This window comes from Rissa tridactyla, chromosome 7 (assembly GCF_028500815.1).
Source record: "Rissa tridactyla isolate bRisTri1 chromosome 7, bRisTri1.patW.cur.20221130, whole genome shotgun sequence".
NCBI classification, from domain to species: Eukaryota; Metazoa; Chordata; class Aves; order Charadriiformes; family Laridae; genus Rissa; species Rissa tridactyla.
Window position 1 is genome coordinate 2,351,402 of NC_071472.1, and position 70,689 is coordinate 2,422,090.

Consider the following 70,689-nt stretch of genomic DNA (forward strand, 5'->3'; position numbering starts at 1 on the left):
TGCATGCCACCCCCTCCTGGGATGGCACACTGTTTTTTGACCACAGGATGAACTGGATTGGAGAAATGAGCCAGCTAAAACCAACTTTGTTCTGGGCTAGTTTTTAAGCTGGTTCGTTTCCCAGTCAAGATTGCCATGTGGCTGCACGAGCACTCAGGATATGGGAGAAATAGGGGAATGACAGGTCGATAGGACAGTTTCTTTAAAGACACCACCATCTGTGTGTTCTTGGTATCTCCTTGACGTCAAGGTCTGATGAACTACAGACTTCGGTATCTCAGCAGTGAGATCCAGAACTATCATCATGGTGATTTTTGATGCTGCTTAGAAGTCTGTGCGCTGCGTAAGATATCACCTCCAGTTACTGAGAATACAATAAATGTAAGATTCAGATCTGCTCCTCTCCAGGGCCTGGCACTGCACCAAGGATAGAAAGAAGAAATTTCTGTTTGTCCATGGTTTGTAGGTTGTTTTTTTTTTTTCCCAGTAACTGAGTAGAGATCACTAAGGATGGGAGGTGGTACAGCAATCATCATTCCCTTTGGGCAGGCTAGCTGCCGGACAAAGTGCAAAGGACTGGGACACTGAAGAGAGGTCAAACCCACTTCTCCCAGTTGCTGGAACAGTGCTCTGATCACACGATACTGATTGCTCTGGAACATGGAGTCTCTGTTCTCTCTCTCAGAATGTGTGAAAACTTCTCAAAGAACACTAGGAAAAAAAGCACTGATAAACAGGAATCATGATTGTATCCTGCTTATTAAGAAATGTATTTGTGTGATAATGTGCTGACAGAATACATGAGCAGGTCCTTAATGAAGAACCTGAAATTTTATTTCCTTTTTTCCAGGCACTAATATTCTACAAAAGCATACATGATTTTCCAGACTCTGCAAGTCTTGAAGACAAGCAGGGAAGGCATCACTAGCCTCTGCTGGCCAGGTTTGGATAGAAAGCACACAAAAAAATGGAATGCCATGGAACATGATTCTGTTGGAGTATGAAAGTACCATACATGCCATCAGAACACGTCAGTGGTTGAATGTGGCTTCTAAGCATTAACAGACTAAAGCATTCAGAACTGCCAACGTTCAGGTGATACTAGACCTGTCTGGAGAACAAGGCTCCTTTGCAGCTGGGGTACCTCAAGGATCAGACAGGCACTGAACAGGGTTTCATTATGACAGTACGATCTAAGCACCTAAATTCCATTTACTTCCTTCTTTGGACCTGGTCTAACTTTAAAAGAATACTCTGCCTCTGAAGGCAACGCCATGTGATTCTTAACAGTTACTGTCCAGAAGCTGAGTTATGGTCAAATTGTTTTGGTACCAATAAAAGGTAAGCTTATGGCTGTCAACTTTCTTCCAGCTTAATCAGAGTATTTCCTGATGTAGACGAGTCCTAATCCTATGGTGCCAGAAGGGTCATGGTTTTCTTTTGAAGTTTCCAGTCCAGCTTTCTAGGCTTATCAAGAGTTTTTCAGACTCCTGAAGAACAAGTTTGCTATCAATGGCAACTGCTCAGAGAACTCTTGAGAGTTTTAAGGCTTGTTGTACTCTTATGCTATATTTTACTCCTTGATTTTCCCTTTTAGCTAGACTCTTCTAGAGTTATGAAATCAATGCTTTTCCCTTTACTCTGATTCATATGTGGTTAACACTATAAATTCACAACAAACAGAAATCAATGAACATATCAACTCCAAGTCAATTCCATTTCACTTAAGGAACTTTGCCCAGTTCAGTATCTCCAATAAATTTCCTTCACCAAACAAGCACAAACACACTGTTCTGCTCAAATCCCAAAGCAGGCCATGTAAACAGACTGGTGTTGCTGCATTCCCCGGAGTTTAGAAAAATAAGGCACTTTCAGATCAGCAGTGACTTCCCAACATGACCATGGTTACTGGAGAGCAGCCTGCCACTCTGACATTTAAATCTGAAATCTGATGTACTTAGGTCATAACATAATCACCTCCTCCTCCCTGGCTACTCCAGCTAAACCTCTCCCTTTTACTCATCTCATTAGTAACCAACTTTGTGTTTATAAAGCAATAGTAAACAGAGTTATCCATTGTCAAGGCAGAAAATAATTTAAAAAATATCTCAAATACAGGGTCATAGTTTCATCCACTTATCTTAAAAAACAGATAAACGACATTTGAAACTGCCATAATAATTACCCCCTGGGTAAAACTCCCACTGAATTCAGTGGCACAAGGTGATTGCTATCCAAGCAGGGTGCAATCCAGGATACCCTTTGTACAGCCAATGAAAGCAAAAGTTCTGAAAACCTTGATCTGGCTGCTCTTGCGCAGGCCTCTTCAAGTGTGCACGCGGAGCCCAACCAATTTCACTGCGATGCTTCGCGGCTACACAGCTCCTCCTGCTTTCCTCTGAAAGTAGAAGTCCACATCTGCTATCTGCTAAGTGGCAAAGTCAGCTTCTACTCTTTCTCCAACTATCTGGCATATTTTGAATTTTTGAGGATTAATTTCTTTAACAGTCAGTGCTGATTGATTGCTAACCATACAAAATACTTCGGTCAATGAGTACGAGCCTGTTTCCAATTTTGAGGGTGATATTTAAAAGATCAGTGAGTTTTAAAGGAAACCTGAAGCAATTCTATGAATATGCTTTCTTTTGTGTTTGGTCTAGGACACAGAAATTGCACAAATTTTGTTCATGACTGTTCACGCATCTGTTATGAGTATCTAAATAGACAGTAAGTCTTGAATTCAATCAGCTGTGTCTGGCTGCTTGGCTACAGTCTTGGATGCATTGTCTGCTCCTGAATCCAAGTGGAAGATGTGTGTGGTACTTTTCTTTCACCCACCCATGCTTAAGCTCAGGCACACTTTATACCTGCCAACTGACAGCTCCTGTCAGAAGTCCAGTCTGTCTTAGCAACATAATTTGCACGACAAAGTGAGTCATACCAGCGTTCTCAGGATCCATAGGACATTCTTTCCTTTAGTTACCCACATGCAGAAGGATCATTCAGTCACCAAAGCCTTTTACCCTCCCCTTCAAGGAGCCAGTGCTTTCTCTTCCTCAAACTGATCATCATGGAAATCTAAGCCTGTCTTTCCCAGAAGCAGCTCTTCCCTGAAATCTCTTTAGAAAATGAGTGCCTGCTGGCTAATGCAGTGGATGCTTGCAACTATCCATCACTTCACACCAGTCCACATTCCATGACTTCTCTGAGATGACTTACATGCATGCTGAAGCTCTCCTCCCCTTCTTTCCCTGTGCTGGCATTAGCAGTTGTCATCACAGACCTAGGAACTGATGAGGCTTTTTTGTGAGGGGCAAAAAGGAGGTAGCTGTAGGATCGGTGCTCCAATCCAACCCACAAAGCACACACTATGGCCAGTCAAAGGACTTGTGCTTTAGGCAACCCTGCTCTAGCAGGGGAGTTGGACTAGATGATCTCTAGAGGTCCCTTCCAACTCTGAAGATTCCGTGACTTGAAAAAGAACTCAGATACCTTAAACACTCACCACAGAATTCGGTTGGCGTTGCCTATAGACTGCCCATCAATGACTTTGCTGCCCATCAATGACTTTGCTGCCCAATTCTAGGTGTGTCTGCCGTGGATCATGAGTCTATATACATATTTATAAATCAAACCCATTTATAAAATCAATGATGTGCCTCTAGGACAGAGGATGAAGCCCTCTGCTTGATGCGAGGTGGCTGCCACCCCCTTCCCCAAGGCACCACCTCATCCCCCTGACCCAAGATGGCGGGCTCCCTCCGAGATGGGGGGCTCCCTCCGAGATGGGGGGCTCCCTATGAGATGGGGGGCCCCCTCAGAGATGGGGGGTTCCCTCTGAGATGGGGGGCTTCTTCAGAGGTGGAGGGCTCCCTCCAAGATGGCAGGCTCCCTCCGAGATGGGGGGCTGCTGCTGTCCCTAGGAAAGGACCGCATGGCAACCGTCTGCCACTGCATTTTCCAGACTTTTTCCAGGAATTATTTTTTTGAACGGGGCACCTCCATCAGCAAAGGGTCTTTCTGTCACTGAATATCTTACGTCTTTTGCCACAGCCCGGCAAAGGAATACCTATGCCTTATAATACAAACAAATAATCCCAGAGAATGTGGTTGAAAACAAACAAGTAAATATATAAAACAAATTCACCAAAATTAGCTTGAGGACGCCAGGTCTTAGTCACTTTACTTCACAGAAAAATCCAAACCAGAAGCCAAACCAGAAGCTTCCAGCCAAGTTAAGAGACAGGCAAGAAAGAGTTCAAATGGCAGGGAGGCGATGGCCGCCTGGACGCCTTCATGCCCTCCCTGACCCATTCCCAGCCCGCCCGCTCCCCACCTTTTCTGGGATTTCCCCATTTTCCGCAGGGCTCTACCTGCGGGTGCTGCCCAGGGGCCGTTCCCCGGAGGTGCTGCCCGGGCCCCGTTACCGGAGCGGGGCGGCGGGACGCCCCTCAGGCCGCCTCGAGGGCGAGGGGCGGGTGGGAGGCCGCGCTGCCGCCGCGGGGAGGGGTCCGGGCGGGCTGCCCTGCGCTGAGGCGGCGGCCGGCGACACTTTCCTCCACGTCACTTCGAGGAAAAGGAGCCGGTGTCGCCCGCGGGGACCCGGGGAAGGGCACCGGGGAAGGGAGGGGTGCCCGGGAGCCGCTCCTCAGCCAGCGGGAAAGCGAAAGCGAAATCGCCGGTGGCGGAGGGAGGTGTCTCGGCGGCGGCCGGAGGGGCTGCGGGGAGGCCGGCGCCCGGCGCTGCGCAGGACCTTGCAGGGGAGCGTTCGTCGCAGCGCGGCTGGCCGCCGCCGCAGGGACCCGCGGCCGCTGTAAGTTGTGTGAGGCTCCGCTCGCCCCCCTCAGGCCGGGGCGCTGGGCCTGGTGCGGCCTTCCCGGCGGGACCGGCCTCCCCGCACCGCGGAGGGGGGCTGGGACGGGCTCGTCCGGGGAGGCGAGGGGCTGGAGCAGGCCGTTGGGCTGCTGGAGAGACGTGTTTTGGGTCCACAAGAGAAGGGAACCACAAGAGAAGGGTGGCGGTGCAGAGGTGGGCCTCGGCTGGCAGCTGGGCTGTCCTGTGGAGAAGCCAAACGAAGGTGTTTTCCAGTTATGCACTTTCCCAAGTCAGGAATGGGTACACAAGTGAGTAAATTTTGGGTTACTTAATGTAAAGCAGAAAGGGATTCCTGCATCGTTGGCCAAAGACGGCCTCAATGCTGAACCGCGTTGTCGAATGCAGCGGGGATGGTGGTGTCGGGTAAGAACCAAGCTTGGGATTTCCAGGTGGGAACGTGTGAGATGTCCGCAAGGGTCAGGACACTGCTGCCTGGGTCCTGGCAGTTGTCAGAGGCACTTAGAGACTCTCTCACTTGCCGTGCCAAGCTCTCGCACTTGCCGCAGCACCCATAGGCTCGGGAACCTGCACCCCTTAGCATCTGTTTGCGGATCAGTGGCCCATCAGCTTCTCTAAATTCCTTTTTATCTACCTCCACTAAATGTTGTGGCAACAGATTCCAGATTTTACAGTATCTGTGTAAAGGAAGTGATTTTCCATTGTATTAAGCAGGTTTAAGGGTTGTATCCGTTAAGCACAGAGCACACAGGATGTTAAACATGTATCACAGTACAAAAGCAGTGTAAAGGCAAGTACATAAAGTTTCAGGACTGAAAAATTACATTGTGCCATGCAGAATTCCTCACATGTCTCTGGCATTTATGCTTAGTGAGGAAGAAAGCTTCAGATATCCAATATATATCACTTTTGCCTATAAAATGGTGCAGCATTTACATTTAAAAATTCTTTTAGCTCAACACAGCTGCTGCTATTCTGTTCTGCTGCTGCAAAAAAAAAAGCCAATACACACAATGTTCTGATTTCTTTTCTTGTTCCCTCAGGTTTCAATGGATTTCACAAGTCCCCCGCTATCTTTACAAGATAATGGTTTTGTAAGTATTTCCTGATGTGCTGCCTGGAAAAAAAAAATCTATATTTGACAATAGTATCGCTGAGTGAAGGTTTGTGCTAGGGCTGCTAGGACAGTGCTTCTGAAACTTCTTGTCTCACCTTCTTCCATCCTTTTATACTTTGGACATTCCCCATTCCCGCCTCCTCTTTCCATCGGGAGAGTCCCATTCCAAAGTGTCTGCATTACAGATTCTGGGAGAATATTCCTGTCCTGCCTCGCTTGCTCATCCGTCTCTCTGGAGGTTTCTTAGGGGAATTTCCTTTTTCCTGGTGCCTCCCTGGATTCAGTTCCTGCAGTGTGGCAAGTAATTTGGATGGGACTTCCCCCAGAATTTCTTGTGGTTTCCTTCTTATTTTTTCTATTATTTCAGGTTGAAAACTGTTGTCTTAGACAATGTTTCACTAAAAAACAGGCATTCTTTCTTACCAGCTTCCATCTGTGGCACGTCCATCCTTCTGCTTTCCTGCACTCAGTCCCTTGAGCAAAGGGATTTTTTTCCGGTTTTCAGTTATACACAGATGGGGATTTCCCTGTTGCTTAATAGGCACTTGAAACTGGACAAAGTAGTGGAAAAAATTATTTTATATTTTATTGTTTTTAGGAAATACCCAGCATTACAAAGAGAATTGACAGGATTATCTAATTTAGACCTTTGCCATGCGTAAATTTCATGGTTCACATTCAAGTTTTATGTAATATTAAGTAAAAGGGAGGGATTGTTTCAGCAGGTCTCTTTGGATTTTTTTTTCTTTTCTGCAGAATATTGCAGCCATAGAAACAAAACAGAACAGAAGATTTTCTCTCTTCTTGGGCTTTATCCAGTTGTAGTTTTCCTGTGCTTGTAAACTTCTGCCCTGAAGTACTTCAATTATGAAATGCTTCTTTTATTACCTTCCTCCTGCTTGATGTTACCTTTTATTGTCCAATCTCCCTGAGCTTGGAAGCATCCCATTTTGAATTTTTTTTTCTCATTAGGCCTGTATATATATACATTCTCTTAGAGGAACTGCTGAGAAAGTAGATAAAAATTTGTGGGTTTGAGGGGCTTAGTTCCCTGTGGAAGAACATAGAGACAACTTGCTTTTATTATTTATCAAAATATTAGCCTGTGAATATTTTCAATCAGATAGTTAGCAAATAATGATTACTGACCAGGACGCATTTTCTTAGATTTTTGTCCTGTCCAGCCATTAAATAGTTCAATGATTTGGCCCAAGTGCCTGAATGCATTTTTCAAAAATTATGTGGTATATGCTATCCTCTGGCATGCAGATTCTAGGAAGATTTAATTATGAAATACAATCGGTCTCTTGACTCACCACATATTTTGCCTGCATAATTGGAGAAAAACAGCAAATGGGCACACAGGCAAAATACACTGGACTTTCATTAATGGCCATACATTGAAATCTGCCATGGCGAAATGATTCATCCAACTGCAGAGGGTATATTTTTTTTTTTATTCTGAAGCCTCATTTGAATTGTTTGGTGTGTCTCAGTTTTTGCCTAATGGAGGGGAAAACCTGTGTGTGCCTCCTTTTTTCTCTCCAGAGTATGGTAAGCCCCAACCCTGTTGGCACATCACAAGATGAGATGGAAAAACTTAAAGAAGAACTGAAGAAATGGAAGGCAAGTTCTATAAAGCACACAGATTTGTGCAAATTAGCTGAATGATACTTGGAAGACCTTTAGTCCATCCTTCTAAAACCAAATCAACTCTCTCCCAATTATAACGTTTGTCTAACTTGTTCTCTGTTCTTCAATGGTACATGCTTGTGTTGATCTCAGTGGTAACTACATTTCTAAGTCTAAGAAAAATATTTATCCAAAGTGTTAAAAATAAATAAATATAAAGGGCTTACTTAAGGTTTTGTTTGTTCCTGTGGAAGAAAAAAAAAATCAAAAACCTTTTTTTCTTTTTACTGTCCAGGAAAGACTTGAAAAAGCTGAAAAAGTAAAAGCTGACCTTCTTCTCTGTAAATTAAGTGCCAATGAAGAGTGCATTAAAGCAGAGGAGGAGCTGAAAAAGCTCAAGGACTTTCAAGAGAAACAGCATAAGGACATTATTATGTCTAGGGACACCCAGGAGGTATGGAGCAGGCTTTTTTATAGCTCTTAGTGTCTGGGGAGTTGTGAAGGAGGCGTTGATTAGAGAAAATAAGAATAATATCTCCTTTTCAGTTTAAATGGCTTTGCCGGTTTGCAGACTGTACGAGTAGAATGTTCTACGCATAGCTTTCCAGCGGCAGATAAACCAGTGCAATAAAATAAGTCTTAGGGCAGTGTTGCAAGAGTGAAGGCAAAACTGAGACTTATTTTGTATAGAAGACGAAGACTGACAAAACCAGTCTTCCTCTTCCAAGATTCTCCACCAACAGATGAGTTTCAATTTTGTGTGATGGAGGTAAAATTGAACGGGTTGATTCCACTGCTTTGTCAACTCCCAGCCCATCTTACAAGACGTTACAGCACCCAAGGGATTTCTTAAGTGACACTGAGCTGAGCAAGAGCCTGAAGAGGGCTCTTCTTGCTAGGACTACTTGGTCCTAGAACTAATTGGTTCATTACCTCAGTGTGCCACGTGCAATCATCGGTACAGTAATAGAGGTTTCCATAGGCTGTCAAGGAGGTGGTTTCAGTGAAGTTTGGTTTGGCCCGTAAATCACCGATGAGAAATTATGGCTTCAATATTACAAGCTATTGAAATATAATTAATAGGTTAAGTACATTCAGGTTGGCGTGAGATTTTCTGAAAGTTGGTTTTGGTTCTCCAATCATAAATGTTTGGATTTTATGGACAGAAGAGGTCCTTATCATCATCTGGCTTTTGTTTTACGTTATCTTCAGGTGATGGGAACTAGTCTAAATGTCTCGAGTGGTTAATAACTTTAAAGGAGTCATCTTGTAATTGTGGGTGGCTGGAGCTGACTACATCTGCAGTGTTTCCTTGTCATTCCAGGAAATACTGGATTTAGTTACATGGGCTTTATGCCCATTTAGGATTCATTGGTGTGGAGGAAGTACATAGCAGTTGGGAGGTAGAAGTGTTCCCTCTTCCTGCTGAAGAAGTACAGAGAGGGAAGAGCAGCAGTGTGTCAGGAACTGTCCTCACCTGCTAAACTTTTCAGAAAAGGGGATAACAGTTACTAAGATCACACGTGGTACAAAAACCAGAATGTTTGTGTGTTGACATAGGTTCTGACCTTGCATGTATAAGGAACTGACATAACTATGGAAAGCCCTGTGCAATTTATGGTACGCTGTATGTGCTTGGAAACACTCATTTCAAAAACCCTCTTTCTGTAATTTACTTTGACTGAAACTGCTCCTCAGTGAGTGAATTTACCTTGCAGATAGTTAAAGCAATGCAAAAAATGTATTGTGCTTGGCTGTCGTGTAGAATAATTAAAAGTTGAAACCATTTCTAATGTCTACAGATTTTGCCGAAATATATTTTTGTCTTCTCTATTTTGAATTTTACATTTAATACTTTTTGGGCTGTAGAGAGAACTCAATGTACTAAAACAAGAAAACGCTGAGCTGAAGAGAGAGATTGAAAAGCTCAAAGAAGACCTTGCAGAATGTAGTTCTGTGCCTTCGCAGGATAGTCAGGTAAAGTTTGAAATACTTTGCACTTTGTCTTTCGGAAGTGCACATTTTCATTTTGTCAGTTCTAGACAGCCGGGGCCAGTTGTTAGCATGTGAACCTCTACTGGTTTCAATATAAAATACAGCTTGAAGTTTTATTTTCTTATTTTACCTGGAAAGATAATGTGAAGCAGGCTAAGGATATGGAAACAAGTATGTGAGATATTGAAAACATCAGAGGAATGAAGAAAAGCAGAAAATTATTACATGGAAGACACTGGAATGAAAAATACACATAGCATTAGTAATTTTCAAGTACTCTCATACTAATTGGGCAAGAGGGTGGAAGAAAGGGAATATGTCAATTATACGGCAAGTGTAGCATTTATTTTAGCCTGTATTGAGCTTGATTTGATTATAGTTTTTCTCATGTTACTCCAAATCAGAAGTAACTCAGTTTGCAGCCAGATGAATATTAGTGATACTAAATAGATTTAAATGTAGGATCCAAAGTGTCTTTTTGGTGAAACTGCTACTGATTCGTAGGTGTTCAGAAATTGGAACTTCCCTTGTGGAAATTTCAGCTTTTAAAAACCCATTTTCATTCTGAATTGGAACAAACCCAAATATTTTGGGGAATTTACAGTAAAATGAAAACTGTCATCATTCTTTGTTTATACAGAGACTGAAACTCTATCCAAGTGTTACCTTGTTTAATGTTAGCAATATTGTAATATTAGCTTTAGCTTTCTAAATTCCATTTCTAAATTTAGAAGATGTCAGTTAAGTCCAGCCTATGCAGTCAGTGGACAGGCCAAGGCTCCTCTAGAAGGAGATTCAGTGTGAATTCAGACACCCAGTCTCTGAATTATCGTTCGGAAGAATGTCTCTCTTTCCCTTGGCAGTAGAAGGAATGGAAAGAAAGTGGGCTCATAGATAAAATCCTAGTTTTGAAGGTAGGTAGCAGGAATGCTTTCATTACTCTGGTTATATTATCTTAATGCAAACAGTATTTTTCTTCTACACAGGGTTTTATTTTGAAATAGTTACGTAAAGGGGAAAAAAGAGTTATCTGAAACTCCCTCAAGTTTATCAAAGCAGCCTTTCCTAACCAACATTTTCATGAAGAGTTTTAATCTATCCTAGTTATAAAATAACTATATATATATTCCTAGTTATAAAGTAACTATATATATAGGGATAAGATATTCCTAACTATTTTACTAAGATGGCAACATCGAAGGCTGTTTATTAGCAGACTTCCCATTGCTGTAGAGCAGTGATGCAATTAGGCAAAAATAAATAGCAACACAAAGGACACTGATACTTGCAAATTTTACATACTTTGCAAACTTTGCAAATTTTACATACCAAAAGTAGTATATTTCTGCAGGTGGAAGTGTGGACTTCACTTGAATTTTTACTGTATCAAGTTTAAGTTTGAGGATAATCAAAGAGAAAACAAAAAACCCATCCCACTGACAAAAATCCCCGGAATAGACAAGTAGAACTAGTCAGTTTAGTTAGAAGAGTTATACCTGTTTTACCAGCCATGACTTCAATCTGCTTGACTGTTAAACTTTCAAAATACAAAATATATGTAGCACTTCAAGGAAAGACTACTGTTTGTTTTTCTGTTCTGCAATAAATTACAGAATTATTTTTTTCCCCTTATCTTGATTCTAAAATACTAGATTAAAAAAAAGGTAGCGGGAATGAAACTGAAGTTCACTCACATGGAAGACATGAGGGATGATTATTCAGATATGGATACTCACTGTGTTTTTGGTGCAACTACAAAAATTCCATTCAGACTGAATCAAAACCAGGCACTGCTTACTTTTGAAGATGAAGAAGGTATGATGCATATTTTAAGCATAAAATTAATGTCTCTGATGTATTTCATTGCCAAAAGAAGAAGATTTACATAAATGTTTTGGAAAAAAAAATCAACAACAGCCAAAGAAAGAATACACAGAGAACCTTTCACTATTGTGATACCAATCAGTAGAACAAATTTCTTGCAAGCCCTCTGCCTGTCTTCGTTGGATTACCAGATTTCTGCTCTCAGCTAATACAAACAATACTTGATGTTTGAAACTGGGAATATGTTTCTACCTTACAGAGTATTGTCAAGAATGAGTCAAAATGTTTTGACAGCAGAATTTGATTTTTTTTCTGTACTCTGGGCAGTACCTTATTGTGACAGCAGTTATGTTGGTTAAATGTACACGTCAGATGATGGGTAGATCTGAGACACAGGGATGGTGTGGTCTGTACCTTGCTGGCTTCCCACTGGGATAGTTGCTGTTTGGCCAGTCTGGTGCCTGCCCACAAGGAGCCTGCAGGCTCTGCTCGGTGGGTAACTCGCCCACCGAGTATATTCCAGGTACATATACGCGAGCATATCTCAGATACAAAGCTAGTGATGTGGTTTTCATCCAAGGATATTTTAAATGAAATATGAGAAGTCTAGTATTTGATACAGTGAGAGCATCTTCTGACAGCGTAAAGATTCTATATTATTCTATTCTATACTATTCTATTGTACTATTCTAAAGACAGTACAATATTTTACCTGTTGCCTATAACCAATGAGACTTTATGGAAACAGACATGCCTGAAGACATGGATAGTGGGATCCGCTTGCCTAACTGTTATTTATTTCTCCTTTATTGATGCAAAAGGACATTTTACTTATAAGGCTGGGGAATAATTTTGGTTTTACCTTTGATTAAACAAACCTTTTCATATGCAAAAACTTATGATTTTCCTTAGTTGCCCAGAGACTGATAAAAATGGGTAAGCATACTGTGAACCTGGACAACAAAATAGCAGATGTGAGTGTGAAGCCTTTTACACTTGACATGGGAATCAAATTTGAGGTAATCAACTGAAATATGAAACTGTAAAGATACAAACTTGCAGTTCTTAAAGTGCTTTAAGTTCGGGGTTTTTGGGTGTTCTCAGTCACAAAGCGCACAAAATTATTTTTTTAGCTCCATGTCACCATGTCGGGAAAGAAGATCAATGTTTCAGAAGTACCTGACCTATCCATTCCTGAAGACTGGGTGAGAGACAAATTAGAGCTGAACTTCTACAAATCTGAACAGGGCGGAGGAGGAGAAGTAGAAAATGTGAGCTATGACAAGCAGTCTAGAACAGCCGTTATTACATTCCTCAGACCTGGAGGTATAGTATATGATATTGTCTTAGCTAGATGTACAGGCCATATTGTCCATTCTGCATTCCATTCCATTCCATATTATATTCTGTGTTAACTTAACCACTGAATGTAGCAAATTCTTCCCACGGAGAGTTAAGTAGATCAGGAAAAGATGTGGGTTCACCCATACATCTGTAAATAAAGCAGTATTTCATCATACTCCTTTTTGATCAAAAATGACCTGATAGGCAGCTTGTGAGCTTTATTTCTTTCTTAACTTTGTCAAAAAACTATTTTTTCTTTGCATTGCTAGACACTTATATTGCAAAAAGAAAATTAGGAAAATGTGTTTGATTTTAGCTCTTGTTTCATGACAATGAAGTTAGACAGGCATTCAGATTGCCCAACTGTATGAAATTCTATGAAGATCAGTGGAGCCACATCCATTTAGAGCAGCTGCTTTAGATTTATTTCAGAAGCTTTTGTGGGTATTTAATGATTTTTCTTTTTTGGAAATGCCAGATAAACTTTTTTCAAAATGCATATGAAGAATCTGCAAGTGTGTTATCGTATTTTAGGTTCTAAATACATATAAGAAAGATTAGTCCGTTCTTTGATATGCTTACAAAATGCATTTTAGATTATATTACTCTTACTCCTCTTTCTCTCATTCTCCATTACAGCAGCTAACGGCTTTGTGAGCTGTACTAAATACCCTTTCTTTGTAAATGGAAGGTGCTATAGGCTTTCTGTGTCCCCAGACATCAACGTACACTTGGAAAAGTTTCAGGTAAAAGAATCTAGCCCAGGCTAACCCCTAAATAGAAGAGATACATGGGAAATAGGAGATATGAGCAGAATTTTCAGTTCTGTGGACTGCAGAAGCTTTTGCGTCATGCACTTTGTGAAACTTAATAGCAAGCGTGAGTCTGCAATATGCTGCTCTGCTGATAATCTTATGTTTTGCAGTGTGAAAGCTATAATTTATTTTTAAATAGTGTGCACGTCTTTCCTTGATCAAATTATATCATTACTTACCACAATGTCTGTGCTAGACAGGAGGCAGATACTGAACTGTTTGTGAATTAGGTTAATAGTAGACAACGTTTTTCCAAGTCACAAAGCACTGTCATATTCATCCCTAATGAGAGGCCTTGTTGATAGTCTCAGCAGAGACCCTTGTTGTTCTGTGAAACGTCTGCTCGTTCATTTTTTTCATTCATTCATTCAACCCAAATAATGACTTATTTTCCTGTAACGCTAGTCTGCTTGCTCATCGTATTCTCACTGAAATTGTCTTTTACTTTGTATGAATAGATTGTAATCAAGTCAGTATTGTGTATATAATCAGGCCTTTATAATTAAAGCATTGACTAGAGTGTGTGTGTTTATGAGATACAACAGCATTCTTTGCAGGTGTATATCATGTATTGGCATGGGTTTTTATGAAGTGACGCTGTCTGGAGTCATCAGAGATCCCCAAATCCAGTGTCTGTGTGCATTCAGGAGTGGAGGACACACCAGTTGAGGAGGCTGGGTGCTTTGCCTATTGAACTAGGTGTATTATGATAGAGTTCAGAACTGCTGCTATACTCAGTGATAGAAATATACCACACCATCCAAAGTCTTAAAATGTCATCAAAAATCCTAGCCGTATCTGATCAAGGATATGTTTATTTCCTTTAGATGTACATGCAACAGCTGATGTTTAATGCAAGTTTGTTTTTCTTTCCTCACTAGCTCTATTGCGGGATTTCTAAGAAGACCATTCTGTTGAAAGGAATTCAAGAGGTGGAAGATGATGAGGAAAGTGTACAGGACATGATTGAAATTCATTTTCAAAAGCCTAGTAATGGCGGCGGGGAAATAGAGAATATCAAATATGTATCAAAAGGAGTAACATGGGTTTGTTTTGAGGAGGATGCTTAGCATGCCGTAGAGGAAATTGTAGGTTGAACTCATGAAGTTCCAAGTATTCGCATCATCAGAGGCGTCGAAAGTTATGTACCTTGTACTTTAATGTTCTGAAATTTATACTTGAAAAAGAGGAATGACCTGTCTTTCTGATTTGTGTAACAGCACAGACTGCATAGAAATTCAGTAAAACTCACTGCTTGGTGTCCCAGAGGTTCTTGATTATAGTCACAGTAAAAGCCTTTACCAGCACTTGAAACTTAAACGTAAGATTGCTTTCTGCACATTTGCAGATTTTGTATCTTGCACATTTCAGACGGGTCACTCCCAAGTGGGATAAACCTATTCCTTCTTGTATTTTGGTTACAAAAGCCATATGTAATCCCATAAGATTATAGCCTGGTTTATTGTTTACTTTTAACATTTGTTTCTACAATGACATTTTTTTATTATTTTTGTTCATGATTTTGCTTACTTTAAAATATTAAGAGTTGAGATCATTCTTTACCTAAACTAGATTATTTTGGGGAAACAGTCTGATGGGGTTTGCTGCATGTGACTGGCCAGACTGCTGGCTCTGGGAGGGTATGGAGGGATGGGTCGGTTAGAAAAAGGCATATAGAGTTAAGGACAACGTTAATTTTTCAGCGTGTAAAGTCCCCCATTTGTTTCCAGTTCATCCTTCCAGTTGTCATTCTAAAAGATCTTCTAAATAAAAAGGAAGTGCAAAGTTGGGGGTGGATTATTTTCCAAGGAGGGGTGTTTTTCCTGTTCTGCTGTCAGCCTTTTTATTTGCTACCTTTGGGGGCTGAAATGTTTTGGCAACTTAACTTCAAAGTAGCACGGCTTTAACATTAAAAATAATTTATTTTTATAGTCTTTGACATCTTGTTACGCAGGAAAACGACAATGCACCAAACTCAGATATACCTCAGATACATCCTCAGGTATATCTATTATATACACCTCAGGTATATCTATTGTTATTCTATTATTATTCTAATTATTATTATTATTCTAGAGAAGCTGTTAGTAGACAATAGATAGCGTTGAATATGGGAAACAAAAAGGCTGCCAGCACCGCAGTTGATTTTTACTGTGAATTTACTGTTGGGTGAGATACGTGTGACTGCAGCACCTCTTGCTGTCTAGTGCGTGCAAAGGCACGGATGGATTACCTGAAAATTATGAAGTAATAATAAAAAAAAAAAAGTAGTACTACTGGAGTATTTATGGAGATTGTGTACTTTTGCATGTAACGGTCTTAAAATCTTGGTAAGATCAGATGCCTTAAAAAGAAAGCGGGGAAACCTGGTGAAGGTGAAAAATGTCATTAACGGTACCAGTTTTAATGATGAAAAACGAGAATACAGAATTTAGGTGATGTTTCTATAAATGGCAACATCCCTTTTTCTACCTACTGGAGTGAAGTTACCTCTGACTGAAGTTTGAAGAAGAGCTGTATGAACTTTTTCCATGCCCGTACTGCCTACAGGTACTTCACCGCCTCACCGGTGCCGCTCCCACCCTGAGCCGAGCCTCCACGCCGACCCAGTCCCACAGCCCCTGTGGATTTTCACTAATTGTGAAAATCGGGTTATTGCTCCTTCTCGAGCTTCCTCAGCGCGGGGTCGGCGGGAGGCGGCCCGGGGAAGGCCCCCCACCCCGGCCGCGGGGCTCCCGCAGCGCCGGGGCCGCCATTTCCTTTCGCTTTCTCCGCCGGGCGGGGCCCCCCGAGCCCTCCCGCTCCTCCCCGCGAAGGGAGGCGGCCGCCCGTCGCCCCGGACGCCGGTGGAAGCCTCACCTCAGCGGAGCGGCGGCCATGGCAAGTGCCGGCGGCGGGCGGGCAGGCGGGCAGAGCCGTGAGGGGAGCGGCGGGGCCGTGAGGGGAGCGCCGCGGCAGCGGGAGGCGGCGGCGGCCGTCAGAGGGGACGGGCCGGTTCCCGCCGGGAGGTTTCGGGGGTGCTGAGGGCGGGGGAGAGCCCAGGGCTTCCTGCCGGCCCTCTCGGCCCTCCGGAGCCCCCTCACAGCGGGGTGGAAGGAGGGGCCGTCTCCTGCACCGCTGGTGAAAACCCTCGGGGGGTTAAAAGTAACGGCGCCATGAGGGAAAGCAGCGAGTCGCGTCCGCCCCTCGCTCGGTTCCCGCACTGAAGAAACACTGCGTTCCCAGGCAGCCGCGGCCTGCTGTCCTGGCCCTCCTGTGGGGGTAGCAGCGGCTCTGATTTCCCTCTCACTAACATTAATACTTCAGTTTTTTAATAATAGTGATAACCGATGAGGCCTATGGGTAAGTCTTCACATCCGATCACTTGCCAGCCTTGACCCGTGTAGCAGACTTGCCAGGAAAGGGCAAATAGTCGCCAGGGCCCGGCATTGCAGTGCTCCTCTCCCCTCTGCCTGCCTGTGTCCGCATGGCACCTCTGCCCCGTCTGGCGACTAACACAGACGTGTCTCAGAAGTGATTCAGCACAAACAAACTGTGTCTTTTTGGGGTTTTTTTGTTGGTTTTTTGTTGTTTTTTTTTCTAACCCCAATAGTAGGCATGAGTGTTCTTCCAAAATACCAGCTGGCAAGGTGCGAGATGCTGTCTGGCAGCAGAGTGCTCCCACTCATGCAGGGGCTGCATCGGCTGCGCGAAGCCTGAGAAAATCCTGCATAAAGCTCCGGCAATCTCGGGAGCACCCTGTTTATATTCTCTTCATGTTGTCTCATTAGTGCAGAAGCTTGCTTTCGCACAAGCGTCACCACCAACATAATTGCCTAATACAGTTAAACCTCCTGGCTTTTTAAATTTGATGGGTGATGAATGCTTTTATGAATTAAAAGCTTGCATGGTGGCACAGTTGAATTGAACGTCCCCTCGGTCCCTTCAGAAACACTGCGGTGGTGGTCTATAAGGCTTTGGCGGCAGGTTGATGAAGCATTTGCCCCTGGCGGCACGTTCTGCAGGCTTTATAACTGCTCTGCTGGCCCTAACGTTTTATGCAGCCCAGGTCCAGAAGAAACTTTGTAAGAGAAGTCTAAAGAAAGTAGATGGAATGACTGGCCTTGAGTACAGTCGCTGTGAAGTTACTGATAGTTCGTTCCCGTGAACGCTGCCAGGCAGACAGACCAAATTATTTTTTTCTTCCAAAAAGTCAATGAACTGTTACAAAATGTACTCAGTGTTCCACCATTTACAGTAATTTTGCTGTGATAGTCCCAGTGAAATGTTACTGTTTATGTCTGTGTAATAAGAATGGAGAGAAAATATGCTTTTCTTAACAAGACATGGATGCAAAGCCTATTTAGGATGGATTTCATGTTTGCAGCATTGGGAGGTTTGTCTCTGATGAGAATCATGTGTGTAGTTAGTTGTTATACGCACTGCGAGTCTCAAATGACTGGGATTATGTTCTTCCAATTTAACAAGGTTATCCATTCAGTAAGTGGAGAGAGATGAGTCAGAGCACAACCCCAGATCCCAGCTCTCATCAATTTAACAAGTAAGGACAGTCTGAATCTGACCCTTCTATTCTGAACAGACAATCCTTACTGAACAGTATATGCAATTACAATTTTTCATTCTCTTCAAATTTTGGATATTAGAATCAGAGAAAACAACCTTATCAGTGTGACACTGGACCTTTCATTTGAGAAGCTGTTAAATTTAGTTGTAATTTTTACTGCGTTAAGAAGATACTGAGAGGGTGTAAATTACACCTAAGAGCCAGGCCATTTTTTACTGCAGCCTAATGGAAAGGTGCCTGAGGGAGCCTGGCATTCGCTGACATCTGATTCAGCAGTCTTCTTCATTACCTACTAAATGTGCGCGTTCACTGTGCAAAGGGAAGAGGAGTCACTTCAGCGATCTGGGTGAATCAGGGTAACCTCTACGGGAGCTCACCGGTACTCCCCGCGTTTACATTGTGCCATGTCTCTGTGCGCAGGCAACAGGACAAGCTGCTAAATCAGCAAGGACAGTTGTCATCACTGGTGTTCCAGATGGCCTTCTGCACGATGATGTCATGACTGACATACTGGTGATTCACTTCCAAATGTCCAAGAATAACGGGGGAGATGTGGAAGAAGTACTGTATCCAACAATGGAAAAAGGAGTTGCATATGTAACTTTTGAAGATCAAGAAGGTATTTAGATTAATACATGAAATGTAGCCGTCTCCCAAAGAATTAGCCCTAGATTGTTAGCTCTAAACCAAATAATTTCAAATAGTTTACTGGTACTAGGATTTTATAGAACCAGGAGACTAATACCTTTCTTTTAGTCAGTCAAAGCTTTAGGTTATTTCTGTTCAGTGAAGACATGACTCTGAACAGGTTTTGTGCAAAGCGTTTGTTATGTTTGTTTTTAGGGATAAGTTTATATCATGCATAATAGATATGATTTTTGTAGTCAGGGCTTTGAGAATAAATCTCTGCCAATTAGTGTTCTAAGAAGACAGGCTTCTGTCTCTCTCTCCACAATTTTGACTAATACATAAAATATTAGGCAAGAATATTGAATTGCCTGCGTGCATGTATGGAAATTGTTAGGGAAAACATCAAGAGAAAACCACCTGTGCAGTGTTCTGCCATCAGACTAGCAATGGCACATTGTCTTACTGTGCAACAAGTGAATCTGGCTTTCTCTTTAGTTGTAGAGAGTGTTCTAAAGAAGGATGACCATCGACTAGAAGACAAGAGGTTGTCCAGATACTATCCGCTGAAAGTAACCCGTTACTGTGAACACGTAAGCGCATTCAGAATTTACCTAGTTGTACTTCCATTGCTATGTTAACCATTATGTAACTTCTGCAATTCAAAATTCTAGGTCTTCAGCTCTGTCACGTCTATCCTCAATATGTCTATTTTCAAAGATCAATTTGTTTTAGAAGATCTGATACAAGAACTTAAAAAGAAGAGCACAGCTTTGAGCTTTGGTCCTTTGCAATCCAATGGGCATATTTCTGTTCAAGGGCCATTTCCAGCAATCAAATTGCTAAGAGACTCTCTCTTACTAAAAGCAAAATCCCTTTCAGAGAAGGACAAAGGAGGAGAAAGTAAGCCCCATCAGAGACCAAGGAGGAGGCTACAGCAACACAGACTTACCACAGAGACAAGTAATTTCATTTATGATGCGGATTGGGAAAAACAAGTGGTTGTCCTTGACACAGATACATATCACTACATGAAGTACTTTTATCCCAGGACATTCCTAGTAAATGATGATGTTGTAATTTCGAACATTACTGATGGTGATATAACTACAGTGTATATTGAGAAAGCTGGAAGTAGGTCTGATGCTGAACAGGTACTAAGAGTCAAAGAGAAAATTGAAAACCGGTCTCTCAAACTCCATAATGCTTTACGTAAAGAAAGGATTTACTTTGAGGAACAAACTGGAGAAGAAAAGCGGAGATATAAACAGGTGTGTGAAAGTCTAAAACCCCATTACCCTCATGTTTTGATCAGTCTTTACGATACTCACGTTGATGTTGTAGGTAATTCTTCTGAGATTTTTGAATTTATAAAGGAAGTGAGCAATAAGATTCAGAGCCTGCTTTAAACCAGGTAGGAAGTTAGTGTTCATGCTTTTTAACGTTGTGCTTCTCACACAGACCGTACTGGTGCAACCTGTGCACCTCTGTGTCCCTGCAGATCTGTCACATTCCTCCCACTCACGGGCTGGGAAGGGGAAGTCTGCATACGAGGGTGAACAAGCCCATTCCCCTGAAATTCCAAATTAACTTCAGAACAGGAAACAAATGATCTCTGTATCTCTCGTGAGCTTAGAGACTGAAGAAGTTAGGCCTCCTCTGTCCGGATATAGCCACCTTTTTCCTTTTGTTAGCTGCGTTCTGGGCACACACGCACTCATTTCATCTTGCTGTCAGCGAGCATATGATAAGAAAAGAGGATTTTTTTTTTAATAGTTCTCATTAGCATAAGAATTCAGACTGACAAAGCTGGGCGAGCCAATCTGATATGACATACTGCGTTGAAGTTGAGTTGTGTTTCTTTGTGCTGGGAGACAGGAATAGGAGCCTTTTTCTGTTGCCTTTAATCGGCAGAAGAAAGTTCTCGTCATTGGGATGCATGAAGAAGATAGAGCTTTGACACTTGAGGGGATGGAATGTTTTATTAAATTTACAGGCTTGTCATGTCCTGAGAAAGACCTTAGAAGATGGCATTGGAAGTTCTTGACAGTAGAAAATAAGTGAGTTTGTTTTCATAAGAGCCGTTATGGGGTTTTTTGCAGCTGTAACAGCATTTGCAGCATCCCTTGACAGCATGTTATTTAGACATGAAAGTATATCCAAAGTTTTGATGGGAAAATCTTGGGACATTTAGACTTTTGAATCAGATTCAGTTTATGCAAGTCTGTTTATATATCTATTACAAGGGTCTAAATTGCCATCCTAATTTAGGCTTTTTATAAAACTGATTTAGAAGATAACTTACTTTATGTGTTCAGGATACTTTGTCGAAACATTGAGAGCACCAGCTCTTTTGTCTTATGTGCAGGAAAAGTTTTATTTTTTTATGCCATTAAAGAAATTAGTTATACAAAATATTGTGTCCGTATTCTTTTGGTTAGAAGCCCAAACCTAAAGCCCAAGAAATGCTTTAGGCGTTTTCTTTTCAGGACTGATTATCCATTGCAATTATGCCAGTGAAAGATAAAATTGTTAAACTAGTGCCAGTGCTCTGTATTAAAATACACTGTCAAAATGGGAAGATGATGAGCTTAAGCACTTTGCTGAATTGGAAGTGAGGGGAGTAGTATTTAAAGAATTAATCTCTTCCAAGTTCCCCTGCAGCTCGTCGGTTCACTGAGGGTGTCGGAGATGGGGCTGCAGGTGGGTGCCCAGAGTCAGGCCCTGGAAGAGCCCCTCTTACGCTTCCCTCCAGCGCTGGGCTCTTTTGGGTGCTCCCCACAGAGCTTAAGCAAAGATGGGAAGTTTTTCAACCTTGTAAAAGAGAAAGTCCTCTACGAAGGATAATCCTTTAATGAAATTAGTGCTGTTCACTAGTGTCCGGATTGGTCTTCCCTTGTCTTTCCTGAAGAGCCCCATTTCTTTCCGATTCATAGCATTAGTATTTCCTGTTCATGGCAATAAATGTTTAGGGCTAGGCTGGTAAACCAGCGGCACTGGTGTCAGTTTGAATCCTGACTGGTTACTACTGGCTGAGTGTCACTTTTTGAGTCAGTTTTGACCGCAGAAGAGCTTGCAGCAGTGGTACAGGTGTCACTCAGGTCTCGTTGCCTGGCAAGCACGTGGTTTTCGCTGAATGCTTTTCAGTCAAAACCTGAAAATCTTGAAAACATCACAGTTGGATAAAATTTCGTTGTTGAATCCTGGTTCAGTTGCGGCAGCTCTTCTGATTCAGTTGCTGAACGCCCCTTTGCCACCACGTCCTTGGCAGCGCTCGGCTTCCGAGTGCTGGGGCTGTTTCTCGCCCCCAGCCAGTGTTGTTTCATTGTTTCCCGGTGCTCTCCCATCTGCTGTCTGTGGTCTCATACTAAGAATGTCATTTCTTTAGACAAAAAAGAGCGTTGCGTTGGTTGGTTTGTGTTTATGGAATGCCTACTAAATAGGGATCTGGATCCGGGCTAGATGAGCAAATAGTAGCTGTTGTTATGCTCCAGGCTTTATGGGCTGTTTTTTCACGTTGGATTTGCAGCAGCCTTGGCCAGGAACATGCCACCTTTGTCACCTCTGATGGTTCCTTGTGTCTGTACAAGGGCAGGGTCTTTCCTAGCGATAGTAGAGAGGCTGTGCCACTTATGGCCTCTGACTGATGGAGCTACTCTCAGATTTAACCCCAGCAGCAGCAAAAAAAAAAAGCTGCGGTCCACCAGGATAGACCAGCATTTGCTGTAAAACATAAACAGCGTTTCAGGAGAATAACATCATAAGCAAAACAGGCATTTGTTCCTTCCTTCATGATGCTGGTATCACAGAAAACAATAGATGCTTAGGAAAAAATGAAAAGTCCGATTTTGTCATTACCATGAATACTTAAACAAATACAACAAAACAAATTGGTCTTAGGTCCAGTAAGAGACTTGCCAGCTCTTATTCTCACAGTTATTTTTATGGCAAGCAAAGCACTGCTGTATCTATTAAACTCCACTTGACAAAGGCATTTAGTATTTGTGTATATTGGAAAATATCCGGGAGACAGTATTGGATGTTTTTCCTAGATCTAAACTAGTGGCGCTGACTCAGTATTCTCAGTGTTGGGTTTGCGCTTTTAATTTTGAATAGAGAACTTGCTCGTGGGACCTCAACAAAATATTTGTCCTTATTGCTGTGCCGACGCTTGCTGCCCTTCACCAGAAGGGAATACATAACAGTTCACGTTGTAAAAATACAAAGCCTAATTTTGACTTCAGGCGCAACTCCTACTGACAAAGCCTAAAAAATAAAAAAAAAAAATTTAAAAGTCAAAAATAGCAGCAGAACCTGAGCCCAGTTCCTGGTTGTCCCCCACGACGGCCAGTGGGGTAAGCACCATTCTCTGTCGCCTGACAGCCTGAGGATTCAAGAAACAATTTGACATCCCTTATCAGGAAAATATTGTATATTTTGGAGGCAAAAGCAACCTCCTTGTTGACCAGAGGGGATGGAGGAGGAAAGGCTTACTGAAGTCCTTTCGCCATCACTGGCACAAAGCGCTGCTCTGGTGAGGCAAAGGGGGGGACAAAACCTCCTGTACTCCCCATTGTACCTGTGCAACTATGAAATGTTAAAGGTTAGTTTGATTCCTGCAGGAAGGAGGTTGTTGCAGTACGAAGAAAAGCCCTTCCCATGGGTTTAATTGTCATCCAAACTGCTTCTGCCACCTTCGAGTTGCATTGAGACTCTCTCTGGGCATTTCTTAAAAAAAGCACATCCTACAAAAGACCTGGCAGGTCTCCTGAAAGACACCGATGCCAGAGCGACATTTTCTTGCTACTTTTGGAAGCCGTATCTTTTATTAAAACAAACAAACAAAAAAACAACAGAATGATGCGCAGGAAAAATAAACAGCATTATGAGCAAATGATTCATTCTTTAAGACAATTTTTACGCTTACATCTTCATCTGGCCACGCTGGAGACTCAGAACCATAAAACACAGATGAAAACAGCCATGAGCCGTCAGCCGAGGACGGAGGGCGAGCATGGGGTGGTGGGTGAGTCGGTACCTGCAGCCCGCGGGGGTGGGATGGGGCTGAGAGGAGATGAGTTCGGCCGTCTGTGTATCTGGAGGAACCGAGGGTCTTCGCTTGGCTCCGCTTCGGCTCTCGGGAGGCTTCCATAAACAAACACACACGGTCCTGTTTTGTCGCGCGTCTTGTGCAAGAGAAAAGCAGCTGTAGAGCAGGGCCAAGCTCACGCGGGGGAAATTCCTTCTCCATTGCACAGCATTTCTGCGGTGACTTCTTCCCTCGCATTGTGTGGCGTGTGGGTGTTTACAGGATACGTGGCTTCTGTCCAATTTAACTTAAAATAACTAATTTCTTGTCCTTTGGGCTTCTGCCTTTCAATCTGCTGCAGTTACTGATGAAAGGACCTTTTCCATCCCTCTCTTTTAAACTAAGAGCATAGTGAAATCACATGTAGGTGCTTTACCATTTTCACCTACCATTAGAGGATGGGAGTCTTCCCTGATTCCTGCAGCAGGCTGCTGAAGATAAACAGACGATTTGTCTAAGAGAAAAAGAATGATTCATAATTAATTTTAATTATCCCATACCCTAGAGGCAAGGGGGAAGGTCTGGAGAGAGGAAGATTTTCCCTTAGTTGAGGAGGACCGGGTCAGAGACCACTTGGCCAAGCTGGACATTCATAAATCCATGGGCCCTGACGGGATGCACCCGCGAGTGCTGAGAGAGCTGGCAGATGTTATCGCTAGACCACTCTCCATCGTCTTTGAAAAGTCATGGGGAACAGGAGAGGTGCCTGAGGACTGGAGGAAGGCCAATATCACTCCAATCTTCAAAAAAGGCAAGAAGGAGGACCCAGGGAACTACAGGCCGGTTAGTCTCACCTCTGTCCCTGGGAAGGTAATGGAGCGACTCATTCTGGATGTCGTCTCCAAACACATAGAGGAACAGGAAGTTATTGGAAGTGGTCAGCATGGATTTACCAAGGGCAAATCATGCCTGACCAATCTGATAGCTTTCTATGATGTTATAACGGGTTGGCTGGATGAGGGGAGAGCCGTAGATGTCATCTACCTTGACCTTAGCAAGGCTTTTGACACTGTCTCCCATAACATCCTCATTAGGAAGCTGAGGAAGTATGGGCTAGACGAGGTGACAGTGAGGTGGATCGAGAGCTGGCTGGGTGACAGAACCCAGAGGGTTGTGATCAGCGGCACAGAGTCCAGTTGGAGGCCTGTAACGAGTGGTGTCCCTCAGGGGTCAATACTTGGACCAATTTTGTTCAATATATTCATTAATGACCTAGATGAGGGGACAGAGTGTATCCTCAGCAAGTTTGCTGATGATACCAAGCTGGGAGGGGTGGCCGACACTCCGGAGGACCGTGCTGCCATCCAGCGTGACCTGGACAGGCTGGAGAGCTGGGCAGAGAAGAACCTAATGAGGTTCAACAAAAGCAAGTGTAGGGTCCTGCACCTGGGAAGGAAGAATGCCAAACACCAGTATATGTTAGGGGCGGACATGCTGGGAAGCAGCTCTGAGGAGAAGGACCTGGGGGTCCTGGTAGATAGCAAATTATCCATGAGCCAGCAGTGTGCCCTTGTCGCCAAGAAGGCCAGTGGCATCCTGGGCTGCATAGGGAAGACTGTGGCCAGTAGGTCGAGGGAGGTCATTCTCCCCCTCTACTCTGCACTGGTGAGGCCACAACTGGAGTACTGTGTCCAGTTTTGGGCTCCCCAGTTCAAGAGGGACAGGGAACTACTGGAGCGAGTCCAGCGTAGGGCAACCAAGATGATTATGGGACTGGAGCACCTCCCTTATGAGGAAAGGCTGAAAGAGCTGGGACTCTTTAGCCTGGAGAAGAGAAGGTTGAGGGGGGACCTGATTAATGTTTACAAGTATCTAAAGGGCGGGGTTAAGGAGGACGGAGCCAGGCTCTTTTCAATGGTTCCCAGCGACAGGACAAGGGGCAATGGGCACAAGCTAGAACATAGGAAGTTCCGTTCAAATACACGGAAAAACTTCTTTACAGTGAGGGTGACAGAGCCCTGGAACAGGCTGCCCAGGGAGGGTGTGGAGTCCCCTTCTCTGGAGATTTTCAGGACCCGCCTGGATGCAGCCCTGAGGGATGTGCTTTAGGCAATCCTGCTCTAGCAGGGGAGTTGGACTAGATGATCTCTAGAGGTCCCTTCCAACTCTGAAGATTCTGTGATTTAAAAAAAAAAACACAACAAAACAGAAAAAATGAGTCAAACTGCACAACAATTCGGAACTGACAGAACCTGGTCTGGTTGTACTTACTTTTTCCTTAGCTATAAAGTTGCAGAACATCTGCTGGAGAACAAGTCCCTTTTTCTCCTTCGCCTAACACAGCTTTCCTTTGTCTCCTGACACCCATTAATGGCCTTTAAAGAAACCTCCTAAAAGTAACTCCGTTAAGAAGAAATACTACCTCTAATGGCAGCGGCCACTGCTGCTGGAGCATTGCATTAAAGCCATTTTTCAGGTGGATTTCCCCACTTGTTACTGCTACCACATTTGTGGCAGGAGCAGTATGGATCAGGACCTGCTACACAGAGTACTTTACCCCGCCAAAAAAAGCTGTATAAAATACTGGAAAAAACAAAGTTCTGTTATCTTTGTACAGGTGAAATCGTTACATACTCCTTAGATCCCTGACACCAGGGAGGAGGGAACACATGGCATGCCGAGCGCGGTACGTACAGACGGCAGTGCTGTCACTGGGACCGAATCGCGCAGAAGAAGGGGGGATTTTCTCCAAGGTGGAAGCCATGGCTGACAGTCACAACTCATCCCCGATCAAGCTATAAGCAGCAGGCTGTGCATAGCGCATATGGAGCTGCACACCCTATTCCGTAGCTGTGCTCCAGGAACAGCTTGATATTTCCTGGCAAGCTCAAGGGTGCCAGAACACGGAGATGGTCCATATCAGGTCAGATCCTGACTAACAGCTGCTGATGTGATCTACTTCTTGGGCTGGACATGAGGACATGAGCAGGGGCCACCTTCCCTACAGGGTTCCACCAGCTGGACTTTGTCCGATCGACTTCTCCTGCCATAAACAACAGGGAGCACAAGAGGGAGCCAGATGCTTTGGAGCTGAAATCCCAAAGTCTCCGCTGGGGTCCTGCCCAACGGCAGCCGGGGAAGGAGGAGGTGCTAGAAGCAGGTCCTGCTCTGTCCTTTAGCTGGTGGAAGTGGAGCTCAGGTCACGTTTGCCTGGAGCAGATGTTGGGAGCAGTCTCTTCCAGTACTTCATCACTCAGGAGGTGCTCTTACATCTCCTTCTTTCAAGGTTATATAAAAATGGGTAAGGAAATGGGGCACTTCACTGGTTTCACACTGATATTACGGATGGATTCGATGACCAGAAGCCCTAGCGCTGCTGCAGTTAATCCCTTGTTAAACATCATTACTTCAGCCCGCAGAGCCCTGAACCAGGTGAGCACAACGTGACACCATGGAGGGCAGATCACCTCAGTGCTCACCTGTGGGGCGTGACCACCCCATTACCACTACTCTGAGACAAAGGGAGTGACCAGAAAGAAGAGCAGGTGAAAGCCAGCAGTTCTGCTCTCTGAGGGTGATGCTCCCTGCTGACCCCCATCCCCCGGAGGTGAGGACCTGCCGTGGAAAGCTGCGCTTGGATTCCAGCTTACCTGCACTGCTCTGGGGCTCCTGGTCTCCTCCAGATCCCACCAAGTACAAGGGCCTTGGAGGAGAAACACCAGCTCAAGGCCACCGCTGCACTCGGGAATTTAACCCTTCCTGCACACAAGAATCACCTGGCACTGAAGTCAGTGGGCAGTGGTGGTGCATATCCAGGGGTTTGACTTTCAGTCCAGACACACTTTAAAAAACAAAACAAAATAAAATTAAAAAAACCAAACAACAAAATCCATCCACTTTGGCATGGATTCTGGCAAGTCTTTCCTAGCATTGTAATAAAAGCAACATCTCGGTGTTGCAAATAGATGTGTCCTGCCTAGCCTGCACATGGGGCCTTAATTTGCAGAAACTCACCATTTTTACCATTGTCTGAGTGCTTCTGTTTATTAGCAGATACAGCCAGTTCTTAACAACTGGAAAACGTTACTGCACACAGTAAACACCATTGAGAGTGCTTTTCCCCCTCGAAGTTATCCGAACGCTTCCCCCGTGAGTTAAGGGATTTGGCATTTCTCTCAGGCATACTTTACATTTTCCAAACTTTCTGAATAACACATTGAGAGACTGAAGCATCTGCACTGCCAAACCAAATGAGAGAAGAAATGATTTTGCAGGCTCATTAATGCCTCGCACTGACAGGCCTGGAGGGGGCTGCGGTTTTATTTACATAGGGTAGAGACAGGCCTTCGGGGAAGTGCGGTGTCTTTTCCACGGAGGAGAGATGTTCCTTCAGGGGTGGGGTCTCATTTAGATGCAAAAGGGGCAGGAACTGGGAACGCAGTCTTACATAGGGAAGGTTTTACCTGTGCTTCCAAAAACACACTTAAAAACACAGTCGTAAATGCTGTTCTTGGTGGCAGCTGGAGGATTTTTCCCCACACGTGGAGCTGTTGGAGTTCAGCTACACCAGCTATCCCACTGCGAGCAGAGCCCCCGAGGGCAAATAAGGGTGAATTAGCTATGGAGGAAAGAAACAGAAGAGAACTTGAAGATGGAAAGACTAGGAAAATCCAGAAAATAACAGTGTTTATAAAACTACAGTTGTCAGTCCTCCCTCCCAAACTCTCCTGAAGTCAAACCCAAAATAACTGTATATATCTACTTGCTGGCTCAACGCTATTTGCAGAGCTGTCCCTCTGCCCCCCCATCGCTGCTCCCCAACACGCCCAACCAATGCACACCAAGGTCGTCCCCAACACACCACAGGCTGCCCACACCACCCACCTCCCCTTGGTGCCTCTCCACAGCCAATGAGGTCTGGTCTTCACCGCCCCAGAGTCATCCTCCCAGCCTCCAAGAGAGCTGATGATTAATTGAAGCCAGCTGCTTGGCTCCCTCGCCTTCTTCCCACACCACTTTGCATTCCTGTTAAAGCACATGAACCGCCCCAGAGCTCTGCTTGGCTTTCTGGAGCGTGCAGCAGTGATGGTGCAGAAACAAGGCCAGCTTTCACACCACCCCTCCTCTTTGCTGGCTGTAGATGTTTAGGTACCAGACACTCACAGTGGTGAACTCAGTGTGCAATGTCATCAGCCTCAGAAGGTATTTAAAGTCTTGCTGATTTGGGGCCTGTGTTACATTTTTAGCTGTTTTTGTTCTGTTCTCAGTTTTTTAATGTGGGTAACCCTGAAGAGCCTCCAGACTTGCAGTACTGCCATAGCGATCACATATGAATATCTAATCAAATAAGAGTTCCTCAAGAATCATAGAATGGTTTGGGTTGGAAGGGACCTTCAAGATCATCTCCTTCCACCCCCCTGCCCTGGGCAGGGACACCTCCCACCAGCCCAGGTTGCTCCAAGCCCCGTCCAACCTGGCCTTGAACCCCTCCAGGGATGGGGCAGCCACAGCTTCTCTGGGCAACCTGGGCCAGGGGCTCACCGCCCTCACAGCCAACAATTTCTGCCTCACATCTCATCTCAATCTCCCCTCTGTCAGTGTAAAACCCTTCCCCCTCGTCCCATGGCTCCCCTCCCTGCTCCAGAGTCCCTCCCCAGCTTTCCTGGAGCCCCTTGAGGGCCTGGAAGGGGCTGGAAGGTCTCCCCGGAGCCTTCTCTTCTCCAGGCTGAACCCCCCCAGCTCTCTCAGCCTGTCCTCCCAGCAGAGGGGCTCCAGCCCTCCCAGCATCTCCGGGGCCTCCTCTGGCCCCGCTCCAACAGCTCCGTGTCCTTGTGCTGTTGGTGCCCCAGAGCTGGAGGCAGCGCTGCAGGGGGGTCTCCCCAGAGTGGGGCAGAGCAACTGCCGTGGTATCTGATAGAGACCTTCCCAATCAGGTGTTCATGCTGCTGACCCGTTTTGCTTAGTGACAAATACTGCACACTGAGAGTGCCACCAAGCCAAAGTGTTAAAAATGAGCACGCCAGAGGCCTTGCAAGTCAGCGGTGCTCAGTTTGCTCAGCACCTCAGCCTGAGCCCATCAGCTCTTGAGCTCTTATCTTCATGTCAACTGACATTTCTGCAGCTTCTGTGTCAGCCAGTCCCAAGGCATATCCATCACCACTCCCAGGCTTTGTGCAAACACAAACAGAAGTAAATAAATACCTGGGTCACAGCACTAAAGAGTTAAGAAAGCTCTGTGTTCTTCCCCAGGGGAGAGCCTATTGCAACTTGTAAACACTTGCTGTCTGTTTCCAGGTGGTAATTAAAACAGCTTCCCCCCACCAAGGCGGTATTACATCAAGAGGCTGACAATTTCCTGGAGAAAACAGCTGTGTTTCCACTAATGAGCCTCAAGATCAGCAAAACGTGATGCCTGTGCGCAGTTGTAGCTGCGGCTCTGGCACGTGAGACCCTAAGACCCTTTGATAATTCTTACTGGTATTTCTTAGAGGGTTTTGTTTCTCCTACTGTTATTGTCCCGGCTTGCAAAAGTCTGCTCATCACACTGTGGAGTTTTTCCTTTTAAATATTTACTGTGGATTGTTGGTAATTCAATCAGGTAACGGTGACACGTGGAATGGGCTCTGCCAGGAGAAGGCAAATTGGGGCAAAATAACCACATCAGGGAAGGAAAAAGCAGAGAGAAGCATGTTTCTGAGTTTCTGGAAGAAACACATTTTTATATCATGCAGATCAATGAGACTTTTTTTTTTTTCCACAAGATGAATTAATTTTTGCAGGTCTGGAGAGGGCATGGGAGTTTGAGAAATAGTTTCATTCCCTTCAGGTGGCATATTCACATTTTCCCAAATTACTTTGCAAATAACTGACGCTCTTTAATAGGGAAGCTGGGCAAAATAAAGCAGGGCTGTCAAATATTGCTGCTAAGTTGCAGATTCTTCACAACCGTACTGGGCTGGCAACGGCTAAAAGGGAACAGATAAAACTGTGATGGTCGTTCATCTTAATGGTTGTGTCAGCGAGTAGATATTAGTAGTCCTGCTATTGTGAACCTGGTTTGCACGCCCATGTGTAATGCTGCAAACAGCTAGGGGATGAATGGTGTTCTGCGCTGAATTTATACTTGAATTTGTGCTGTTGTATGAATAGGCGATAAATACAAGCGTGGCTGGAGCATGGGAACAGCAGCAGATCTGGAGCAGAAGTCCCTGCTGCTGGGGTCAGTCTGTTTCCCGTCACCTCGAAAGGAGCTGGGACTTCATCCTGTGTCCTGGGATGCAGGGGTTTTGGTGGGCACCAACGCAGGTCTGTATCAAACACAGGGAAAACTGGTATCACAGAATCTTCATGGTTGGAAAGGACCCTTAAGATCATCGAGTCCAACCAAACAACCTACAATCTCTGCCACTAGAGCATGCCCTGAAGTGCCACATCTAGATGTTTCTTAAACACCTCTAGGGATGGTGACTCAACCCCCTCCCTGGGCGGCTGTTCCAGTGCCTGACCACTCTTCCAGTAAAGTAATTCTTCCTGATATCTAACCTAAACCTCCCCTGGCGCAGCTTCAGACCATTTCCTCTGGTCCTGTCATTATTCACCTGGGAGAAGAGGCCACCACCCACCTCTCTGCACCCTCCTTTCAGGGAGTTGTAGAGGGCAATGAGGTCTCCCCTCAGCCTCCTCTTCTCCAAGCTAAACATGCCCAGCTCCCTCGGCCTCTCTTCATATGACCTGGAGAGGATTTGATCATATGACCTGGTAGAGCGGTTTGATAAAGGTCTGCCCTTCAGCAGCTTGTGCCAGTCCAGGCTGTGTGATGACGGGCTGCGGGCATCTCTCAGGAGGATGCAGATCGCCAGGGATGCAGCTCCCTTCCCAAAAGCAAGGTCTTACGTGAATCCTCAGGGCTCGGTCATGTTTGGCCAAGCAGGAAGGCTCTCATGCTCTCATTCTCCTCTGGTGTGGATTGACTCGGCACCTCCACCAGTACCTCCCTCACTCCCCGTGGAGACCTCGCTCAAGGTCATCTCCATCACCTCTGTTTCTGGGTCCATTTATCAGTAGTTTCCCGCTGCTCTGCTTTCCCGCTGGAGCAGCCGAACCCATCTCGGCTCAAGCAAATCTGGGAGGACTCTCTTCTTCTGGGCAAGGTTCAACCACAGCTGAACAGATCAGTCCCGCTTTTGGCCCCTTTGGGAAAGTGTGGCAGGGAAAGCTTGTGCTCGTTACATTAAAAATGAGTATTTTCACTATCTAGACAGAAGCCTTCAATCTCCAGGGCCATCAGTCTGTACCCCTGACAAAGACAGAATGAAAGGCAAAACATAATTACTTACATATTACTCCATCTGACATCTTAAATATTAAGACATCTATCTAGTCTAAAATCATTCATATAAATGTGTTTGTGGCACCTTAGGCTTAGGAAATTTTGAATAGCTGAAGCGATAATGTTCTTCGGTTCGGTCGGGCTCCTGGTATAATGTGATTTGGTTTTCCTCAGGAGCAGGGGGTTGGCTACAGCCTCACGCCGCGAAGTTGTGGTCCCACCTGCCAGGAACTTTATACTATTTCTCTGTGCCTCTGGAGATATGTTTCCGTGATAGTCCACTGCCTTAACGGGAAATTTGAGGCGATGCATCCGTTTTTTGAAAAGTAAGCATTGTGTAAAATGAGCATAAATGTCATGTGTTTTCATAACTGTCAAACTATTGTAATTTCTCTGTTATTTTATAGATTGAAAAATTGAGGCAAAGAGGGCAAATGCTTGCCTGAGGCTACGTATTCAATAGCAGAATAAAAATTGACGATAACGCACTAAGGTCAGGCCAAAGAAATATTAACGCTTTGTCAGCCTCCAGCATTCAGGAAGCATGGGACGAGAGGCCCCACACCATGTTTTTATTCCTAAACCCCTCCATGTCGAGCTCTCTGCCTTTTGCAGGTGCATATTTCCAGCCCTTTAACTGAAAAGCGGATTAAAAAGCCTGAAAATGAAAATAGTTGGAAATAATGAAAATAACGACTGCAGAGAACCTCGTGTATTTGCAGGATTTGAAGTCGGTGCCTTAAGAAAAAGAGCAGAGGATTATTGTGGCTCACGACAGTGTTGTGAGAGCCAGAAAACCGTGTTACGCCGGTGCTGAAGGCGGCTGAGGGCGAGCAGGGGACGCCTGGGGACAAATTCACCAGGTGCTGCGGGGTTTTCAGATTCACCTGCAGACTTTTTCTGCCACCCGGAGTCAGCTCTCTGCTTTTGCAGCTTGTGCTTTGGGCAGTTCACGGCGCTGGAAAATACTTTGTGAAAATTGTCTAAATTGAAAAGAAATGACGAATTTTGAAACCTTCTGCCTAGCCAAAGAAGCAAAACTGACTTAGCAAACACGACTTCTTTTTGTTTAGGGAAAGGAACTGCTGTGTCTGAGGCGGTCCCTTGTGAAAACGTGTTTTTATGCAGCGTGCTGTACGTGCCATTCCCAAAACCTGCACATTTTGTAGCCAAATGGCAGAGCATGTCAGTTTACGTGGTGTAACAAGCCGTGCTTCTGCTCTTCTTTGCCTGAAAAAAGAATTAACTCCAAAAAAGAAAACAGGGGAATTGAGTATAAAAAAAAAACGGAGGTGCGAAAACTTAGGGACGTGGGAATAATTAGAAGTATTTTACTACCCACTGGTACTTAAATGTGAACTGCACTTCAAACGTACACCGTTTAAATTACCTCTGCAACCATCGGCAGCTTCGCGGAGCCTCGCACGCAGAGCTCGTTATGCCGCCCTCTCCTGCCACGGGATCCGGGGGATTTGTTTGGCTTCCAGAGAGCGCGGAAAAGGGCTAATGAGACCCCCTGGCATTTCGGGGTGAGCGGCGTGGAGCCCCGGGGTCCCTGAGCATCACTGCTCTGCTTTTTTAAGTCTGGATTTCAGCCGTTGCTCACCTTGGGAATGGGGACAAGGAGGCTGTGAGGTTATGAAGGGGACTTGCAAGGGTGCGGAGGGCTGTACATCTATCCGGACTTTTCTGGTTGAACTGCATAGTAGGGTCTGTAGCGATTGGGGAAATCAGGGATGGCCCATCTCAGCTCTATAATGTCATTTTTGTAACTGTTATTTTGATTAATTGGATGGCAGCTCATGATGTAACCAACAGGCTCTCCCTCTTGGCCCCTTTCCCGCTGGGGATGGTGGTGCTGCAGGACCTCCGCCAGTACCTGTGCTACAGGACTTTGCGGGTGGGAGGCAGGAGGATGGATGGATGGATACGCCTGGGACACCACGTCCTCTGGGTACCCTTCCCGACATGGTATCCCAGGGCTTTGGGACCCCCTGCTTTACAGAGCCTGCAGATAGTGAGCTTGTGTATAAAGCCAAAAAACACAGCTTTTTTTTCCATCAAGAAGAAAACAACATTAATGGCACTTCCCAGGTTTGTTAGCTGCCGCGCTCCTTTCTTTCATCTTTATCACTAAGCAGCTCATTAAACAAATCAAAGCGGGTTTTATGAGCCTGCCTCCTCCCAGATGTGCCCGGCATCTCCCCGCCAGGGCGCTGCGGGCGCCCAGCAGACGGCAGGGCTGGCGCAGGGCACGGGGACGCAGCCTTTGTGCCCGTCAACGTGCACTTCAGCCCAATAACTTCAGGAGTGGGGTTTCCAGCAGGTCCCGCGGCTGTGCTCAGGTACAGCCGACTCGCCTGCTCTCCCTCTCTTGGTCAGGATGTGTCCGTTTTGATTGCCTGCGCTGTTAACGAGGGTGGTTGGTGGTTTGGAGCCCTCCTTACGGGGGCGAGAGCCACGTGAAATGCAGAAGGAGCCCATGGTAGCAGCAGTAAAGGAAACCACGTCTCGCTATTCCCCATCTCCGGTTACCGTTAGCCTGTACAGGAACCACTGGTCTGTGGGTGATCTTATAGCCCATCTGTTCTGCGGTCTGTGCTACAGCAGAGCGGCACAAAAGGGCGTGTTTATATTGTAGCCAGTTTGTTTTTATTGTTCTTCAAGGTTTATTTTGAGAGGGTTTGTTGTTTTTTTTTTTTTAATAACACATTTATATTTTCCTACGCAGTGCTCGCTTACCTTTAGAGTTGAAGCTGTTAAACCGCAGCCAGATATTTGGCAGCGATGCATCGTTTTATACTCGCACAAAGACCGTTAATGTTCGCTCGGCGATCGTTACCACGTTAATGAATCGCGGGACGTGTATGCTCGGGTGAGCACAGCCGTAAGGTGGGAACCAAGATTTTCCAAAGAGCTCTACAAGCCACCGGCGCCGCTTCCTAATGCCAGAGCGTGGCTGATCCGAGAGTCCCAGAGTGGTGAGTGGAGGCATCTGGGGGGGTTTGCCTTGTGGCACCTACACCTCTAACACCGTGCGGTCACCCATCAGGCTCCTGCAGAGGAGTGGATGCCATGGGAGTCTGCCGGGTAGGTTGATGCTGGAAACGTGCCCAGGTGTGCTATGGGAGCGCTGGGCTGAACCATGGGGGTGAGGAACCAGCCCCTCCATCTCACGCCCATCACCCTCTGTGGGGCTGGGATTCCCAGATCCCCGGGAAGAATCGCGAAGTATAGATGGCATAGCATCCTGCTGGCGTACGAAACCATGGCAACACTCTTTCAAGCATTTCTAGGCTGTTTAATTTGGCCTAAACGCTTTATAGGCCTTTGTCCTTCAGCTATTTTTGTATTTTTATTTTTATGTGGATTTTAATAGACTAGTCTAAGTGCGATTTTTGCCCCTCCCTGCAATTGCCCCTTAAAGGCAGCCTTATGATGTACTGTTAGATGTTTCTCACTTAAAAAGCCTTGGGTAGAAAATAGCTTGGCTTGCCAGAGCATCACACCACTTGCGTGGCATTTTTTTTGAACCTTTGAAGTGGGGCTAAAAATGTTCAGACAAAGACAGGGGCTCTGGCTGGTGCCAACGGCGAGGAGGACTCGGTGCTTCATTTTTGTGGGAGCCTGCAGGGTCCCCCTCCTTAATCACAGCGAAGCCAGTGTGATACTCAACTCAACTAATTGTCGCTATTAAAGGAAGAACAGGAAAGCTCAGACAGTTAATATGGGAGATGTTTTTTGACTTCTGCACAGGCACTTTTTTTTTTTAAGATTACCCTCAAGAACCAAGAGAGCCCATTTAATTCCGAATTTAATGACTTTCCACCATACCTAATTCTACCATTTCCAAGTACATTAGCTGCATGATCTCCAGATTGCTAGAAAGATGTCGTCAGGTACCAGACTGAATGTCAGACATAAAAGCTTAATAAGTGACATGCTTTACATTTTTGGTGCAATCGAATATAAAAGCTTCCACTCAGTTAAAATTACCAGAGGTAATTTCAACACAGCTGTCAAGTCTTTTTCCTAGAAATGGAATTTTTTCCTAATGTGCTTTTACTGAGATTGAGGGAAGTCATTTCTGATGTAATTTCTTTGTATGCAGGTATTATCGGAGAGAGGTGAAGCTTGACATTTTGCTGAGAAGGTATTTCTGGGGCCGTCCTTACCAGTATGCTGCTAGAGATGGTCCCCCAGTTCAGAGTGGGATAGATTTAAGACTGATATCCAGGTCTGAACATGTGGGGCTGAGAGCTGAGGCCACCTGGGGCATGGTGAAACCGATAAATTCTGTTAAATGCCAGAAGATCTGGGTTTTTTCTCCTGCAGAGGTGTGACGGCGAGGAGCTGAAATCCTTGCCTGAAATGGTCCCAGACCATGGAGTAGTCCCAAAGTCTGCCTTTTGAAGGCAAATGAGTTCTCGGTGGGACCTGTGCTGTAGTCCCTCAAAACCACTCCAGTTTGCCATGGGGTGATGTGGAGGAAGGGCTGGACCCCTTTGCATCGACAGAGGAAAAAAAGAAAAGTGGAAATTTCAGTGCTTCCCGCTCTTTATTATTATGGCCTGCGGAGTCAGGCACGGGAAAAAGTTATCCATTAGCTCCGTTTAGAATAACAGAAAAATGTCGTTTCCATGTTAACAGGCTGCAGTTGGGCCTGTGACGCTCACTCAGCCCTGACAAAACGGCTGCTTAACCCCAAATACTTTGCTTAAGTACTTTTCAGGACTGGGGCCTTATCGGTATTGACTTTCAAACCAGACAATGAGCCAACCTGAGAGCGCTCAGCTGCCACTGTGGCCTTCAGAAAGGCTTTGCTTTTGAGAAGCTGATGGCCTTTTAAAGTCCGCTGGTGAAGTCGCAGGCTGTGCAAGGGTCCCTCTGAGCCCCAAATTTCATTTCAAACGCAATAATAGATGCTTCGTCATCTCTGAGTGTTTGTCTCACTGTTTTAGGGAAGGGATTGTGAGAAACTTTTTTTTTTCTTTTTTTTGAGTAATTTTGGAATGCCCGGTGTCAAAGGCTTGTAGGGGACAGGGAGAGCTGGCACATGGCTGGGAATGGCGAGTCCGGAGTGGGGAGACAGCTCTAGAACCCCAAAGCCTTGCAAGGAGGTTTGGGACAAGGCTGCCACCTCTCCTCGCCACCGGCTCAGCAACACAAGCCAGGAACGGAGAAGGGGGAAAGGGGTGAAGGATGGCCCAGGGGTCCCTGCATTTGTGCTTGGGGTGATGTGTGTGCCCCAAACCCCCTTCCCAGGGTGTCAGTGTCTGCATGCTGTGAGAAACCACCCCGTGGTGGGACACAGGGTATCTGGAGGCTGTGGATCTAGTGGGTAACTAATGCATATTGGCCACAAGAGAGCCTCAGGGAGAAGAGACAACCACTCCTTGCAGGGCTGGAGCCTCAGGAGGCATATTTAGCACAGTGTGAGGCCCATGAGAGGTCAGGACACACAGCTTTGTGCTCTGCAGCTTTCCAGAGACGGCCGATCCCTCTGCTTGGCTGTCGTTGAAGGTTTCTGTAGCGATGTGTCCCAAGAACTTGTATTCCAGCTCAGTTGTGACATACATGTATTGCTGTAATGGGCAAAGTATCCACATAAGATTTAATAATCCACTCATCCATACATCTTCTAATTCCTTCCAAAGCATTGATGCTGGCATTCATCTTTCTTTTTTTTTTTCCCCCCGTACAGCAATCAGGCCATGTGGTTTTCCCAATTAGTCAGGGAACTCAGCAATCTCTGTAATCGCATCTTTCATCTGATTATATCTCATTTTCCCTCCCTTGCCCCTTCCCTTTGCAGTAGGACTGGCAGCGATGGGAATTGTCCTTTCTCAGCCACGCAGGAGTGCGCTCGGGGGCTGCTCCTCTGCTTGGGCCCAGGTTTCACCCGCAGCTTCTAAATCCTTCACCTGAGCCAGGGTCTGGAGGAGGAGGTCTCATCTCCCCCTTCTTCAAAAGCTTCCGCATCTATCTCTTATTTAAATGGTCCTTTTCTCTTCCAGGACTGCCTTAACCTTCGCCTCCGCTTCTGCATCAGCTCAACCCACGTGCACCACAGGGACCTTTTTACTGCCTGGCTGAGCCCATCACCAATAGCCAGGATGAAATCATTCTGCTTTTTATTTCATCATTACGAGCCCATAACCAGCTCTTAGGGCAAATGGAGTATTTTTCTCCAAATAGTTGTAAACATGAGCGGAATGCACTTTAAAAGCAAGAGAGAAGAGTGAAAACGCACAAACCCAGGCCTTTGTCCTTGCTGCAGGAAAGGTCCCGTCCCAGTGCTGCACCTTGTTCCCTTTATGAGGCCCTTGAACAAAAAGGTTAAAGCAGAAAACTCTTCAAACTACAATGTTTATGCGCCATTCGGGGCAAAGTAAAACCCCGGGTATGCTCTGACCTGCAGTTTGGAGGCAGAGGGAAAAAAGAGAAAAAATCTAATCACAGCAAACACGTTTTCCCATATGGCGTGTCCAAGGAGTACAGAACCCTGCCCAGGTGTGCCAGCCTGGCTGTTCTCACCAACCCTGGTTGCCCTTATTTTCTGTCATCTGAGGGCTCTGGTGCACTTCCAGCTCGTAGTGAACAAGGTACCCGCTCGGCCTCGCAAATGGATTATCCTTGGGCCTCTCGTTTTCCCATGGCCTCAACCCTTTCTGGGTCTCCCACTCCCCAAGTCTGTCACGTCCCACAGCAGGCCCAATGATGGGTCCCAGGACATGCCGCTTGGCTTGCCCTTCTCAGAAGGTGTCACTGGGGTCCCAGAGGGGGTCCTCCAGCAGGTTCTGCAGGAGGTCTCATCATGGGCCCTGTCGTCAGCCCAACAGTGGGTCCCCCAGTGGGCCCTACTGATCCCGTGGCAGGTCCAATGGTGGGACCCACAGTAGGTCAGCCTTCCCTTCTCTGTGCCCATTCAGATACTGTTTGCCTCTTCTGGAGCATCCTTCTAAAAAAAACCCCAAATAATGCTCATTGAAATAATGATAGAAATGTCTTTTATGGTTTTCAGATAATTTTTTTCCCTATTTAGATGAGCTAAATGCCGCACCTGATGCGAGTGAAACCCATGTCCTCCAAGGTCAGAAGCCAGTACTTGGGGACCAGTCAGCCAGTACTAGGCCAGTACTTCACACCTTGATTTTTTTTTTATGATCTTGGTGCTTTATTTTGTTCAAATATCTGACATTTCCTCAGGGAAGGCAGCCTCTGGCCAACAGCCGATCACCCAAAGACCCCTCTGTAATTGTGCTTCAGCTCATAAAGGATGTGAGAGTCACAACCTCTCATGTCTGAGGTCGGCGTTTGGCTATACAGAGACCCAAACCTCAATGCTGAATGGCCTTTACTGTGTTTACCTGAAATTCGACATCCTAATTAAGGCTTTCTTCATCTTCCTAGTTAGTGAAAGGGAATTTGTATGGCAAGGTATCACTGCTGAAGGGCTTGAATTCAACGCAACAAGCGTTACGAGTGAAATCCTGTCGCTGCCAGTTCTGGGAGCATTAACGATGTGCTCTTCCTAATGAGAGCGATGAGCCAGCCAGCACATCTGTGTAGTGCCGAGCAGTGTATCAGGAGGATGCAATGCTATTTTGATACCATGGATGTCAGCAGCTTTTCTTCTCTCTTTAACCAGGGCTGGGGAAGAGGATGGAAGAGGGATGGAGAGCGGAGGGGTCTCCTGTCCCTGCATGCACAAACCCTGACATGGATGTGGGTCAGGCCTCGCGTATGCAGCAGCCTCAGCATCTCCCCAGGGCTTTTATCTCGTTGTGGTTGTTATCCTGCTTGCAGAAAAGCAAAAGACAGGGTTTTGGCACCCTTCAGGCTTCTGTTAGTATACAAGTCCTGCCTCCTCCCTGCTGAGAAGTGACCAGGCTCCTCGTCTTTTCCCGGGTCCTCCAGTCCCACAGCTCCTGCTCAGCTCGTGTCAAGATGAGGACTTTAAGCAGCAAAATCCACTTCTCATCTTCCCAGTACAGTATTGGGCCAACTGCTGTCCAAGCCTGCCCGGCCCGATGGCACCTCTCGTCACTGCGTCGTATGGAAACAGCCTGGGTGAGAAAGGAAACTGCAGAAAGTGGCCGTGTGCTCTTTCCATGGATCAGCATCTCTCAGGAGCAAGCAGCCGAGGCTTCACTAATATTTTTTATCCCAAGAAAATCATTATGCAAGAAGACTAGCTAGATACAAACAGCATAGCTTTAACATTTTAAGGAAAACAACTATGCCAGCAAGAGAAAAGAGGGAAGGAAAAGAACGGGAAGGAAAATGTCTCTAGGATCATGCTTTGTTACTCCCCATATCTAACGGAGTGTCCACAGCGAGCGATGGAGCCGGCGGCGGAAGAGCCGCTCGGAGAGGTCTGGCCTTGAGGGAGGAGGCTCCCACGCTCCCGCTCCTGCCTCCGTGAAAAGCAGGGGCAGGGGGAAAAGGAATTAGAGGGATTTCAGTCCTTTGAGGCGAATGTAATAATAAGAGAACCGGGTACTGGTGTCTTTGTGATAGAAAGATATTGCTAGTTGTTAATATTTTATACGCCGTCTCAGGGTAACTAAGACTGTTTCTCCCACCTCCCTCCTACAGAATAACCCTACAGCTGCCAGCGATCCCAAATATCTTTAATTTGAACACTTGCAGGACAGGTATTCAAAGAAGTGAGTTAAGATCTGAGTTATGATTTTTTTTATCTTTTTAAAAAGAAATGGAGTAGGGAAGAGGAGTTGGCGGTGTAGAAGCAGAGCATTGTCCCATGCTTACGCCTGCCACGTGACCTATTGATGGCAAATGCAAGCTAGCTATTAAGCTTATCTCCCAGCTGCTAAATATAGAAACATATGCAGGTATACTGTCAGGTGGATAATGCCTGGGATTTTTACGATTTGACACAAAAATGACATATCTGAGGATTCAAAACTTCCAGTTTTGTTCTACACACTGCTTCAAAGGTTTCTTTTTTGTTTTACCCTTTAAGCATCTCTTCCTCCTGCAGTGGAGAAAATCCCAGTCGACAATTGATTGAATCAACACTATTGAAACCAAAAGAGCGTGCACTGTGCAATTCTGCTCCCTTTTTCTTTTTTTTTGAGAGCAGTTTCTCATTTTTGTTGAGGACAAGCTCATAAACACCTGTGGCAGTATAAAATCAGGAGAGGTTAAAAAAAAAAAAGGAGCATGAATAGTGACTGGCAGTATATCTAAGATTGAAGCAGTGGCCAAAACAAAAGAAAAACGTAATGGAGAGGGAAACGTAATGGAGAGGAAAGGTGAAAGGTGAAAGAGTTTCTGTATCTGGGTTCTTTTGAGTTAGAGCTTAAGAATGGGTTATTCAAAGGACACAGGAAAAAAAAGAGCTCTTGAAAATTTAGCAGAGATTTAGGACATATAGGGAGTCAACTTGAAAACAAATAGCATTTTCGATACAATTTTGTTGGAGCTTAAATAAGAGATATTGAGGAATTGGAAGCATTTGGAATGTAGTTTTGTTTAAAAAAAAAAAAAAAAAAGAAAGAGTTGAGAATTCCAAATATAGCAAAAGGAAAAGATACGTAAATGTGCTTGGAGAAGCCCTAGGAAATGAAAAGGAGGAAGAAAGATGGAAGGAATGGGAAAAGTGCAAGTAAGAGAGGTCGGAGAACAGATGGAGCTGAAGATCACTCTAACAAGATTAACGGTGATTAGACAACTGAGCAGAAATCTCATTTATTGGGCACTGACCTTTGAACTGAGGTTGTTGGAGATTAAAGCAGAAGATAATTGCCTTTGAAGACTTTGCTTTGGAGCAGTAACTGGGTGATGTGTAAGGATGGGATTCCTCCACCTCCCCTGGCTTCCTGGCACCCCAGGAGGGACGGGGGGCAGCGAGGAGCAGCCATGACTTAAAGTTTCTTTTAAACGAAAGAAAAGTCTTTCAGCCCTAACTCTGGGCACGGCAGTATATTATAGTGATGTTGGGGTGAAGCAAGTAGGACAAAATATACTCGGATGTTTGGACTCCAGAACAACCTTGTATTTGTTCACTTAGAAACTGGTGGTGTATGAAATTAAAGTATCGAGGTAGATGGGCAGCTCGTCCACGGGTGAAGACACACCAGTGAGTTCTGGAATATTTCCTGATATGATTTTCCATCATGATAGGATGCAGAACCTTCTCATTTCCTTGGGTTGTCTTTTTCCCCTTTTTTCTTTCTTTCATCCTCAAGTTTCTTGCCGGAGCATGCTAGCGTGTGGCGGTACTTACTGCCAGGTGCCGTGGAGGTGAGGGTTCTTTGTGCCGGCTCCGTGCTGAGAGGAGAATAAACTCAGCTCAGCGTTAAAAGTTTTTACTACTGGGGAAAACACAGATATTACAATACAGGAGGTCCGAGATTTGTTTATGCAAGAGAAATTAAACTGCTCATTTACATAAAAAATAGCATACAAAGTATTACAATCAGCCATTGTACTGGAAAACAAGTGTTAAACATGCAGGGGAGAAAAATATACCCCGTATGGAGCAATCCTGCACGGACAGCAGGAGGACATAGGTATACTACTAGATTTTTACCATTTCTGTATTTTATTATTCCGTGAAACGTGACTACGTTGAGTTACGTTGACTCACGTTGAATTAATTATTAATACAATACCCCAAAGCTTTTGATGGACCAATTAAATTTTCAGCAGATACTTACCCTTTCCTGCCACAGGCTTGGAACAGGTAAGGCTGGGAGAAAAAGGCCCCGGCGGGAGTGAAGTTTGAACAGGGAATCACACAAAACCCGCCAAAACCTCATCTGTTTGGCCAAGGAGCAGAAGAAAGGTCTCTTCCCCAGCGCGGAGACGGTAGAGATGCATTAATCACGGGTGTCCACACTGTATGTACAAGCAAAGTCTCACCAGGTCTTACAATGTTACTCTGATTTTGCAGATAATAGACGTATAGTGATTACAGTACGAATAAATTCACCTTCAAGAATATGCGCGTCACACCCCCAAAGCCATTGTTATCCCGAAGGTGAAACCTTTTAGGAAAATATAAGCTTGTTTTCAGAAAATCTGCTGCAAGTGAGGAGCGGGGAGCTGGCAGCTTTGCAAATCGTAGAAAAGCTGAAAATTGTGCTATAGGCGTAGAACCGAACCTCAGGGCGTGTAACAGATGATTAGAAACTCCCTGCCCTTGTGGAAATCTGATTTTACATGGAGTTACTGGGATTTTAGAAGTCAGAGCAACAGGGGAAGTTCAGCAGCCTACTTCAGTAAAACATAGGATAAAAATACGTGCAGGGCTGGAGGAGAGGGATTAGTGCGTGTATATGAGATACTGTAGGAGAACACCAATTACTGGAAAATTACATTTTCCAGGAGACTAAAGTAATCTTTTTACCCATATTGCAAACATATTATAAATGTGCTTTGAAATGTTATGACTTCAAAAAGCGCATTTTCAGAGTAAAAATCCCACAGTATCAGGAGTGCTTCCTTCATGTTTTTGCACATCCGTCACCACATAACGGAGAGCAGCAGCCACTGCACGTAATTCCGACTTAAAAGCAAGAAAAGCGAACCATAAAATGACCAGGGTTGGGTTGGAAAGATAAGAATAGGTGGGAAAGACAAGAATTTAGCTCTGATCTGATGGGTGCACAGATCACGTTCCTGCGGGTGCTGGTCAACAGGAGCTGCTCTGCAGATGGAGGTGTCAGGATCAGGCAGCTGGAGAAGGAGCTCGGAGCTCAGCAACGGCTCGAAAGGGAATCTGGAGTGATGGGTTGTAAATATTGTCTTTAATAATTAAGGGGAACATTCTGTAAACTGTAAAGCGATGCCAGGATCAGCCTAATTGCCACTTCCAGGGCAGTAACTTGGAGGGGTACCCTTGGTGAGCAGGAGATGTGGGTTACGGGGGCCACCAGCAGCAAGGGGGAAGCAAAACAACAGCACATTCTGGGCAGCATCTTCCTGCACTCAAAGGCCTCTTTGTTTGTTTAACGTCCACAAGAAAGCTGAATTCCTGAATCTGCAAAAGCGTTTTTTCTCTCTTGAACCTGCCACTTTTGGTTGTAGGATGCAGCAGCAGATTTTCTCGCAGTGTCAGCAGCTCTCCGGGGGGAAGCAGGGACCATGCCCCATTTCACGCGTCCCTGGCTGGCACGGGCCAAGCCCCCGCGCGCCACAGCAGTCCGGGATCGTCCCGCGCTATTTATTCCCCTCCTTTTCACAACTAATGGGAGCAACGAAGAACAGGGAAGCCAAAACGACACTTTCCCACTCAAAGGGTTGCTGCTGGCAAACTTCAGTGTATTTCCCTCCTCCTGCAACACTTTACTGATGATTTTTATTAACTAAAATAAACCGGAGTTTGCCTAGTCTTGGTAAGCAGCGCTTCCTCTTCCATCTAAATAGCTTTCTCCAAATCTCGACCCCATTCCCTTTCCGTTTGCAGGCAGCTGCCCATCGCCCCGAGCTCTGTTCCGTACAAACACAGTTGCTGAGCAACGAGACAACCTCCCTACAGCACAATTTGGGCACATAATCTGCGATTCGTGTGAAACGGAGAGGGCTTTGGAAAGGCAGATTATCACCCTCCCTGCTGCACAGCGCGTAGGGCAGGAGGTTGTAGCAGGGGGGGGACGCTGGGGAGACCAACGAGGGCTTGACCATGGTCTTCCCAATTCCCTCTGGGATGATTCTCCTTGAATGGGGATTAGGTCCTAATTTCCTGTTCTCAAGAGGAAGCAATGATGATGGCCATGCAGCTGGTGGCATGTGTGTTACGGGTTGAGGAACCCACAACAATTTATTGTCGTTTAGACAATTATTCTCCCACGTGATGACCCCTCCCCACCCAGGAAGGGGAACTGGGAAGAACAAGGAAACCCGAGGGTTGAAATATAAGTAGATTTAATGGGATAAGACTAAATAATTAATATTAGTAATACTGAAGAACCAGCATTGATCCCAATACCAACATACAACACCCCAGGACTGTCCCCAGCCCCTTCCCCAGCAGAAGCCGTGCGCTCCCCGCAGGGACAGCCAACGGGGGACCCTGCAAGTGCTGCGGCTGCGGGAGGGAGGGAAGGGCTCAGGGCTGCGGCACCGGGGCGAGGAGGGCTCGGGATCCCAGACATCATGGAAGAGCCAAAACTCCTCAGCAAACTTTCTAATTTCTATGGAATGTGACATTCACGGTATGAAATAACCCTGTTGGCAGCTTGGGGCAAGTGCCCGGCTCTCGCTCCTCCTTGTCCCTGCACCTGGGGAGCTCAGAACCACCGAGACCTTGAAACCCGCACCCCAGAGCTGGCTGCAAAGGAAATATTTTCACCGATTCAGACACTAGAGTCTTCTAAAAGTGCAGTTTTCCCAGGCATTAGAAAAGCCCTCACTGAAAAGTAAAATTACTGAAAGAGAAATAAATCCTGTGTCGCTCAAAGCGGGACAACGTGCCGCTGCGGTGGGGAGGTCGGTGTGAGCGCCCATCTGCACGGCGACCAGTTCAGCTCCGGCTCTTTGAAAACCCTTGCTCCAGCAGAGCCGTAAATTACCGAAAGGGTAAACTTTATGGGGAGGAATGTGCAAACTATTAAATAGCTTTTGGGGATATAAACCAGAGCGAAGCTGTAGCTTTTGACTGCTGAGAGCATGGCGTGCCGCAAGGGTGTTGCTCCCTGCGAACGTGATACAATGAGAAGAGCGGTTCCCCGCCGGTGACAAGTTACATGATATGACAAGAAGAAAGATGAAACAAACCACTGTACCAAAATAAAATAAAATTAAAAAATAAGCTTTTGTGCTATGGGAATATGAGCTACCTCTGAATATTTGGGAGTCCTGTTTGCATGGGGACCGTTTTTGCTGTGTTTGGGGTTAAAGATTGGGGGATCTGCAAATGCAGGGTATTATTTTAGGTGAACCCCAGGGGCCGAGCTGCTCCTGGGACAGCAGCTGCAGGGTGGCTGTACGTTGTGGCAATGTCTTGGGGTTTTTTTTAGCATTGTTGGTTTAATTTATGGGGAGGAGATGCTGTAGCAAGTGGTAAGTCAGAGCAGGGACCTGTCCTGGCTGGCAGTGTCCCAGGGAATGGCTGCGGTGCCTCTTGCATGGGGTGATGTCCCCAAAACCATGCAGCTCCAGGTGCAAGAATTGCTTGGGGAGCACAGAGCATAGGGAAGAGGGCAGGGACGGTTTGCAAGGGCATGTAGCGACGGGACGAGGGGCGATGGTTTTGAACTAGAGCAGGGCAGGTTTAGATTAGACATTAGGAAGAAGCTTTTTTACACTGAGGGTGGTGAGACACTGGCCCAGGTTGCCCAGAGAGGGGGTGGAGGCCCCATCCCTGGAGTCATTCAAGGCCAGGCTTGATGAGGCTCAGAGCAACCTGATCTGGTTAAAGATGTCCCTGCTGACTGCAGGGGGGTTGGACTAGGTGGCCTCTAGAGGTCCCTTCCCACCCAACACATTCTATGATTCTGTGAAAAGCCCTGATGGTGTAGCCCCTCTTAGTGGGTTTGGATGCAGAAGAGTTTGCGTTACCCTCAGGGCAGGCAGCTATCGTACCAGCAGACGTTTGTCATCTACAGGTGGAAGACTTGGGGAAAAAGAAACCCATAATTCTCCTATGGTTTTTGGTGCAATCTGCATGGGGCAAAACCCTGCCATTTCGATGAAGTGAATGGTTACACGTTTGGAACTGCTCTTGTGCCGCACGGAGCTTGCGAATGCGCCCCATGCTCAGCCTCAGCAAACCTCCTACGCGTGGCCTCCTGGGGACTACGGCTCCTTCCGAGCTGCTTCTCCTGCCAGCTTCAGTGCCTCCACATGTCTTAGGCCGGGACTGCACATTGATCCTTCTCTTAATTTACCATAGTCTAATTAGTATGAGAATAATTTGAAGGGGAGGAACTCGTTGCTGTGCCCGGGGAGGGGAGCAGAAGCGTCTGTGCACGTAAAACCTGCTCGGGGAGCTCGGGAGGCTCTGAATTAAAACACCTCTGAGTTTTTTCCAAAGCGCTCTGCTGAGAAGGTCCCAGCTCTGTGTAAAATGTTTAAATATGAATTGGGATACAGCCGGCAGTGCAGGTGTCTTCCTCCTCTCTCTTCCCGTGCCTCTCTCATGAGGTTGCTTGGCTGTTCCCGTGCTTTCCTCCTCCGACTCACTGAATACTTCATCCAGAGCGATTCAGCTGCATGCAGTCAGCTGGGAGGTCTGCAGGAGATGGGCCTGAGCACGAAGAAAAACTCCAAAGTTAAGGAAAGGGAAGAAGACCTTGCTCCGAAGTCCTGTTGAGTTCCCTGTGCAGAGGGGCGAGGGCTTGGAGCTGTGCCCTGGGGATGCTCTCGGTGAGCGCGGCGCAGGGAAAAGGGAAGCATCGTAGTTGCATGTAATAGAGCTGTTCCTCCATATAGATTTATTGCGTTTTCGCTGGTCAGAGAGAGAGAGAGACTGGACGCCAATAATTGTGTAATTCTGCTCTTTCTGACCACAGAGGACTAATCCCAGGCACGGATATTTTAGGAGCTGGGATCGGTGCCACAGGAACGGCAGGGAACACGCTGCCAGCCCGTGTAACCGGAGTGCCGGACACGAAGCTCCCAGCAGGCAAGAGTGTTGTTTGCACCCTTTTCATCAAAGCGGAGGATCCCTGCCAATCCCCTTTGACGGGTCCCGCCCCAATATGTTGCACAATAAAGTTATATAAGGATTTTTTAGGCCTAATCTGTGCGGGTGATGCTCGGTTAGCGTGTGGTAGAGGCCAAAGTTCTACTCTCCATATTCCTGAATGAAAACAATGTGTTAACCTGACACTGATGTGTGGCTTACATGGTGGCAATTCCCTCGGAAGAGGGGCATCACCTATACTGAATATCAGCGAATCCACTCATAAATTGCTAGCACTGCCCGAGAGGGACAGGGACAGCGCTGCAGACCAGAAGAGCCTGTGCACCACCGCAGAGGGGTTTTCCGCCCCACCTGCACCAGCTCTCTGCGCTTTGGCTCTGCATCCCTGTATAATCACCATCCGACACCACCATCAGACCAAACCCCACACTTCAGGAGGAACCAGCATCCCTTTAAGGTCTGAGACCTATGAGGATGATACAGGAGCCCCGTGTCCCCCACCTCAGGGACATGCTGGTGCCTGTGCTGCCCTGAGGACCTCTCCTCCTGATGCTGGTGGAGATACGTGGCCATGCACCTCGCTGGGACCCAGGTGTGCTCGCACCGGCTCCCCACTCCGGACACCAGGCCAGCAGATATCCTGCCGAGAAGGTTTCCTGCTCAGGTCCTGCTCGGCCCAGGGGAGCAGCTCGAGACGCGGGTTAACTCGTGGTGTGGCTGGGGAACAACGCTTCGCTTCAAACGCACATTTGGGAAACACTTCACGTCTGACTTGGAGGAAAAAGGAAGGAAAACGCTTCCCTCAGATTAAAAGAAATATCACTAAAGAGTTTAAAAATCTTGTCTGTTCCCTGTTTGTTTTGACAATGTTAAATTTTTTCTGTTTTTCTTTTTTACCCACCCCCCCCCCGAAATTTTCATTATCTGCAAAACACTTTCTGCAGGAGTCGTTTTGCTTTTGAGAAAGCTGCATAAACTCTGCTCGAGGCTGATATTTGAGCATGCTTGAGTCCCACACGGAGTGAGAGCGTACCAGGGAGAGATGGATTCCAGATGTTTGCAGCTCTCACGTGGTACCAGTTGATGTTTGTAAGTAATAGAGTTCCTTGAGTATCTGATTTTGGCAGCGATCTCCACTTTTGTCTAAAGAGAAACTGCGCAGGAAGTTAGAAAGTACAAGACAAAGGAGTATTTTTAGCTAACTCAGCTGTGAAACTGCGCAGAGAGGCAGGGTCGGAGGAGCAGGACTGGGACACGCCGAGGGACACTCGCTCAGGTTCCTGCTGGTGGGGTCAGAAAATAAATTCTCCTTTCTTTTGCAATCTTTCCCAGCCTCCAGCAGTGAGCGTTTCGCCATGAGTTGTGCCCTGACCAGCCCTTGGACAAGTCACTCTCCATTAATTTGTCTCACCCTTTCCTGGTCCCACCTGTGGGCGCAGCAAGGCCACCAGAAGGTCCCTGCCATCATTCCCGTCTCTGTCCGTTTGTTGTTTTTCCTATCGCTAAAGTGACGTCTTCTGAGAAGGGAGCTTGTTCAGCGCAGATCCCTCTCCTGAGATGGAAACCAGCTCATCGGCAGGGCTTGGCCGGGGCCGTGCCGCTCGCTTTACGTTCCTCGTTGAGCAGCACCTCCTGAACCCAACATGGAGCTCATGCGTAGGCGGCTGTCACCACGTAGGCTTGAGCTTGAGCCTGGTCTCAGACCTCGCACTGGTAAACTGCTGTCCACACACAAACTTTTCCCGTTCTTTTTAAAGGTATATTTTTCCCTGTCTGACAAACTCTGAGCCTGTGTGTGGCCGTCGCGGAGTAAGTTACGGGGGTAATTGCGCTTTGCTTTTTTTTGAATAATAACAGAGATTTTTCTTTGGAGCAGGGAGCAATTAGCTGGAAACAGTGAGATACATGCACCCGCGCATCTACAGGGAGAGGGCATTTTAAACGTGATTTAGCAACGTTTCTATACACGCCTGGAGTCTTTGTTTAGGTTAAAAATAGCCGGTCCCCAACCTCCACTAGTGCTTCTAAGGAGGTTAATGGCTGTTCTGCAAAGTACCTCGTGCTTAATCTGCCTGGTCCTCTCTAAGTGGTGCAGAACACTTTCCCGTGCTCCCGAGCATCCCCATCAGCACGTAGCAGCATCGATCCTTGGGCAGTGCTTCCACTGTGCCCGGAAAAATGTCTGCGAATTGTCCTACCCACGCAGCCACGGGGCTGAGGCTGCCAACGCGCCGGGAGAGGCCAGGGAAGGGGTTTTCTCCTGCAGGGCACCCAGAACCACCGGAGTTTTGTCCTCATTGCAGATAACACTGCTCGATTAGATAAAACGCGGTTACATGGATTTATGGTAAATCCCCTGAAAAGAGCACTGAAGAAACGTAGTGGCAGCAGAACTATGCTTCGTAGAAACGGGGGTTATAACAGTGTGAAAAATGCCTGTTGACTGCACAAATCTGCCCCCTGCAATTTCTGTAATGTTATCTATAATGTGGGAGAAGGTTTTTTTCTTAAAAAAATCAATTATTTGACAAAGAAATAAAAGTGGGAGAATAATATTTACTCAATATATTATTTGCTTGAATGAAAACGCATTTTTTCAGGGCCAACGCATTAAAAATACATTAAAATATTGCAATAGAAATAGAATGAATAGGTTTTAAAATTTTCCCAAATTGCAAATTCATGACTTCATTTGCATAGGAACTTCTTTTGAGTTCTTTGATTAATATTGTAATTAAATGTACATAAAAGGCACAAGAAGTGTGCAGAAAATAAACGAATAAAGTAGAACTCTAGAAAGGAGAAATGTGAGTCATGGATAAGAGAAACCGCAGGCAGCGCAGCAATCTGTTTGCCAGAGTGTGTTGCTCTTCACAGCACATTTTTTGGTACTTTAATTAGTTGGGTTGACCCCAGCTGGACGCCAGGTGCCCCCCAAAGCCGCTCTGTGACTCCCCTCCTCGGCTGGACGGGGGAGAGGGAATATAACGAGAGGCTCGTGGGTCGAGATAAGGACGGGGAGATCACTCACCCATTACCATCACGGGCAAAACAGACTCGACTTGGGGAAAATTAATTTAATTTATTACCAATCCAATCAGAGTAGGGTAACGAGAAATAAAAACTAAACCATAAAACACCTTCCCCTCACCCCTCCCTTCTTCCAGGGCTCAACCTCACTCCCCATTTCTCCACCTCCTCCCCCGGCGGCGCAGGGGGATGGGGAATGGGGGCTGTGGTCGGTCCATCACACCTTGTCTCTGCCGCTCCTTCCTCCTCAGGGGAGGGCTCCTCACACTCTGCCCCTGCTCCAACGTGGGGGCCCTCCCACGGGAGATAGATCCGAACTTCTCCAACATGAGTCCTTCCATGGGGTGCAGTCCTTCAGGAACAGACTGCTCCAGCATAGCGTCCCTGCCAAGGGAGACAGTTCTGCATGAACTTCTCCACTGCTCCAGCATGGGTCCACCATGGGGTCACGATTCCTGCCAGCAAACCTGCTCCAGCGTGGGCCCCTCTTTCCACAGTCCATAGGTCCTGCCAGGAGCCTGCTCCAGCGTGGGCTCTCCATGGGGTCACAGCTGCCTTTGGGCATCCACCTGCTCCAGTGTGGGGTCCTCCATGGGCTGCAGGTTGATATCTGCTCCACTGTGGACCTCCATGGGCTGCAGGGGACAACCTGCCTCACCATGGTCTTTGCCACAGGCTGCAGGGGAACCTCTGCTCCAGTGCCTGGAGCGCCTCCTCCTCCTCCTTCTTCACTGACCTTGGTGTCTGCAGAGTTGTTCCTCTCACATATTCTCACTCCTTTCTCCAGATGCAATTACTGTTTCACAGGGTTTTTTTCCCTTTCTTAACTATGTTATCCCAGAGGTCCCACCACCGTCACTGATGGGCTCAGCCTTGGCCAGTGGTGGGTCCCTTGGAGATGTGTGGCCTTAGCTCTACTGGACATGGGGGAAGCTTCTAGCAGCTTCTCACAGAAGCTATAAACCCAATACACCAGACCATCCTGCTGTTCAATAAGCTTTTGAGCCTTCCTCATGCTCCCAGGTTAGCCTCGGGTGCGCAGAGCTTGGAGAAACTTCACTGGTTTGGATAAACCTTGGGGAAGGTTTGGGTAAGACTTGTCCTAGCCACAGGGCTATTGTTTCCCCTGCTTTTGGTAATGCAGATAAATGCCACTGGTGTAAATGCTGCACAACCTGGATCCAAAACAGCCGATATATGGAAACGTGAGTGATGATTTTGTGCATCAACAGAATAGAAAACTAAACTTTCCCACCACTTGTCTGTGGGAAAAGGAGCCAAATCTGCTTTTTGGACTCACGTAGCTGCATTGGCTCTGATGGCTGCTGGGTATGAAAAGGAGTAGCAGTGCTTTACTGGAGAGGGAAATGGGTCTGTGCACAAAGGTGTCATTTTTATGTAATTCCTTCAAAGGCCGAAGAGTTCCCCGACCACATCCTTCACTGGTCAAAATCACTGAACCGATAGTAAGTGGTGTGTGCTGGTGGGGAAAGCAGCCCCTGAGCATCCCTGCCACTCCATCCTGCCTGCTGTGCTGTGTGAAAAATATAAAACACGACCAGAGTTCTTGAAATTGCAGTTGATTTATGTTCTACGTATGTATTTTTAAAATAGCCATATGGGAACAGTGTTCTGCTGAGAAACAGCCTGTTCGGAGTCAGGACTGCAGGTGTGTGAGAGAGGAGCTGTTATAATTGAGCCAAACCTATTGCCTGCCCCACGTTGCAGTCCCTGTGCAGAAAGCGATGCAACCATCCCGGTGGAGTGAAGGTCTGAAGGCAGCTCCAGCTCTTGCTGGGACCAATGGTGACGTTGATCTGCTCCTCTGAGCGACAGGGCAGTCCTCAGGCACCGCTTTCTCAGCGTAGTGCTGCCGGACCTGCTCGCCAAGCACCTGCTGTCATGGTAGAACCCTCCATCATCATAGCACCTTCCATTGTGGTAGCACCTTCCATTGTGGTAGCACCTTGCATGGTGGTAGCACCTTCCATCATGGTGGCGCCTTGTGTCATGGTAGCACTTTCCATCGTGGTGACACCTTGCAGTGGTGGTGGCACCTTCCATCGTGGTGACACCTTGTGTGGTGGTGGCACATTCCATCGTGGTGACACCTTGCGTGGTGGTGGCACAACATCACCAAGCAACGTGGGCAAAGGCAAGGCCGTTATCGCAAACACTTACCAACTTGAAGCCAGGTAAGGTTGGGAGGAAGACAGTTTCAGCTACAAAAGTTGCTCTGAGTTTAGCTTCTCACACATGGGTTTTACTTTTAAAAGAATTTATTCAACCTGAAAATTATTTGTCTGCTTATACTGCCTGTGACGGCCTTGAGGGAATAAGTACAGCTAGGAGGTAAGGACAAGAGACAAAATCAAGTGTGCATGTAAAAAATACATAAAACGATGAATAACGTAGAGGATGTCAACTTGATTTTCAGAGATTGTTGTAATGTCTCTGTCCCGAGACATTTGGGGAAGGGGAAGACAAAGTGAGAAACATGCTTTGGGGTATTTTTGCTGTCGCCTGTTAAAGGAATTGATTTATGATATGCATTTGAACTAGGTGGGGCTAGTTTTATTGCACATGTTTGATAAAGCATGGTATTTTAGATATCAGGAGGGGATAAAACAGATAAGGAAAATCTCCGCTTTTTTTTTCCCCCTTTTTTTCATATGCTAGAATGAGAGAGAATTAAGTGAACTAGGACGCAAAGTAATTAAAATGGGCAGAAAAAGGAGTTTTCTTTAGAGTAAAATCTAGTGACCTGAGGACTCTGTCATGAAGACGGAGTGTTCAGCTGGCACTCACGTGAATAACTGGAGTACCGTGTACATTGGTAAGCAGCTGAAAACGGGTGCTCCACGCTACAGAATATATATACCTGTATCCCTCTATATCTGTGTGTTTAGATCTATGTGTCACGGTGTCGTGGTTTAACCCCAGCCAGAAAATAAGTTGCTCACACCACACACCACCCGCCCCCCCCAGTAGGGTAGGGAAAAGAGGGAGAAAAGGAGGGGAAAGGAAAAAAAAACTTGTGGGTTGAGATAAAGACAGTTTAATAGAACGGTGACGGAAGAGGAAAATACAGCGACCACGGATTCCCCCTGCCGACCCCCGTCTATATACTGAGCATGACACCTATGGTACGGAATATTCCTTTGGCCAGATTGTCCCCTCTATGCTCCCTCTCAGCTTCTATGGGAAGCTGAACATGTTTTAGCAACAACTAAACCAGTAAGTGTTATCAACATTCTTCTCATGCTGAATCCAAAACACAGCAGCTACTGGAAAGAAAATTAATTCCATCCCAGCCGAAACCAGGACACGCTGGATGTCCAAGTGTCTTCCACAAACGCGCTGTTGCTTTATTATCCATCCTGTGGGCTTCACACGAGCTGCTAAAGCATGTGAGTGGTAGCTGTTGGGAAGACCCATAGAGTTTCCAACACAGGGCAAAGTGTTGAAAACCACTCGGATGATGGGCTGGCTCGTTGTTTGGGTATTATGAGAAAGCTGCAGTTTCATACACTGGGAATAGCCATGTGAAATCAATCGAGCAGCGGGGATTGTGTGCCTGCTTTAACTCCCTCTCGCGAAAGAGGTGGGGGATCCCCAGCACCTCTGTTTGACCCACCTCGGGGAAAGGCTTTGGCCTCGCTGGAGGTGATGCACCCACAGATCAGATGCTCTGGTGGCATTTTCTGGGTGAGACTCAGCGAAACTGTCTCTGAATTATGGATTTCAGTCGTCTGATGCTCCAGCATAATGTGTCACGTCGGAGCAGAGAAAAGCAAGTGCCGTCTTTCCAACACACCACGCTCAAGGGAAGGAGAGACGTGTTTTAAACTGCTGAATTAAGCAGCACAAAGGGGCACGTTTCAGAGGCCGTGTGCTTTTCCCGACTGGAGGCGGGAGATGTACAACATCCATAACTGAAATTTATTTCACCTCTCTAGTCTCCTGTAGCATTATGGGCTTTTTTTTTTTTATTTTATTTATTATTTCTATTCCTCTGAAGGGCAAGCTTTGGTAATGTTTTCTGGTGCACGTGTCAATGGTGTCATGTCTATCGCAACAGCCTTGAGAACCTGCAGCAACAAATATCACACCAACGTGTTATCCGCGTTTTACCACTTTTCAGCTCTACAGCAAAAGAACTACAAGGAAACAAGACAAAAAATGCACCAAGTTAAAGTCTCTGACAGAGTTTGCCTGTGCACCCAGGGTCACATTTTGCGTGTATATTAGGCAAACCCCAACACAGAAGCCCTCGTCGTCGTGGGTTGCTTCCAGCACTGTACAGGCAGCAGTGCGAAAGGGTGATATAAAACTCAAGGATTTTGGAGGTTGCAATGTGAAATTCTGGCTTCAAACCGTAACAGGTCAGGAGTTGATGCCGAGCGCTGGACCTAAGCTTGCGCCACTACAGCATGCAGCGGTTTTGTAAAAATAAATGCAGAGCATGGCAAATGACAGAGTTCCCTGCGGATTGACTGCCTCTGACACGGGCTGCTCAGGCTTAATGCTGGAAAGGCTATAAATGTGATTTTCTCTAGCCTTCCATTTCCTGCAAGCCTGACGAGTCCTTCCCTGTCCTTCGGCTCTTGCTGGTGGCTCTGGCTGATGGCCACCGACCCCTTGCTGTCCCACCAAGCCAGAACGCTGACTACAGCATCTCCTTCCGATACCCAGGTGGAAAAAATAACTCCGGTGTCGGCGGGGATTTGCCGACAGGCGAAATATTCACGGTACGTGGCGGCAGTGGGCTGTCACTCTCGGCCACGGATGGTTCCTACCACGTTCAGCCGGAGTGTTGTGCGGAACAGTCCTCGTTATCGCTAATAACCTCCTGGCTGACACCACGCTCAAGAAATTCGGTGTGTTTACCGAAAAAAATTATTGGTTGATGAGTAGAGTATAAAAGGAGGGCAGAAGGGTGATGGCAGATTAATACTTTATAAGGTTAGAAAAAGCCATAATGATTATCTAGTCTGAACTCCCGTGTAAGACGTGCCTGGGGACTTTTCTATTTGAACTGAAGCTTTAGGTTTCGAAAGAAAAAAATACCTCTTCAAATCAGAAGATTTCTCAATGGTTGTTTCAGCGGTTAATAACTACACCACTAAAAATGTGCTTTTAATTCAAACCTGAATTTGAATCTTGCAGGCACCGGGCTGTGCGTACTTTCATCTGCCTGACCGGGGAGCCCTCTATTATCACATTTAAATTCCAGAAGTAATTAGAGGCTGCAAGTGGATCCTCTCTTAACCTTCTTTTTGTTAAGGAAAACAAATTGAGTGCCTAGTGTCTTTCATTATCAGGCAAGCTCCTCCATTGTCCCCGCGGCTCTCCTCTGAAACTACTCCAATTTAACGATTTCCACTGTGGCCGGTGGACGTTTCCTTCCACCTACTGTACCTGGGGGGGGTCTTGGCTAAGGCAAAAGCAGTTCAGAGTAATTCCCGTTGAAAACAAAGAGGAAGAAAGTTTCTCACTGAGAGATGTTTTTTGTGTCATCCTGGCAAATTTTGTTACATGACTGGCTGGAACCAGAGGCCGCGGCAAATGCGTGGTTTGCACACACTCTCGTGTGTGTCCTGGTCAGAGACCCTTTCACCGCACAGCGAGAGGTGCCCACCATGCGTGGGGGGGGCAGGTGAGCAGGGGCTCTCTGGGTTGAGCCCCTGAGCCCTAGCATGGGACGGACGCTGTTGCTCAGGGGATATTGTCCCATGGTAATAACATGGAGTCACCCACAGAATGTCCTGGGAAATTTCATGGAATCATAGAATGCTTTGGGTGGGAAGGGAACTTCAAGATCATCATTCTACCCCCTGCCCTGGGCAGGGACACCTCCCACCAGCCCACGTTGCTCCAAGCCCCGGCCAACCTGGCCTTGAACCCCTCCAGGGATGGGGCAGCCACAGCTTCTCTGGGCAACCTGGGCCAGGGGCTCACCGCCCTCACAGCAAACAATTTCTGCCTCACATCTCATCTCAGTCTCCCCTCTGTCAGTGTAAAACCCTTCCCCCTCATCCCATGGCTCCCCTCCCTGCTCCAGAGTCCCTCCCCAGCTTTCCTGGAGCCCCTTGAGGGCCTGGAAGGGGCTGGAAGGTCTCCCCGTAGCCTTCTCTTCTCCAGGCTGAACCCCCCCAGCTCTCTCAGCCTGTCCTCACAGCAGAGGGGCTCCAGCCCTCCCAGCATCTCTGGGGCCTCCTCTGGCCCCGCTCCAACAGCTCCGTGTCCTTGTGCTGTTGGTGCCCCAGAGCTGGAGGCAGCGCTGCAGGGGGGTCCCGGTACAGAAGACACACCGCGGATGGCGAGGGCACAGCCAGGCACGAGGGTTTGCGCGGGAGGAAAGCTGAAAGCGGGGAACTTACTTACTTCTCACATAAAGTGCAGATGGTGCTATTAAAACCAAAAGCAATGAAAAGTAAGAAAAGAGAGACATTAAGATGAAAATAGTAAGTCTCTCAAATTTGCTTTGATATGATGATACAAGCTGAATTTTGATTGCGGCTGTTGTATCCCAGCGGTAATCGCCAGCGACGCAGAGAAACATCGGGGATTTTGGAGCCTGTGGTACAGCTGCGCAGCACGCTTGGGACTGTGTGGATTTAGGCCAAATAGAGATTGGGCCTTTATCTTTCTGCAGGAAAATTAATGAGAATGTTTGAGAGGGTGCGTCTGACACCCTGCAGCCCTGCTGGGGGAGGTTGTCCCGGGTACTTGGGGTGTCACAGGGATGCTTGGCCAGCCGCGGGAGGGGTGCAGCCACTCTCATGCCTTTTGCAGAAGCACAGAGGGTTTAAGACGGATGTATTCGGGTGTAGCCACCTTGGATTTTAGGTCTTGGATATTAGAAACCCTCTTCTTATATCCTGGTGTGAACCGGCATTGAAATTTTTGGGAATGACAGCCGCTCGTGCTAGATTTTGCAAGAAGGGTCTCTCCCTCAAATAAAGACATGCATTTTACAACATCTGCTGGCCAAGGGGAACATAAGAGGAAAATAATGAAATATGGGACAGTATATTTTTGTCTGTCGTCGGTCCTAAAATCTCCATCCAAGGAAAAGGGCTTTAGAGAGTTAAGCAATGTAAAGTAATGGATGGCAGGAAAAAAAAAGCAATCTCTGCCGGGTGCTGAGCTGGGGAGGGAGGCAGACCCCAGTGGGGAATCGCTGCACGGTTTGTGGGCATTTGTCTAGGATTATCATTCGGTTATCCCCAGTACTCGGCAGGAAAGAGGATGTTCTCTGGGGGCTCAAAGTCCTAAATGAAAAAAAAGAAAGAAAAGATGAAGCCTGGAGCTAATTCCCAGGCCAGCCCGGGCTTGGGGGCAAGGAGGAAAATGGGGGGGTGGCTGAAAGGCTGATGCCGAAAGTCTTCTTTGCCAAGAGGTCCAACATGTCCAGACCTCGTGTTTCTCCGTGGCAGCTCGGGTATTTATTTATCCTCCTGAGATGGTTCTGCTCCTCCCAAGGAGACCACAGCTACTGCAGGGCTCGGGGGGGACCCCAAATCAGAGCCACGGCGAAGCCGCCGTCACCCAGCGAGGAGCAACCACGAAGTTGCGTTAGAGCAAATGAGAGGAAAGTCAGGCCTGCTGAGCGGGATCTAAACATAGAGAGAAAAATAAAACCATAAGGCACACCCAAAATTGCAAAGAAACAAGGGGAAAATTTGGCATTGAGAAAGAGAAAGCGGGAAAAAGCGTAAAGAAAAAGGTTTGGTATTTCCAATAGTACAAAAAATACGTTTATTCGCATTCCAGTGTAAATGATACGGATATTTATCAAGTGATCTATTGAAGTATCTGTCTCTCACCAAACAAAGTACCTGCAGTAAGGAGGTTTGATTGCTTGAGCTCGAAGTGAATGCAACGCTTCAAAATCTGTGATAGATAACGCCTTAGTGAGCTGCTTAAAGGTCCTCATGAACTGAAACACGTAACGTTATTTATATAGTACATACTGGTACAGCGTGTTATAGCAGAGTTTATAATAATTTATTAGGGGAGAAAAAAGCTATCTCTATTAATAATTGATTCATTATAAATAATGTATTAAGAAATGCTCCTTTGATTTAAAGCCCATGCTGTTAACGTATGCTAAATTCTGCTGTATTTGACGACAGTAAATCCAGGGAAATCTTGCACGTTTGCCTCCCCTACCTCCCTCCTGCTCTGAACCGTGGAGGGCAGGTGGAAACCTCGCTGGAAATGAAGGTTTTTCTGGGCTTGCCAAGGGAAATGTGGGCTAAGACGCAGAAATGTGCGGTGCCGATGAGGGCTGCAAAAAAAGAAGGGTTCCTCTGTTACGCCGTTACGAAAAGGTGCGTGTTGCAGCAGAAACGGTTCACCGGAATCGGCCCCTTACAAATTGTCCTTCTGTGTTCACAGACATAGAGAGATTTTTCCTAGCTGAAACTCCAGCACCTCTTCCTTCTCCCTTTTACCAGCATGTATGTTCCGCGTTTATGTTATCGGGGTAAGGCAGAAATGAGTGAGAGAATGTGAGAAAGTGCGTTACACTTTTCCAGACACTTCCTGAAGGCAGCTTTCTCATAAAAAACTGATACTTTAAACATTACAGATCGCTGGATATGTCGGTAAATATTGACAGAAATTTGTCAGCAGAGATTATGAGTCAGCTCTGGCCTCAAATTTACAAAGCGACTTTTCATTCATTTATTAAAAAAAAAAAATATATAAAAAAGAATCCCCGTTAGTCTATAAAGCACAGGCTGGGTGCAAGCTGCAAGAGCAGATGGAGTAATTTAATGCCTTTAAACTGTTGGACTGGTGACAGGTAGGACGCGGCGTCGGAGCAGAAACCTCCATCTGCCGCGCACATACCTTCGCAGGAAGGCGATGCTGGAGCAGACGTGGAATTAGGGGCTGCAGAACCCTTCTGGGGCCTGGACGTATTACAAGAGCGATGGCCACAGGTCACGGTCCACAGGAATCAAGAGAAAACTACGTCAAGTAGCAGGATTGGGTCAGAATTAATAATAAAAAAAACCGGCTATTTTGCGACCGAGCTCTCTTCTGTGTCCTGGTGTCGCAGAATAAAAGAAACTCAGGTGTTAAAAAGAAACAGAAGTGTCTTTTCTGGTTTTTCCTCATTTTGCTGAAAGGCTGGTTGGGATCTAATACGTCCCTGCTGCTGGCTGGAATGCATTTAGCCTAAGAAAGTACGATGCTGAATTTTTATGAGACCTCATATTCACCCGGTGTTCGTAAGAGATTGTCAGTACCTAAAACTGCGTTTTTAAACCTTTTGACTAAACCCTCTTCTTTTCCCAGCCTTCGGTCTCCTGTGACATTATAACTTTCCTTCCCAGTCTCCCAGGGCTGACAAGACTTTAATTTCTAATTTAAAAACCAAGAGATAACGTTTACTCTTAGAAAATATGCTTGGCTGTAAGTCTGTAAAACTCCTTTGTACAAAAGGAGAAAGGAAAAGGGGTAGAAAGTGACTGTTTTCATTTCGACGACGTTTTCCTATAAAACACGGGAACATTTCTTCCTACCTTGGTTCAGCTGAGGAAATTGTCATCGTTTGCAAACGCTGGTTTGAAATGGAGGGTTGCCAACAAAACTCTCTCCAGGGTTGCAGCAAATGGTCCCTTGCGCTGTGAGTGCCACCGGTGCCACCGTCCCTGCCCTGGGCTGGGCTCTGGAGAAGGACGGCGGAGATGGGTATTGCAGTAACGCGTCCTTAACGTGTCCAACCCCCAAAGTCTCCGCCTGGTCCTCAGGCCCACGCTAACCCCGTGCCGAAACCTCGGGCACTGCAAGAAAACTCAGTTTAGCGAGTACTGGAATAGGAACCCTTTGAAAATTTGTTACTGCGTGTATATACACTATATATATGTTATATATATACACTAACTATATATGTTTATTCCTAGTAATATTGTTTTCTTATCAGGAAGAAAAGATACATAGCAGGGATGATTATCATTTAGCTTCCGTCTCCTTTATTAATTTATAATGGGTAATTTGGGACACACAGGCACTTATTGCCAAAACCCAGAAAGAGACACTCCCCTCGTAGGACCTAAATGACTGCTCCTGGGATAATTAAGGTAGAGGGAGTATTTATCAAGCTTTTGCTGAACTTGTGGCCCCTCCCTGAGGTGTCTCCTCCTGCTTGGCCTTGTGTCTCTGGGTGATGGAGAACTTTGGCCCTGTGGTGCGGGTTTCCCCAGGGCAGTGCCACGGGGCCACTGGGGCTCTGGTTCAGCCCCTCATTGCTGTCTGGGGGCGGCTGAGCATTGGGGTACCACCTCGTCCACCCTCCTCAACTTTGTTTAACCTCCTTTGAACCTTCCTGCAATCATCTGTGCTGGCAAGCTATGGGGAAGAACGCTGCGGCTGAGGGGACGAGGGTGTGGGGCGACATCCCATCTCAGCATGAGAAGGACACAGAGCTGTTGGAGCGGGGCCAGAGGAGGCCCCGGAGATGCTGGGAGGGCTGGAGCCCCTCTGCTGGGGGGACAGGCTGAGAGAGCTGGGGGGGTTCAGCCTGGAGAAGAGAAGGCTCCAGGGAGACCTTCCAGCCCCTTCCAGGCCCTCAAGGGGTTCCAGGAAAGCTGGGGAGGGACTCTGGAGCAGGGAGGGGAGCCATGGGACGAGGGGGAAGGGTTTTACACTGACAGAGGGGAGATTGAGATGAGATGTGAGGCAGAAATTGTTGGCTGTGAGGGCGGTGAGCCCCTGGCCCAGGTTGCCCAGAGAAGCTGTGGCTGCCCCATCCCTGGAGGGGTTCAAGGCCAGGTTGGCCGGGGCTTGGAGCAACCTGGGCTGGTGGGAGGTGTCCCTGCCCAGGGCAGGGGGTGCCACTGGATGATCTTTAACGAACGTTCCTCCCAACCCAAACCATTCTGTGATTCTATGATCCCAAAGCAGGAGTCAGGAGGAATTTGCAGCCATAAGGTGTGGGAAGCAGGTCAGTGCCGTTAGCAGGCGGGAGGAACACCAGCACCTCTTCCTGCTACGTGCCGACCGTGTTGGGTTGAAGTTATTGTTTCTGCTAACTTTTTTGGATGCAATATTAAGCGCTAATAGAAAATTCTCCCTAACCATTGTTCTCCCCAAAGAAAAATGTGCTTTTATGCTCCAGCAGGATTCCTGCAGAAATTACCTCCCTGCTCTCCATCAAAGACTCGGAGGAGGTTTCCTCCCTCACTCCTGTGCACAGGGAAGCCCCGACCAGACCCCACAGTGCTCGGCCATCCCTCCCCAGCCCTAAATTTCAGAACCAGCAGTTCCAGACCACAATCAGCTCCATTTGAGGTCTTCCCCATGGATTAGAATAGCTCCAAGAAGCCAATAAGGGAAATCTGATCTTAAAGCCCAGGACTTGACGGTGTAATTTCCATTGGAAATCAGCTCTTGGGGCGGCTGGCTGGCAAAGCCGCATCCCTGGGGACACGAAGGGCTGTTTGTTCCTGTAATGTTCTTGCTATTGATTTAAGGAGAAACAAGAATTGGTTAATTATCTGTGGCTGTGCTTAGCTTTGTTTTGTCTCTGCTAATGGCTGGGGCTGTTGTGACTGTACACTTTAATGGCTTTCAGATGCCAGAGGTCTTATTATAAACCCATGCCCCGTACAGAGACCACCAGCAGAAAACAAACTTGTTGCTGCTTTGAGGTTGCAAATAGCAAAGAAAACGATGCTGCTTCCACCGCCCCAAGCCCCCAGCGCGCATATTTTTGTGAAGAACTGCAGAGTTGTTTTTGTATCAAACGAGCTTTTTTCCTGACATAGTTATGGACCGCCGAAGAACTGAACTCGTCCCTGCGCAGGTACCTCTATAAATAATTAGACATATAATATTTCCACAGCTGTGCGCTGCCAGATGGCTCTGCTTTTTTAAGCTTAAAGTAACTTCCTTCCTTCGCGGGGAGAAAAGCCAACTCTGTCAAGTCCTATAAACTCATCCTTTCAGAAGCAGACACGTCCCAGAGACCTGGCTTTGAACCTGGAGAAGAAGAAACTTCTCAGGGATAGGGCAGCCACCGAGCGAGCCCCGAGCCGGGTCAGGCGGGTGCGTGGGAAGGTCCCCGGTCCCTTTGCAGGTGACAGTGGCAACAGCTGGCTGCAGAAACCAGAGCGACCCTGCTGATCCGGACCTGGATGGCCTTTCCTTAGGGTTTTAAGAGAAAAATAACATCAATAACATGAGCGTGGTGATAGTGGCAGCAATCCCCGCAGAGCACAGGCTCCGTGTTGAGCGGGTAAATGCTTCCAGGAGAGGTTTCCGACGTGCACCGGCTTGGCCCCTTTCTGCTTCCCACTGACGGCTGCTAAGTAAATAAATAATTTACATTTCCAAACCGATCCGCTCCATGCTCTGGGCTGCTCTGGGTGTATTTATCTTTTCAGAGACGGAGCAGCTCCTGCAGCGCTGGTGCACAAATGATATCTCCCAGAGCGTGGCAGGGACTGCGCAGGGTCTCCAGATAAAATGAACCCGGCTTTGGGAATCCATCGCTTGCGTGTCGCCCAAGCCTTCAATTCCCTGGGAACGCACCAGGCTCTCATCGCTACAGCACAGCACGTTACAGCTGTGGCTAAACAACCCTCCGAATCCCACCTTGGATGCGTATTACTGCACCGTTCAGCCAGCAGCTCTGGAGGTGGCAGATGCCCATCCTGACCGTGGCCGGATCCTGGATACCATGCTCAGCCTCTCTCCTAACAAATTGCCCTCCAGCTCCTCCTGCTGCCAAAGGCTGGCAAGGAAATGTCAGGATTTTTAATGACAATTACCTCTGCCATGGACAGGAGTGCATAGGCAGAGCAGAATTACTGTTTTCTTGGCTTTTTTCAACCCCGGCTCATGCTCTGTAATAAGTGTTAGCTCCCCAGCACAAGCGCCTGGTCTCTTTTTATGGCTTTGGATACACCTTTTCCTATATTACACCCCCGGAGCTTTGCAAGAGAGTTCAAAACGCAGGTTTGGCATTCCCGAGCCGTGCCTGGGAGACTGGGCGGGAGCGGGCAGACGAGGGGGAAAGCACAGCGTGGCGCGGGTCTTTGCCCTGTGCTATCATTGCCGGGCTCTTTCCGTGCGGGTTTTCACATTGCTGTTCCTCCTCCTGCTGCCGGAGCCTTGGTGTCCCCTGGGAAGATGCTCCACGAGAGCTGGGGCACCTTGCTTTGCTGGTTGCCGCCTCGGCTATAAACCAGTGCTTCAGCCTCAGGCTGGGGTGGGAAGAACGTATTTATTTCTCAACGTTTTGCTCATCACGCCGCTTCCCGGGGGCTGCCTGACTCAATTGCTGCTGCTCGCCGCCAGGCTTTGGGAGCGACGCTCGTCCTCCTGTCGCTGCTCCCTAACGCTGTGCCAAGCAAACCCTCACCGTTTCCCTCACCGGCCCTGAGTGCAGCTTAAAATTCAGCCAACAAAAAGCAGTTTTAAGCTGGAATTACAGCCCTGCCTGACTATTCCTGCCCCTCCGTCCCCGTTCCCGTCGCCCCGCATCCCGCTGCTTTTCCAGCACGTTGCTCTCAATGACCCGACCTGGAAAGCTGTGACCGTTGCTTTGTTTTTAAGGCGTTCCTTTCCAAACCCAGCGGCTCCCATCCCTGCTGCATAATTGGGCGCAATCCCCGGGTAACCTCCTTCCCGCTGCCGAAATGAAGCTGCTTCGTGCAGCTGCAGCCCCAGATGCCTTATTTTTTTTTTTTGGTGGTTCGCTTTGGTGCTATCGAGCAGCGAGGATCTCCCTGCTGAACGTGTGGGCTATTTGCCAGAGCGTTCCTCCTGAGTTTCAGCCGCCATTTATCATTTATCCCGTACAGAAGATGCTCGGCCCAGGGGAAGAAAAGAGCTGAGAGTCCTTGTTTTGTAGCTGTGCAAGAAATTGGGTTTCTGCCTTCTAACGGTGCCGCCTTGTTTGCGGGTCAAAAGATGGCAGCCTTTTTCTGCTGACCCAGGCCTGACCCGGCTGGCATGGCAATGTGCAACGCGCACATGTGTGATAAATAATTTGTACTTTTCTCTTTAGAAAATCTCCCAAGATGCACCTTTGTGATTGCACAAGGACTCTGTGGAATAATGCAAAAAAATAAGTATTTTTAGAATAAACCCAGACAATTTATATCTCTTTTATCCTCAGTTCTGTATATCCCCCTTATTTTGCTCCAAATTCGCGCTGGGGAAACAATGAAAATGTATAGCAGAGAATAAAATTCAATGACCTTCTGAGCCCCGTGCCTGTTGTGCCGGCTGGTCCCTGAGCCTGTGGGCTGGGGGGGCTTTGAAAGGGGGCTCTAAAAAATCAAAAAATCCCTGCAAAGGCTGAGGGGCGTGTGTCTGCCCACAGCGCTGCTGCTTTGCCCTCCCAGTACCCACCAGTGCTGCAGGTTTTCCCTGCTCTGGCCCAGCAGGAACCCAGGATTCAGCCTCATCCCTCTGGGCTGGAGGCCACGCTCCCGGTCGTCAGAGCAGCTGGTGGTGGGGAGGTGGTGGGCATGCAGGCTGACGAGGGTGATGGGGATGGAGACCCTCCAAATGCTTGGACATGCTTGGAACAGGCTGGTGGAAGTGGTGGAATCACCATCCCTGGAGGCATTTAAAAGCTGGGCAGACGTGGTGCTGAGGGACGTGGTTTAGCGGTGGTTTGGGCAGTGTTGGGTTGATGGTTGGACTCAATGATCTGAAAGGTCCCTTCCAATCCAGACGATTCTATGATTCTAAGTCTCCTTTCCATGGACTGCCTCATTCAAGGTCCCAGCATCCATCTGCCTACAGCTAATGAGGTCTTCAGGCTCACTAAATTTAACTTTGAAGTCCTTTGTCCCACCAGGAGGTTCAATCCCTGCTGGGCACTGTGGTGCAGCCACAGTGGTGACTTTGGTAGAGACAACCCTGACCACCCAGCCGTGCCACAGATGGCACCGGTGTCCCAGCCGCCGCTGGCGTCTCCAATTTTAGCTCTGCTGCCAGAGGGGATTTTCAGGCAGGAGTCTGCCTGCATGTCCTGTGGCCGTGGCCGGTCTGATGGCGGCTGGAGGTTGGCACGGCCGAGCTGCAGACCGGCCAGCGAGCAGCAAAGCCCCACCGCATGCCCCAGGACTCGCCCAAGCCCCGCCATCCTCCCATGGAGGGGAGCAGAGGTTATGTTTAAAACACGTGAGCCAAAGCCCTTAATGATGCACCTTATTTTTTATCCGAGGATAAAATAGAGTGAAAAGGATGCTTTAGTACTGGGGAGGCTTTTAAAATAGAGACACCCAAATACAGAATCACTGGAGAGATGGGATGCACAAACAAAGGGGGGTTAGGAGGAGGTCAAAGGGGGTCAGGGTCCCCCACCTGCTGATTGATTTTAGTGCTTCAAATGCTATTTGGGGATTTCAGGTGAAGCCAAACCCACGTGGATTTTATACGGTGGCCTGTCCACCCCTGTTCCCGGCAGCTAGCAACAGCTCGGGAAGGTGAGGAGGCCACACAGGCTCAGACAAGCATCTTCTGGCTCCCACCAACTGATGCTCCGGCCCGGAGATGCAGGTTTCCGCGCTCTGCCGGTTACAGGCAGCGCTGGCGGCAGGCTACGATCGATGGAGTGCCGGGGCAAGGAGCGGTGAGCGCTGGAAATGAGTGTTTTATTATTCCAGGGCCTTCAGAGGTCATTGCAGGGAAGAGGCTGGAGCCGGTTCCCTGGCAATCGCTCCTCTCCATCCCCTCTCTCATTAGATTTTCCCTGCGTGGATTGTTAAGCAGGAGGGGAGTAAAGGGCAAAACAGGGCTCAGCTGGAGTCAGTGGTTACGCTGCTGATGGCAGACGTGGCTTTGGCTTGTCCTGCTTTACCGTCACCTCTGCCACACAGTCTCCATCCCCCAAAATGTCACCCTAAGGCAGGTCAGCACCCGGCAGGGTGCCGGCTCCCACACATGCTGTGCACAGAAAACCAGAGATACCGGTAACACCGAGGCTATGGATGAGTGACAAGGTGTTTTCTCACTTTAATTAGTAGAAATACAAAATAATCACCTGGAAGCGCTGCCCTCCTGCGAATCGTGCGAGCGTGCACTGCAGCGGGCTGCCGATAAATCAAAGCCGGGCACCGCTGGGGCCAGGCGAAATGAATCCCCAAATCTTGACGTTTGTTTTGACACATCATCTCCTCGTGCGTCTGAGCGGCGCAGTCATGTCTCTCGCTCTTTACACGGCGCACCTGGGTCTGCATGGCTGAGATTGCTGCTGAGGTCATTACACAAATATGTGAACTGCCTATTTTCAAATTGATAGCACATGGGCTCAATCTCTAGGCTCTTGGGCATAAGTTCAAAAAAATAGAGATATAAAACTTGGGTGATTTACTGGACCTTTCCTAGACTGAAATGATTAATTGTCTGATTTACGGGTTCCATTTTTTTAACGCTGAAACCGATATAAAAAAATCAGAGGGAGTGTAGAGGAAACGGTTATCTCAAATGCCTTCATCGTATTGCTGAGTAGAAAATATTGTATTGTGATGGATAAATTTTAAATGTTAACGTTCTGATTAATTTCTGTGTGGCGGTGAGCAGAAGCGTGAGCGGTGCCTGTCTGATGTGGACGAGCTCGGTGTTAAATGTTTGAGGGGTGCGAGTCACCGATGTGAGCCAGTCAACTCGTGTTAAAATCTCTCCAACCAGCCAGAAATGGTTTGAGGCCATGGTGAAAAAACAGCTCTAGACCCACGGCGGGGTGACAGCATCTGGCACAGCGTCGGGGACCGGTAAGTCAGGAAAGTCATCCCGGGCGTTTCAATGACAGAGAAAACACCAAGGGCAAAGGATGCGCCTTTGGGGTATTTATTCGGGTGGTGAAACAGCGTTGATGGCAGAAACATGCCAGCGTGTGGCCGTCGGTCCTTGCAAGCAGCTGGAGCTGAGGACACGGTGGTGGGTGATGGGTGCTGCTTTGCTGGTGCTGCCCGGGGCTCCCGAGCTGCAAATTCCCCCTGCTCTGGCTGCCTGGATGGTGTGACATCCACTATTCCACCAGGATAATCAAAGCCAGAATGCCTCCAAAAACACTGCCAGCTTTTCATAGAATCATAGAATTGCCTAAGTTGGAAGGGACATTTCACACCATCGAGTCCAACCATCAACCCAACACTGACAAAAACCATCACTAAACCATATCTCTAAGCACTATGTCTACCCGTCTTCTAAATACCTCCAGGGATGGTGCCTCCACCACTTCCCTGGGCAGATTTCATCCAGATCTTTCTCAAATCACCAGCACGTGTTTCTGTCTGCACTCAGCACCTTACGCGGTTACCACGAGATCTCGTGATACTTGTTTTACACCGAGACCCACAGTGGGAGAGCAGCGAGGAACACCTGTCCTTGCAGCATTTCCTTCGTGGTAGCCCATTATATTCCTTGCCGTGTGCCGCACATCTTCCCACTGTTTTTGGCTGTGTGGGGCAGTGCACGAAGCCCGGGAAGCAGCAGCCCGGCTCTGCCCGGAGCCCCAACTCCCCCTTGGGGCTCCACTGAGCTGGTTTCACCTTTGGAGCACGGCGATTGCTGTCACGTATAATATATGTATTGCAATAGGCAGGATATTAAAAATAAATGCTTACACAGCCAGGCTGGGTTGATGTTCTACTTAATCCAACAGAAAAAAAAGTATTGATTTCCAAGGCAAATGGGGGAAAAAACTAAGTTACTAAATACGCAAGCTAGTGAGGGGTTTTGTTCTTTGCCTTCCCCTGAAATTAGTCCCTTAAGTTTAGGATTGCATGAGTTTTGGGGTCACTGTATTCAAGGGGATACGGTATTCAAGGGGTAACCATCACCAGAGATTCACTTAATGTCTTTTAAGGGTAAATTGGCTTCACTGGCACTGGAGCATTAAGGCTCTTGATTTTGCTTGTGCTACAGCTAATTATGAGCTTGGCTTTGCTAGGTGGTACATCCCTACCCTGGAGCTAGGAAAACCTTCCCTTCACACCAGGAAGACGAGTATCTCCTCAACAATTTAAAAAGTATTCGTGAAAACACTGTCTTTAAAATTGTTCCGTGTTTCCTCACTCATTTCCTCGGGTGAATTTGAATTAGCGACAGGAGGCCTGCCAAAAATGATGCTGAAGACCAGTAAGCCCAGTTTGGGAGCAGCTGGGTTTGCTGGGATGCCGTCAGGGACAGGAGCTGCCTCCCAGCCCCGGCCCTGCCCCGAGCCCATCTGAAGTTGCAGTTGGGCGTAGGAGATGCGCAGGAGCCCGCAGCGGAAGGGAGCCCCGGGTCACCCCCTCTGCTTTGTTCTTCATACAGCTGTTTGTTCAGTCCCAGTGGCCTGATCCTCTCTCCGCAGCCAGGCAAGGATTCCTCCGCTGGAAAGGCAGGGAAGAGTTAATTTTCTAAATTTGGAACGTTATCTGTCATGTGCGACTGCTCTGTAATTACAACTTTTTCTGCTTCTTAGAAAAAGGTTATTACAAGAGCCTTTTAATCTAAAAGGCCAATTATATTAAAACAGTGACTTCCATACTTAGATCCCCCTCCATACGCACGCTATTGTGTTTGGTATAAATTTAGCAAATTATATGGAAGGCTTGCTTAGTGGAAACTTAAAAATATGATTACTACTTGCATCGATGTAAGCATGAACAGTCCCGAGAAACACATCTATGTTATTTATTACAGCCAGGAGCCCCCAGCCGCCCCCAGCCTTCAGGGAAATAAGGCGGGTGCGGGGTCTCAGCACCTCTCCTTTGCACGTTGAAGGGGCTGCTGGCTCCGGGTTCGGAAGATGCTGGGAAGCAGGAAGATGTGGAGCAGACGAATTTGTGGCTGCTGGGGTCAAGCAGGGTCCACGAGCAGCAGGGAAAGCACCCATCCAGTCCAGGCTTTGCAGACCATTCCAATGGGACAAGAAACCCAAAGCAATTATAAACCCTTTACTTGGTCTACACTGATATCTCGCGTAGGCAGAATGTGCTGAAAACTCATTTCAATCACATTTATGCTGTCTGCAAGGGGAAACACTTTCTTCCCAATAAAATAATGTTGTTTTCCCTGACCCATGATCTACAATGGGAAATAATTAGCTTGAAGGACATGTAATGGAGAAAAGGGTAGGGTGTCAGAGCATCTCCCGCACACAGGGTGGTAATTGATTCTAAGCACTGCTCTGGATGACGAGCTCGTTAGGAAGTGAGCGCGCAGACACAGGTCCCTGGGTATCGGCTGCAGGGAGAAGAATGGGAATTTAAGAAAACATACTCCTCTGGTCATATTAGCTCTATCAGTTTTTAATTGCTCAATTTTTTAAACCGCAAAATGTCATTTTATCAATACCGCTTGCAACAATTGTAAAAGGGCCAGAGATGGGAGGAAATGAGAGAAGTGGAGTCCCTTTGCCCGGCATGGTGTCCCGAGACTGCCACGGGCTGGTTCAGGGGCACAGGGCACGGGGACAGGGGTGATGTCCCCGCTGTCAGGATCCCGATTGGGATGGGTCAATGTCAGCAGGAGTTAAAACTCAGGGATAAAACTGAAAAAAAGCCACATAGAGGCAGGTGAATTGTTGCTCCTGCAAACAAGCCGCCGCATCTCGCCGATAGCTTTATCAATCTCCTCCCTCGTGCGGCTCACGCTCCTGGGACGCTGCCTGGCCAGATTCATTTTCAGACTCTGGGCTCTGCAAAACCTATAAGTAATAAAAATGAAGCTATGAATTTCTTGGGAGGACTCCAATAAAAAGCCAGCACTGCCTGGGTTTGAGCGTTGGCAAGCCCCGTACCGCTGCAATGAGTTTGTGCCCAGCCAGGAGAGGCACAGGAAACCCAGAGCCACAGAATCATAGAATGGTTCGGGTTAGAAGGGACCTTAAAGATCATCCAATTCCAATCCCCCCTGCCATGGGCAGGGACACCTCCCACTAGACCAGGTTGCTCCAAGCCCCGTGG

At 47.0% G+C, this 70,689-nt stretch overlaps 2 protein-coding genes across 4 annotated transcripts; both read left to right on the forward strand.

Moving 5' to 3' along the window:
* The first annotated feature begins 4,530 nt into the window (after positions 1–4,530).
* Positions 4,531–15,122, forward strand: NMI (N-myc and STAT interactor). 2 transcript variants are annotated; one of them, XM_054209148.1, is made up of 10 exons: positions 4,531–4,813; positions 5,877–5,927; positions 7,499–7,583; positions 7,885–8,036; positions 9,452–9,559; positions 11,230–11,392; positions 12,314–12,420; positions 12,535–12,727; positions 13,385–13,491; positions 14,442–15,122. In XM_054209148.1, the coding sequence occupies exons 2-10, from the start codon at positions 5,883–5,885 to the stop codon at positions 14,628–14,630; spliced, it is 1,149 nt and encodes a 382-aa protein (XP_054065123.1). In that variant the 5' UTR covers positions 4,531–4,813; positions 5,877–5,882; the 3' UTR covers positions 14,631–15,122. The 2 variants fall into 2 exon arrangements, with proteins under 2 accessions (XP_054065123.1, XP_054065122.1); XM_054209147.1 differs by lacking the exon at positions 4,531–4,813 and adding an exon at positions 4,843–5,123.
* A 1,115-nt stretch (positions 15,123–16,237) lies between these two features.
* RBM43 (RNA binding motif protein 43) lies at positions 16,238–22,722 on the forward strand. Of its 2 annotated transcripts, none has more exons than XM_054209149.1 (4): positions 16,238–16,440; positions 18,545–18,743; positions 19,250–19,344; positions 19,426–22,722. In XM_054209149.1, exons 1-4 carry the CDS (start codon positions 16,438–16,440, stop codon positions 20,158–20,160), a joined length of 1,032 nt encoding a protein of 343 aa, XP_054065124.1. In that variant the 5' UTR covers positions 16,238–16,437; the 3' UTR covers positions 20,161–22,722. The 2 variants fall into 2 exon arrangements, with proteins under 2 accessions (XP_054065124.1, XP_054065125.1); XM_054209150.1 differs by lacking the exon at positions 16,238–16,440 and adding an exon at positions 16,503–16,902.
* The last annotated feature ends 47,967 nt before the right edge of the window (positions 22,723–70,689 follow it).

Coding starts and splice junctions, on each gene's coding strand:
- NMI (XM_054209147.1), top strand. CDS start 5,091: ATGCACTTTCCCAAGTCAGGAATGGGTACACAA. Junction 7,584..7,884: donor GAAGAAATGGAAGGCAAGTT/CTATAAAGCACA, acceptor TCCAGGAAAGAC/TTGAAAAAGCTGAAAAAGTA. Junction 12,728..13,384: donor TACATTCCTCAGACCTGGAG/GTATAGTATATG, acceptor TCTCCATTACAG/CAGCTAACGGCTTTGTGAGC.
- RBM43 (XM_054209149.1), top strand. Junction 18,744..19,249: donor AACTTTTGAAGATCAAGAAG/GTATTTAGATTA, acceptor CTTTCTCTTTAG/TTGTAGAGAGTGTTCTAAAG. Junction 19,345..19,425: donor TAACCCGTTACTGTGAACAC/GTAAGCGCATTC, acceptor TCAAAATTCTAG/GTCTTCAGCTCTGTCACGTC.